The sequence below is a fragment of the Patiria miniata genome, unplaced genomic scaffold, assembly GCF_015706575.1.
Source record: "Patiria miniata isolate m_02_andy unplaced genomic scaffold, ASM1570657v1 HiC_scaffold_3, whole genome shotgun sequence".
In the NCBI taxonomy this organism is placed as follows: Eukaryota; Metazoa; Echinodermata; class Asteroidea; order Valvatida; family Asterinidae; genus Patiria; species Patiria miniata.
In genome coordinates this window covers 9,763,817-9,834,967 of record NW_024037069.1, presented here as the reverse complement: position 1 = coordinate 9,834,967, position 71,151 = coordinate 9,763,817, and the positions used below count along the sequence as shown (strand labels likewise).

Below are 71,151 nucleotides of genomic sequence, written 5' to 3'. Positions count from 1 at the left end.
ACGTTGACGCCGTACCCTACCAGGCAGGCGAGGAATCGAGTCGGCTGAGGCACGTGCATCAGGTAGACCAAGGTGTGGGCGAAGCGAGACGCCACGAACGCGCGGAAGTGCCAGGCGGCTGCGTACACGCTGGGCCCGGTCAGAACGTACAGCAGGCCCAGGACCAGAAACGGAACGATGTTCTCCAAGTCGTTACGGTGGCATCTGGAATTAAAGGGGGATGAACAGATTTATGTTGTAGGGCCTTTATTGTGCTCTCTAAATTCCGAAGAGTGACACTAGCAACCGAACGATTTAAAGTGAAAATCACTCTCATTTTATATTCAAATGCCCTGAAACAAAATGAACCAATCTCATGGAAACTCGAAGGAACACTCAATTTATTTAATTGAATGAATTTTACTCTAAAAGGTAGGTGTTAATTGTCACTCGATTAAACTAAATGTCACTCTTTGTAAATAGGAGAGTTTGGGGTTTCGGTGCGACGAAATTGAGAGTTCTGAAGAATCCTCCATATATTTCGAGTTGTGAAAGAGAAAAATGCAAGTTGTGGGCCTATATGTCTTCCTGCATGTCAACAATGGATGATTGCTACAATGCAGCAAATATCTAGAATGTGAAAACAATATCGCAAACAGCTTTGCGCTGAGTCAGTATCATTTACTATATAATTTCGGGACTAAAAACCAATGCCGTTGTCTTTTAGGGCCAAGTTCTGCAAGCAACTTTGTTCCTTCTAATATCTAAATATATGTAGCAAGTAGCAACATCACAGAATCTTAGTAATGTCATTTTCATTGGGGGTGGTAAAACGTTTGTTAAAACGGCACTCGCACATCCGTGCTGAAAGGGTTTTCTCCGGACACTTTGCCTTCGTAAAATAAAAACAATGGGGGGGGAGGCAGGTTCCATCCTCCAATGGGGTCGCTGGTCAAACCGGACGATTATGCACAATATCGGACAATAGGTGGCGCTTTTCGGGGCACAACAACTGCCGACGGTCGCGCGAAATTCCAAAAAGGGCATTAATAAAAAGGCCGCTGGTAAAAAGAACACTTTTTTTTTCTAAAACAAATAACCCCTTATCCCCCACCCCCGGATACGCCTCTGCATAATTTAACTTTATTAACATTCTTTTTTTTAAGTTCGCTGAACGCTCATGTGAAAAAAAATTCCAATCCATCGTGAAATCGTTCATTTAATCTCGTTTCGCTTCCCGTCTAAATCGTTGTCGACATTTTTGTTTTAATCCGAAAGCATCATCATAATAATACCTTCGAATTCGTTCAATATCTTCGTCCTCTCTGACTCTCTCCTTCTTACCCTCTGCGTCCTCAAGGTTCATGAATACCTAGAAAACAAATCATTCAATCAAAACAAATATTTTTTTCATAAATTTCATAGGTCATCAGATTAAGAACGAAACATTTTGATCATTAATTTTTGTTGTATATTCCCCTCCATACACTGCTTTTATTTATTGCCTTTAGCGCTTGTTACTGCTCCAATAAACCTTAAGGGCCCATAGTATAGCAGATAAGATCAATTTTGCAGTGGAATCGTGCAAAATGGCGATAGAAGCACTAAATTCGGCACAATGATTCGCAAGGGTATACTTCACAAATCTGCCCGATTGGCCACTTGAAAATCCAAGATGGCGGCCACTTTTCAAGGTGGCCGCCAAAAATACCCGCTAAGAACGATTTTTCTCATAGAAATGCTTGTATTTCGTCGACTTGGATGTCCTGGTATCAATATCTATGTTTTCAGGCATGCTGGATTCATAATTTTATGATAGTTTATGATACCATGCAATATTCTTTATACTGCCCCTTAAAATGCACATTTTAAATTTTCGTTTTGTCACTATCAACGGAATTTTGGTGCCTTTTTAATTGTTATGCTGATGCACACATTTCCATATTCCTGAGCAAAACAGTGATGTCCATTCCGGGCAGAAACAGTGATGTTAAAGCCAATGAGCAACCCTTTCTCACATAAGTTTTCAATTGGAGTTCACAGTTTGAACAGAAAACCCGGCCTAAACTCAGTGTCTTCCTTAATTGACATCACAGCAACAGCGCCCTCAGTTGTCGAGAAAAACATTCTTAATGTTAAAAAGAATAGTTTGAGAGCATATAAACTGCTCGGCGGATGGCTTTAGGCCTTACAGGCGTGCACCCATACCGGAGTCTTAAGGTTTACAAGGTGCTGTGGCGCACTACTAAGCAGTCATCACTGCCAGAAAGTCTGGGGCAAACCCCTTCTCTTAGCAATAAGAGAAGGGCTTTACGTCCATCCGAAGGACGAAGCATTAATGGTTAAGTGTCTTGCCTAAGGACACAAGTGTCGAGACTGGGACTAGATACTGCACTCTGCTAATCAGAAACACGTCCCACGGAGGTTGAGTCCGGTGCTCTTATTAGTCTCAACCGCTTGGACATGACACGTACTCCAGTGTAATACAAAATAATATGCAACCTGAGGGCATGTTTATGTTATAGCGGAATTTTGTTCGTTTGGCTACACATGACTTAACCTTTCGTGCATTCATCTTTATGCGTAAACCATCATCGACATTATACATACCTGCAAATAGGTCTATACAATGCCAGTTATTTATAGTGAATCTTAAAATTTAGCCCCACATCTTTAGTCATGACACTGATCACACGAACTTATTTTCAACTGAACTCATTTCAACTGTGCTTTACAGGGAACAAAGTTCAACCATAGACTGAGGGCAAGCTTACAGAGCACTATCGCACGCTGGAGGAATTCCTCCATGATATCCTTATAATTACTAACCTTTCGAGATAATCTGTACCTCACAGTCCAAGCCGACAGAAACATCATCTTTAGGGTGACGACGGCCGCATAAGTCGCATACAACCGAAACACGGGTTTGTCAATGAAACTCAAAAGTATGGTGTTGGCCGCCATAATTATTGAGTCGTCAGGAAAGGAAAATGCAGTAGGCCTAGACTTAGTGTGTACAACTATTAGTTACGAACGTTCCGGGTTTTCACACTCGTTAGAATGAGAGATTATTCTGCATTTAGAGAGTACAGTGGCACCAAGTTGACGCATGGATGATTGTTCGTTCTATGACGCTGCATATAATTGCCAGCGTTTATGACCCGTGTGCTGGCTGTGCAGTGTCCCGTGAGGTACATTGTATTTCCTGAGCTCTGGCCGTGACCCTTATATAGTCTGGTCCCCCGACCTGACAATTTCCCCCGACGTCTACACGTCTAAATCAGGAATATTCGGAATCTTTTGGTCTGGGAACCAGACTAGACCCTTATAATGCCTTCTTATGATGAACCCTTTGGATAACCACAGCAGCAGGTCTCTCTCAGTATGGTGGCCCTGAAGGGACATAACATGTCGTGATTTTTTTTGCGACGTTGTGAATTTATTCACGACTAGTCGTGAATATTTTTGCGACAAATCGTGAATTTATTCATAACCATTCGTGAATATTTTTGCGACGTCGTGAATATTTCAAGTGCGACTATAGTCATGAATTTATTCGCGACCAGTAGCGAATATTTTGTTGCGACGTCGTAAATATTTTTTTGAATAAATTCACGACTAGTCGCAAAAATATTCACCACGTCCAAAAAAATATTCACCACGTCCCAAAAAATGTTCGCAACCGGTCGTAAAGAAATTCACGACTAGTCACAAAATGTTCACGACGTTGCGAAAATATTCACGACGTCGGAAAAATATTCACAATATGTCACGAAAATTTCACCACTACTAGTCGTGAATAAATTCATGACATCGCAAAGGAATCACGATATGTTATGCCCCTCCATATGTCCCTGCAAGTCCACCATACCTCAGTAGGCCTACCTGAAAATTTACTGACCTCAACACAATTCAAATGTATTTTATTATAGCTCCATATGACTTCAATGAGCGACTGAGCAAACCTTTGCTTCTTGTACCCAAAGACAGACGGGGCCCCATATTTTGAATAACAACTCAAAGTCGAATTGAGTTCAACCAATGATCTCCATTAATTTAGTCTTTCTAATAGAGATCAATGAGTTCAAAATATCCCCCACAAGAAAAATACTTTCGCTACGCCCATTAGCTGCGCTCGCCAGTGGGCGTATCTGTGCGCAGACGCAAAGTGGCGCGCGATTCGAGCAAACTTCCGGCCTACCGCGTACTAGTATTCTAGGCCAAAAACGCGTGCATCCGCTGCATTTTCAGAAATTTCATGATCATTATACTAGCCAAGATTCCCTCTAGAATTAGAATTAGCCATATTTGCCAACCATGACGATGTGCTGACCGGTCGGCTAAGTGATAATGGACAAAATGTCGTGAAAGACCATGCTTCAGTCTACAACAGAAGCAGGATGTCTGCGATAAGACTGGCTCAAGTTGCTGTCAGTGTCAACCCTGGTGATGTCCTGGTGGGGCCAGACGATGCCGAGTCTACCGTGTCAAATGGACCTAGCCTGGCTGTGGATGTTCTTGACACAAGGGTAAGATGGACCAGAGTCAAGCGATGGGTTATAAAAGCCGCTTTCTTCTTGGAAACTAGACCTGCTCAGCCCATATACAGTAAAGACTAATAGAGGGTCCGACTTAAAGAAGGAAACATCAAAGGGCAGCCAAGTTTTTAACTTTTGCTTGGCATGTTGCAGAGAAAACGGTTTTCAAGGTGAGATTATAATATTAGTGGACGTTTGTGAAGATGTATGCCACTTGACAAATCAAATTGAATCTTGTGCGATTTTAAGTAGGCCTAGACCAGTCATCTGAGCGGATATTGTGTAAAAACAGACTAGTGGGCCTAAGCCTATATTATATCTGTTCTAATCGAAAAGCTCGTAATAAGCTTGGTCCGAAGTCCCATTGGTCCGAAGTCCCATTGGTCCGAAATCCCATTGGTCCGAAGTCCCATTGGTCCGAAGTCCCATGGTCCGACGCAATGGGACGTCGGACCAATGGGACGTCGGACCCGGACGTCTGACCAATGAGACGTCGGACCAATCGACGTCGGACCAATGGGACTTCGGACCAATGGTACTCTGGACTATCGAGACAACATCTTGTTGTCATCCACCCAGTACTCATACGAGTTAATGTTTTCTTACTCTCTCCACTTACAAGGAACTAACCAGCTCAGTCCGAAGGCAAGCCGATACTCCATCAAACCATGGAGCTATAAGCCCAATCTCGGCACCACTCCCTCCAGTTCCACTTCTGACCTACGTTGACCTTCAGCCTGCTGGTGCTCGGCGGCCAGTACCCATACAAGTCGTCTCTCCCTACGATCTCAGTAAAGACACCGGTGTGTGTTTACCAGCCATAGACACTACTAGGGCGCATGCGCGAGTAGCGGACGTCCGATTCCACTGTCTAACGCCAGGCCAACTACCAACACTCCCGCGGTCCAAGAAAACTACCAAGGTGATCACGAACTTACCCTTTACACTTTCAATATTCACTCTCATAATCATAGTGCCAGTTGAAGAAAAGCAATGCCCAAAAGAAATTTCTTTCATACCCCCGTGCTTGTTTTCGGTTTTGACAGCCATTTTCAATTGGAAGATTTATATTGCCCCATATTGAAAACAATTTTACTACGAATATGTTTCGTTATCTTTCAAAGAGGGTCATTACGGTGTATAATGATATCTAGTGCAGACTGTATCTTAGTGAGCCGAGAACACATGCGCGCACGATTGGTCACGCCACAGAGCTTCATCTGTTGTTGATACAGACACGGAGTAAGGTTATAGACAATACAGAATTTCTTCAATAGCATTTCCTTGTCATGAAATTACTCCAGCTCAAAGTGAGCAACCATCCTCCAGACCTCAACACTGCGACTCATCAAAGAGAAGGAGCAGCAAGTGCCATTGACGTCTTGTTGTCAATCGAGGGCCAGGACCTGAAACTGCCTCCTCCCCGGACCCGAACGGGTGCCAGACGAGAGTACGAGGTAATGTACAGGGACAGATCTGGTTAGGGTAATATTTACTGGAAACGGGTACCGAAGGTTCACCCTTTTTCAGTCAGCGGGGAATGCTAAATTCCCGGAAAATATTGACATTGTACATTCTCCATGCATAGGGCCTGCTTTTGGGTTATAATTGGTGGATGGTTTACAAGGGATGGGGATCAGGTTAAACTCTGATTTCGACCCCGTATAAAACTTGCCTCCAACGCTTTGTGATTCGTCCATGTTCCGCCACAGCCACCTAATGATTTTTTTTTTTACTGTGGACAGAAATCGAGACATCGACCGAATGCTGTCCGGGTCGCGAGCGAGTTGGGTTTTCCTCCAAGCCGTTTCCATGGTGATGACATCCGATCCTTAGAAGAGAGTTTGAAGAAGCTGCTGCTGTGTCAGTCCATGGGCGTCATCATTCAGGCAAGCGCTAGCAACTTAAAGTTTGCGAATAATCGTTGGTTGCGGTACTTCGGGAGGGGGGTTGTACTGTGATGTAGGCCTAATAATATGACACAAACAGTGACTAAATGACAATTACAATAACGATGGTAATGACAATGCCATGATGCCACCAAAGGGACTTTGGTTACACCATGTGACATCTTCTTATGCGATATTAGCGGTGATATCTTTGATCAATTGCAGGTTGGCATGAGGTCTACGAATTTGAAAGTTTGTGGTGAAACCATTTTTCTCAATTTCTTGTGGGTTATGTATGTTTTGAGAAGAAATGTTAAAAGTAAACTTGGCTCCTGACAACAAACAGAGCAGCTTTTTCGAAATGTTGAGTTAAAAATGGTTCTCCTCAGTGCCGAGCATCGGTGTAATTCACAAAATTGTCGTCACATGGTTTCACCTCAAACTTGAAAGTCGTCGACCTCCACAACTAACCGTAGATGTCGTCATAATTATGTATCGAAGATGACGAACACGCCTATTGATTAACACCTCAACGTTTTGATAGATAAAATATTATGCTATAGCGTGATAATCAAATGTGAACGCACAAACGCCAGACCTTTGTTCCGAGAAAAAAACTTTTCTTAAAAATGGAAGTTGTCCATGGGCTATTGCAAGGCTGAAAGCAACTCAAGGTATAAGGGGATGCAAACTAACGAACAAAGAAAGGCCCAGGAGTCACCTGCCCGCGTACCTCAACAGAACACCTGAATGGTGTGACAGAGATAATGTGCTATAAATTACCTTATCCGAAAACACCCACAGATCTAGAAGACTCACAACGGACCGTATTCAATGAGAAACACGTCATGGATGGGTGTGATCAACGCAGATGTTGTAACTTAAAATATATACCACTATTACCCCAGCAAATTATATTTTATATAAGGAGAGTAAAGGTCGTACCCTATCTCAACGTCGTTCACCCTAGATCACCAGACGCCGAGGTGACAGTGGCGGACTAGCACAGCCGGTGTTTCACTGCAGCAGGTGCCTGAAACACTGGGCGGATTACGGCCGACTGCCACCCAACTGTAATGAGCCCGAAGCACGCGTGAGCGGCCCTAGCTTCGCCATCACAAGTCGAAGTCAGGAAATACTGCAGGTACATTATTGGCTTGTTCGAGCGTGGTACCTTGATCCGTTGTTCAGGGGAAATCAATGTTCCAGAGACAGGTTGCCGTAGTGATGTGTTCCAACAGGCTGAAAATATTATCCAGACTTTCCAACCCACCTCTTAATCACATCATGTTTTCATCATACCGTCTGGTTTATCAGGCCTAGTTTTCCCAAGAAGTCGTGTCTCATCATCGCGGTCACAAATAAACGGCAGAACAATATACATGTAACATGGAACCTCAAATAAGTCCTCAATGGCAATAACCACTTTTTGTGCTATCCCAGATGAAGTAATTCCCCTGTTTCTTTATGTTTGTATTATATGCAGTATAATTATGTTGTTGATTTCAACTGCATTAATATTATAAAGTTTAAATGAAGTGAATTATGAAATACTGACAATCAGAGTAAATAGTACAAAATCCGTAAGCAAACACTTCATTTCACTGTACTGAGGTATTTGGGAGAAACTCGGTGACATCGACGCCACCCAGTGGATCACGTGAAATCACGAGTCACATGACACGTGAAAGATGAACACGACAAAGTAAAGTCTCATCCACATCTGAGGCGAATAGCTCGTCATTTGATGACTTGTAATTAGCTTGTGATTACTACAACTGGTTCCTAATCCCTGAAACAACATTCGCATCAAAGAAAAAAGTCTAGAAACCTGTTTCTGCTCTTGGAAGTTGTCTTCATTCTGCAAATGATTTCCATCGAGAAAGCTCCTTGAAATTGACCTCATGCATACTTGGCCTTGACATTTTGATTCATCAGAAGTTCACTCGGCTGACACCAGTCGACAAGCAATGCTTCCTTGAGGCCATTCAGACTCTGACAATCCCGCCCCCAAGAGGCGAGAACATCCCTTGCCCCTCCGTGTCTCATACGTGCGACAAAGTGTGGATGCCTGGAACGGGGCATGTGAAGATGTCGGTGACAGGGATGGGGGATGAGGCGGATAAGACAGGTATTGCATCTCCATCTCCTGAGAAACGGTGTATGACAATACAAACTCATTTTATCCACTACTTCGTTTCTTCCATTTCTGATGCATTTTTTTTGCACTCTCCTCTTTGTAAGTAAACAATGTCTTTTACAGAGACAACCTCCTCTGTCGAAAGACAGTATAGGAAACTCAGTATAGGAAATGGTACCCATTACTGGTCGAATATAATGATGTAGCATATAAGTTTTCACCACATAACTCTTTAAAGAGATGGCTATGAGAAGAAGCAGAAGTCGTGTTGATTCAAAATTTTGATTATCGTCATTTCTTGATATTGGAAGTTCGCACCACCCAGAGTCAACCTGTCCAAGTGGCAAGTGAATCTGACAGCACCATTTCGATGAATCGAGATCCAACACCAGACAGACCACAAGATACTGCGGTATTGCCAAACGCTGTATCGCAATCCTTAAAATTGAGAAGAAATCGAGAAGGTGCCAAGTACTCCTCCCGGGAAGATGAACACGATAGAAGGCGCAATAGGGAAGATAACGACAGCATTGATATAGGAGACGCCAAGGGAGATCCCGATTCCCGCCCTGTACAGACAGGAACTGAGCCCTGCTTGTTCGGTTCAACTAACGACACAAAAAGAGGTAATACATAGGCCTATGGTGTCCAAACATCCAGTTATGATTTATTTATGTTATGTTTGATTTAATGAAGTTATGACTTACGGCATTATCTGTGTTTTACAGTTCATTTACAAAAGTGGTGTCCAATAATGTCTTTGTAAGCTACCATCGCATCGAGAATAAAGTCCAAATCTGTTCTCTTATCTGTCGGTTATAACTTTAAAAATGTTATATTTTTGCAAAAGTGACTTTCAAGTTTCATGAAAATTGTACTGCAGATCTAACAAATTCCGTTGCTGAGCAAGCATCAAGTATTTCTTCGATTCATGTTGTTGACCTGGACAAAGGCCTGAGCCCTCAGAAATGTGATGCAGCAGTAGCAACAAAGCTTGTTGAAGACAATCAAGAGCTGGTTGGTGACCAAGCATGTTATTCAAATTGTGTGAGTCCCAGAACTGATGATCCCTGGTCAAACGAAACAAGGCTTGGTGAAGGCGTTCCCAATAGTCACAAACAACGGAATGAAGAGGAAAGTCTACTTCCAGCAAATGAATTTCCTGTTGATGATGAAATTGGGCTACCCGAAGAACACTTAATGAATATCTCCCCGAACGTGATGGATGATGAGCGACTCAAAGAAAATGGAGGGGGAATTTCCAACACACATAACACACAAACCTGCGAAGTAGACCGAGATATGATATCTAAAGGTGATGCGTTTCAGGACAGAGAATATTTGTCCGAAGAAGAGAAACCGGCTCATGCAATCTCAAAGGTTACAGTCACCAGAAATGGACTTCTGCAAAATCTGTCCAACGGAACGGCTTCGTTTAATAATTCTGCGGGTGCCGATGATGCCAAATCCAACAAATCATTTGAGAGGCTTATCAATGATGCAGAGGATCCGGACAAGCGGGAACAATCCGCAACACCTGAGAGACAGGAAGCTAAGTCGGCCAGAAGTAGTCTCTGTCGCCATGGCAATGGGGACTCTGAACAACCAGCTGGTCAAGAAAGGGCCAATGGTCGAAAGATCCCAAGCTCGACACAACATTTGGGGAAGGGTTCGGCCTTGGAGAAAAACCGGCGCGAGAGCAGTGTCAGTTACATGGGTGTGATGCAAGACAGCGAGGAGAACCAAAATAGAGGCACCTCATCATCAGCTGAAGAGGGTGCTACTTCACGAGGGAGTCATTGGAATATTGGCAGGGGGAACATGTCAGCGTCTAGAGATCAGATGGCAGCTCCTATCAGAAACACTGCCGTTCGAAATGTGACAGGAAAGCCAGACACTAGGCCAGGGAACCTAGAGCGGCACGTGTTTGCGACTCCAAGGGAAACCCTTGCCCAGACGAACGCTCTGGGCATGGTCCCCAAACCATCGGGGGAGGGTCTGGCAAATGATACCACCAAACAAAGCCAAGATCGCAGGTATCTCACACAGGACTCGGGTTCCAATGCCTCAGCCCCTCGTCGGGAGTCTAACGCTGCAGCCACGGCACTTCCACCTCTGAACGCAATGCCGAGACAGCTGCCTTCAATGGGAGTCCATGATACTGAGCAAAGGTCTAAAGCCAGAGACAGGAAACGATCCCTTGGGCTACCCAGAACCGACCATGCACTGCAGGAGTTTGTCGACAGACAACAGGGGCAAGAGGACGTACCCATCGCAAGAGAGATCGATGAGGAACAAAGGTACACATCGAGACCAGGTAAAAGACAACCTGTTCCTCGAGAAAGGGAGGAAGGTGAATCCAAGGGAAAAATCCTTCCAAGGCAACTGACAGAACGCTCTCAAAAGATTGACAAACAAAAAGCTCAAGATGATATTGCTGAGCAGCTTGTCACAAAGCAAAAAGGCGAGAAATTGTCACCGGAATTAACCGACCGATTTCTGCCATCAATTGCATCCACAAAGGGAGAACTAATGAGCAAGGAAATCTCTGATCAACAGGAATTGCGAGAACGGGAAACTAAATCACCCCAGATGAAGTCTCTGTTCAGTCAGTTCGACAATTTCGAGTTGAGTCTTTCCCCACCTCCAGCCGGCTCTCTGCCTCCCGTCTCTACGGACAAATCTTTCCGAATGACTTACTCCACCCTGCCAAAAACCTTTGACTGGGACACTCCCAGGCAACCCCCGCTAAAGAGCAGACAAACACCATCCCCACCACATATGGGACTCGCTGGAAACCTTAACCAACAAATGACAGACGAACTTCTGGATGCCAAACTGATGAAGCAGTCCACCGTGGTACGACACAGCAGCCGTGATTTCTATGACAAGTCAGCTCGCACGCCGTCCCGGGCTTCCGGCAAGCGCACCGGCGTTTATCCGTCTGCCAGCGAGTCGTCCCAGGAAAGCTCGCCTGCGGAGAGTGTCTGGGAGTCCGTCAGCGAGGTCTGGCGGAGGCACACCTCGGAGCTGCAGAAACTTGAACGGATGGTGGCCCTCAACTTCCTACCCCTCACGTCTGCTTTCACGTTCTCGGTGTTTGAGATACCGCCCCAGTACCTGGCGCACAACCGCTCGCTCCGAGAACAGGCCATGCACCTCAGGACACTGAAGAAGCCAAAGAAGATTGTGATGAAGTTTGCCAGTAAGGAGCAGAGGCAGGCTGCAATGAGACCTCCTATGATCAGAAGGCCCGTAAAGCCTGTGAAATGAGGGCAAATGAGACAGACTCAAAGAACATCTATTTCAATCTTAACACCAATCAGGATTGGAAGAGTAAGAATGTAACAATACCATAATAGGTTGGCATAGAATCAAATATTTTAAGGTAATTTGACGAGGGATAATGTAAAAGTTTGGTGTCGAATGGGACTGGGACATAGTCTAACTAGCATGCCCCGTCACAGAGTTGGAACTCTCACAAGAAATCAGGAGGGAAAGTAGGTTGTACAAACTTCAAGTGACTTCCTATTTTCCATAATTCCAAGAGTTTTGTTATGCTTGCTTCGTGAATCAATTGAGAAGAATTGACGGCTGATTAGATTTTCGAGTGGGTGGTGCAACACTCAAAATTTTTATAGTTGGAAACGGGGCCTCTTACTCTTCAGCAGACTAGACAATAGTCCAAAAACAGTTTCATGGTTTGTTTTCCTGAAACTAAAAGCCAAGCCGTTGAAATAAGAAACAAATTGTTTGTTTCTGTATTCTCTCCCTGCCGTGCTTCTGCCATAAAATTGTGCCCGAGTAACAGTTATCAACTGATGAAGTTTGCAACCATGGCTGGGTAGCGAATTATTTTTCTCAAACGAGATCCAACAATATCAAATGAGGGCGCTCTCTCTCTCTCTGCATTATGCATATTCATGATGTCCGGGGCTTTAGAGAATAAGGCTGCATCTGAATCAGCTATCTAGAGCTATGTCTAGGTCTGCGCCCATTGAAAATACGCAGGGACGCGCTGACAATAGACGTAGCCGTAGCTCTGGAAGCCCGTTTCGGTCACGGCCTCAGTTTATATATAACAAGGAATAATGGTGTTTAATTCACCGACGATTGGCAGCCGATTCGTGGACTGGTTGAAAGTAGTCCCGACTTCTAATCAAGTGATCCGAGTTCGAACCCCAGCGAGCATTTTTCACTTCTCATTGACGTAAAGCCCATCTTGGGTTTGTGTTGTGGAGAACCAAGAAGATGGGAAACGGATGTTGTTTGGGAAAAAACAATTCGCGGCCGGGGATGACCGCTTCCTGGCTTGATCTTCACCCATTAAGAATAAGCCATTTGAGAGTTAAATTTGAATAAAATCTGGAACGCTGACTTAATCCAATGCTTTGCACATTTTAACTTTGCATTCCCCCGACCAAAGAGACTGTTACTACATCACGTGATTCGGGGCAAGCCTTATGCTAGCAACACCCAGCTCTGGCATGGTCTGGTGTCTTTGTGCCATTCTCACCCATTGTGAGCGATGTATTGATGCTGAGCGTCTCTTACGTAACTATGCAAGAGCTTGCCCCGAATCATGTGATTAGCAACAGTGTCTTTGGTCTGGAGAATTCAAAGTTAAAATGTGCCAAGCATTCTGAGCAAGTCAGTGTACCAGATGTTATTGAAATGTAAATCCCAAAGGGTATAGGTTACTCGCAAATGGCTTATTCAAAAAGAAGTAATGGGTCAATTAGTTCAAGTCGCAAAAAAACACAATTAGGAACAACTTGAAATAAAATGTTGAATTTCACAATTTATTTTTCATCTGCACTGAAAATTTTAATTTCACATAAGTCTTTTGATTAATTTTCTATCAAAACGAACCAACAAAATGCTCATAAAAGCAATTAAAAAGAAAGAATTTGTTTACATACCTGACGCTATAATTCCACTTTCCTGGGAATCTAAATGCAATATGCACAATAAATAAAACTTTAAAAAAATATGTCATCACTGTCTATAGATATTTTCAATTGTTTTTTTAACGGCTGATGAAATTCAAATCCTGACACAAGAATCAGTGGAGTCTGTAGACGTAAGACACTTGACATAAGACGCTTCTCCAACCTTTGCTAGGTTTGGGTTCTGAAGGTGCAAATCGTCCTCTAGGCTGTTCTGTTTGAGATGTTCACGACAGGGGAAACGGAGGGAAGATGGCATTACATCTGCGTCAGTGGCTGGATGTTGAGAAGAGACAGGCCATTCTTGAGGACCTGTTGAACGCCTTTCAAGAGATGCAGACGAGCAAACATGACGGCAATGAGATGGGGCCTCGGCTCCTAACGGATAATAAAAAAAAAGTTGTATCATTAGAATGACTGTAACATTTCCCTCCAATATTCCCATGATATTTCCAAGAGATTGTCAGAGATGATTTATCTCACCACCAAGGACACGATTTGATGGTGTGTAATGCTTCACAGCTTCCACTTTAGAATCTGTGGCCTATTTCATGATACTGGTAATGTAGTTTTACACTCGGAGAGCCTCAGTCCAAACCTTAACTCCCTAGTGTCCTTTACTAGGAACTGGACCAAGTCCATCCAAATCCATCAATCACTGTGCTTCCAATACAAAACTGTACATGACATACTGGAATCCACCACTGACGCACTGTTTGACATTCACGGACTTGCTACACATGGCTTTTATCACAATAGCAGTACAGGAAGCTAGGCAAAATCAATCGGATACCCCTAGCACTGCATCAGGCCATTAAGCCCAAGTCCATCATACTCCATCAATATTTAGTCACGCCAGGCCTTCTGGACCAAGTCCCCCAAAATCCACCAAAATGGGGGGATGGATTTTTATGGAGTTGGGAAGGTTAAGGTTAACAGAGACCGTAAACACAGCAAATCTAAGACCATCTCCATTTTTTCTTAAATGACACAATGGAAGTCTCCATATACATGCAAGTATTATAAAGTCTAATGGCACCATGATATACGCTTAGTACGTTGTAAGTACTTTTTCTACTTACATGACTTATTGTTAAATTAAAGAGTGGCTTTATATTGGCTCCTCATCTACTTTTTAAAGAAAATTCTACCATTTTCAATTTTCACGGGTTATTAGTACACAAATATGGATGTTCCAGTTGATGTGGTGCCTTTTTTGGTATTTTTTTTTATGAGAAAGTTTGATTTACTAAAGCCAGCTCGTACTTCATGTAAATGTTAACCTGTAAGCACTATTACATCCACTATGGGCTCAGTGCGCCAACAAAAGAGGGCGCATTTTTTTAACACTTTTGACAGCACCGTGGACGGGACCCACAGCGTGTGCGTACTGTACTAGTTCCCACGCGAGTATGGACGACTTGCTGAATGTGCCAAAGCTATCAGCCACAGCGTCTTCGCGTGAGCATCAGGCGCCATCAGCGCGCAAATACGTTCAAATTTAACTTGTGATGGTCTTCCAGACTAATCCCCGCCCCCAATAACTTTAGATCATTCAAAATACGCAGTGGGTGGACCGGAAACCAGTCTAGGTCTCCCCCAACTATCCTTTTCTGGCTGTTGAAGGGGTACTTGTGCACAGAGCCCATTAGGAGAAAAAGAATCAAATGTACTTACCCCTAAAACATGGGTATGGCTGTAATACGAGCTGAGATCTCTGCAAAGACTCACCAGAAAACTGCACACCTGTTCAGTAAGACAATAAGTTACGAATTAGCTTGCACTGCTATGCGAATGACATTGTATGCACACAGTAGCTTCAGCTTGTGCACATGAGGTGCAAACAGCGTATAGGATGGTGCGGCATTGATGTCAACCGGTGAAAACATCTTTTCATAAGCATGTGCATTTTCATCAGTTGCTGTGCGATACCATTTAGCACTCTAAACTCGAGAACCATTCAGTTTTATGAAATGGGTCTTGGAAGAGTTAAGGAGCTTTCAGAAGAAATACAACCAACTTTCATACCACTCTTCTGAAACTCATAGCATGTTTGCATGGACGGCACCCAATGTTCATTTCTCTCCCTTTCTTTCATCATTGAGGGGGTACTTGTGCACTACAAGACCACAGCACAAAAACTGTGATAACATTGTGTATCATTATTGAGCTATATTAAGTTCAACAGCAGGTTTTGTTTAAATCTGTTGGGATAGGTACAGTACCCCTAAACAGATGGTCTTTTACATTGGGGTTGGCATACCTCCACAAACTAAGTCCAACAGTGTGTGTGTACAATTTCCCATGTGGGTGTTAGAATTTGCCTGAATGGGTACGGTTCCTAGTAAATTATGCTGGGGAGTTAGGGTTAAATAACTTGAGAGATGTCTCAGATCACTGTAAACAATGTAGCCTGCTCGGCACATCAATGTCGATGTACAAACCAATGGAAAACTCAACATTTGTGCAGCTACTTGCATATCTGCATTTGCATTTAAAGGTACAGTCCATCATTTGTAATTTGTGCATTTTGTTCGTTTGGAGCAACAAAAGTTCTCAAAATCTAAAGAAGGGTGCTGAACAACTAACCTGATGAATTTTCAGCTCAGCTTCAGCTGTATATTTCGAGGAAAACAACATTCTAGGATCTCGATTTCAAATCAAAAGTTGCTGAATCATGTTTTGAATTGGGCCTGATTTCAGCGTCCGAGACACGCTCTCACTGAGCCGATTGCAGCTACGGGATGTCGCGCACTGATCCGACGAATTATAGCAATCGCGCGCGCGCGTGCATCATGTCAATGCTTGCACGTGCTTCGCTAAATAAAAAAACGAATTACTAACGAAAATTTCCAACGATGCGTCTTTAGATGCATCATTGGAAAGGCCTTCTTTCGTTGATTTCTTCAAAATGACAGCTTGCCAGAAAGAATAACTTTCCAGGGAGTTTAGTATCCTTACTATCTTTCAACCAAGTATGTTTTTCTACAATAATTACGTCAGTTACTTTTTGGATAGCTGCAAATAAGGGACTGTAGCTTTAAAACCGCTGTGAAAATGATCTGATAAACCCACGCAGAAATACAGTTTTGAGGTTGACTTACCCTATGTGTATGGATATTGATGTGTGGTCCTTTGGTCTGCAGCAAGTCGGCGACACACCCGGACAGCATGACTGGATACTGCAAAATGTAGTTGAAGAGTAGCCCCCATTCCTGATCCTCACGAAGGAGACTGAAGTTCAGGCTTGCGATATCCGGCAGGGAAGGGTATGTGCCTGAAAACAAATTGGAAGAAGAATGGCACATTGGGATAATTCGGGGGCTAATCATCCTTATACTCGCAGCTGAGAAGCTGAATTGCGAAGCTTGCGGCTACAACGTGGTCAAGCCACAGGCATGTAAAGGCGCATTTTGCAGCCAGCCACATCGACCCATATATGACTAAGGAGCAGAGCCAGAGATCAAAAGTGTTTGATTTGGTTTGAGGAAAAACCCTTATGGCACAGGAGAGAACCAACGCACAACTCTACTCACGTGTGGTCCTAGCTGGGAACGACCAGGGCCACAGTGGTGAGAGGCGAGTGCTTTACGCACTAGCCACCCATGCTACCCATATGATAAATAAAGAAACTAATAATCTACGACAACATTACTTCAAATGTGGTGTGAGGCTTTGCTTAACTGAGACTGCAAATTGTCAGACACACCATGTTGGTGTAAACTTCCCCTAAATGCTATTTCAATATTGGGTGGATTACATTTTAAAGGGTTCAAACTTCTGCTCAGGACATTCTGAACAACAAAAACTTTCATTTTCGAAACTTTCATTTCATGCCAACTATATAAAGTTGATGTACACCGTTTACAAGAAACATGTTTTTGCCGATTCAAGGAACAATACAATAACTTGATGGAATTTCAGCTCAGTAGATATCATACTTGTGAGAAAACTGTATCTTCATTTTCTTGACACAAAGCAAAGGTTTACATTCAGAGCGCGATATTGCGAGGAAACAATGGTCATTTCTCTTTTCTCGAAAATGACAGCATACTAGGCGCAATGATGTCATAGGATACTTCATGATATTTTGACAGTTTCTTTTTTTAACCTTTGCAAAATGATGTCCATTGCCTTAAAACACAAAAGGTCTCGTTCAAATGACGTCATTTCCTACAGACCATCCACGTGCATTGGCATTTTGAGTGTCAATTTGCATAACGCGCATCGGCTGCGTCGTATTTCAAACACATTTCGAGCAACCGTTGACAAGCGCGCGTGTTTGGAACATTTTCAACACTGCGCAATGCCTGCTTGATTGCGTAAAATACGCAGTTGCAGTTCTCCTACAGAGATGGCCGTCATTGAGCGAGTCCAATAGCTACTCCAGTCCTGAATTCATCAGGATACTACGCCGTCTTTCTGAATCAGTCACTATGTGAATTCGGTCATGGCTGACTCATCAGCTTTTTTGTGTGTCAAGATTAATTAACCCTTACCCTGCCAGACGCAACACAGTGCATCAGGTGGAAAAGAACTGGTGCACTTTGATGCATTCAGCTACCAACAACTATACCCAGCACGATATGAGATGGAGGGGTACACCCCCCCCCCATCTCCCTATACCCTATACACACCCTAGACTATTGTTACCTAACACATCCCCCTAGATATCTCAAAAGAATTCCTGAGATTCTGGTAACACAATGACCAACACAGAGGAGGAGGGGGTCCCTCCGTTTCATATATGCCAACACCAGTGCATGAATCGCCAGCTATGAAACAATGAGAGCTATTAAAGTCCCATTGAACAATGCCACAGTTGTATCCTGCTTTGTGCGCTGACCACGGACTCTGAGGCAGTTTGGCCTTGAGACTTTCCCCCTGATGGATCTTGCTGCATTTGGCAGGCTTGTCACTTAGTCCAGTGTTGCATGTTGCTACGTTTGGCAGGGTTCTAGCAAACATACATGTACCCTGGAGGATTAGGGTTAAAGGAACAAAGTTGAAATGTCAGAGCAAAAGAGACATTTAAAATCTAATAATGTTACCTTTTGTGACCTCCTCATCAAAATGACTGAACAGGGTGCAGAGCCTCGCATAGTTGTACATGACAAACACTCCATCCCTGCTGTCAGGCCATGTACTGCTGTTACGGGAGTTGGACAGTTCTAACTTCAGCTGAATGAAATGGAAAACAAAAGGGAGAACACTTCATTGACAACTAATGGGGCTACCCTGGTAAAATAACACGAAATAAATAAGTAAATAAAAAAGGATGAGCAACTGACAACTACCAACTCTGAAATGAAGGCTTAGGTAAACAGAGGCCGAAAGGCTAAATTTTATTTAATCCCACAAGTTTGCAGTCTTGCAGATACACCATGTGAAGTGACCATCACTGAAACAGAGAGTTCTGAGAAGAACCAGAGGTAAAAAACCTGGCATTAAGCGTGCTTTTGCTGTGCTTATTGCTTACGGCACAAAACTGTTAAAGCTATAGTCCATCATTTGCAGCTATCCGAAAAATAGCTGGCGTAATTATTGTTGAAAACATACTTGGTTGAAAGATAGTAAGGGGACTAAACTCCCTGTGAAATTATTCTTTCTGGCAAGCTGTCATTTTGAAGTAATCAACAAAAGAAGGCCTTTCCAACGCACCGTAGGAAATTTAAATTAGTAGTTTGTTTTGTTATTCGGCGAAGCGCGTGCAAGCATTGGCACAACACACACGCACGCGCGGTTGCTATATTTCGTCAGATCAATGCGCGACATTGCGTAGCTGCAATCGGCTCAGTGAGAACTGAGAACGTGTCTCGGACGCTGAATTCAGGCCCAATTCAAAACACGATTCAGCAACTTTTGATTTGAAATTGAGATCCTAGAATGCTGTTTTTCTCGGAATATACAACTAAAGCTGAGCTGAAACTTCATCAGGTTCTTTAGATCTTGAGCACTTTTGTTGCTTCAAAACGAACAAAATGCACAAATTACAAATGATGGACTATATCTTTGAGCAGCACTATGAAACATACTGCAAGCACAAAACAATCATCTCAACACAACTGTCACATTCTGGTGATTACTGAACTGAATAGTGAACAGACACTATTCTTAAAAAATACAATTTGGCAAAGTGACTTTTCATCTGAGCAGGCAAAACAAGATGTTCAATAAAAGAACTACTCCTAAAACTAGCAGCACTTGGATGGAACAATACTTTTTTGAATCAATATTGGGATCAGTCTGGCAACATCAAGCCTTCAAACTTGAGAATATTTATTTAGGTTTCCCCTTTTACTAAAAAAGGGCTTCATGGGCATGTAAAAAAAAAAGCTTGTTTAGGAATGCACACGTTACTTGAGTCTCCAAAAGGTTCTAAGTTTTTCAAGTTGCATCCCTCACCATGTGACCACACTGCTTTCCCAACATTTCAAACTTCAGCCCAGCTATCGTCAGTCTTCTGATGAGCTGTTCCCAACCCTCACCTGATGAAGATAGTAAAGCACAACACAATCTTCTGTTAACAAAATGACATTAAGCTATTTACAAAGAACAGGAATTGGATAGTCAGAGAGGTTTTCTCTGAAGAAGTAACAATGTTTTAATGGAGCTTCTTAACAGTTTAACCCTAACTTTCCAAAATCCTTCAAAACCTCTTTGCAAAATGGAGGATTCTGCAGGATTGAGGCTATATGGCAAAAATGTGTGGCTAATTTGCAGGATGCACTGTGTCCAGGTCTTGGGTCGCATCTTGTGTTGTTTGTGCTCAGCCATACATAAATTCAGGCATATTACACTTGAAATCTGCCACACTGCTCCAGGATGTCACTGGCTCTGCCTCAACATACTGACAGTGATTGCTGGAGGATTTTGCAGGATTGAGGCAGTGGTCACCCCTCCAAGGACCGCATTCAAGTAACAACGGAGGATTTTGCAGGATTGAGTCTGTATGCAATGTTTACATGGAGGCAGTTGAAGGATTTTTCAGGATTGAGGTAGCATGACTAGCATCCAAGCAAAATGCCTAGGGAATTAGTGTTAAAGAAAGGTTGTGCTAACTATTTACTCTGCACGGATCAGTAGATGTTGCTATCAGACCTACTGATCATGAGAGCCAGCGATGAAAGACACTGCGCATGCGTGTAAGGCTCACTTAAATATGGCACACATGTCTGGACAACCAATGTTCATCTGTGCACAAACCCATATGAGTTTACTGTTTTCGGTCTCTCTGAATCCGATGAAGATTCTGAATGTGTTTAGCATTACCGTGAAAAATTGGTCCATGATTAAAAAAAAAACACCAATCAAACAAAAACATTTCTTCTAGAGCTTTCTTTTTACCTTGCACCTCCTCCCCATACTTCAAGACCGATGCTTCTCTGGTCTGCGCTTCCCGTATTCGAAGCAGCTCAGCTGCACTGACGTCCTTTTTTTCTTTTGATTCCGCCCTTCGTGTTGCGACGGGGCCGTGGGTCAGATGGTACTGACAGATGGTTCCCGGCGTGGGCCTATTTGAGCAAAGTTGCCAGGTGAAAGCTACTCGCTGTTGCTGGAAACATGCCCCTTGGCTTGCAACGTGGATAAGACGAGAGGGCTGCATTACGGGAAGGAAAAGTAAAAGAGTTTCAGGTTACAACAATTATGTACACGGTAAAAAGAATATTCTTACTGATAACAAAGAATGTGAATTTAACTGCTTCTAAATGGCCAGGTATGTAATAGACCAATCCTGCATGCCCGCCATATGGTGTTTTGACCAATCATGGCCAAGATTAATGTTGGACAAGGTCCGAAAAGTCTGACATGAGTGCACACGCCTATGACGCATGCACGCATGGGGGGGGGGGCTGGGGGGGGGGGCTTAGGCCCCCCAATATTTGTTATAGCCACCCACCCAAAAAAAAATTCCACCCCCCCCAAAAAAGTGGCAGTAGCATGCGAACTGTCCACACCCACAAAAGGTAATAAAGCATGCATGACTGTGCATGACTGTGGTACGAGCCCCCCCCCCCCCCCCCCATTAATTTTTGAGGCCTAAGAGCATGGAGAAAAAAAACGGTTCACATTTCAGCATGCCTCCATGCAAACATTTCTGGATCCACCCCTGCAAGCCCCCCTAAAATCTATACTAGAACCGCACCTGGACGCGTAAAGCTGGAATGAGCAGTGTGGCATTGGTCACAGTGCACAGTTCCTAATGGATCAGTTCATGAACTACTTACTGAACTGTTTCATCACACAAAAACCCAGAATGTAATTGCAAAACTGTTTTTGTGTTTACCCAGCTTTTGCATAAGAACCTACTTTGCCACCATAGCCTCTATTTTAGCCCACAAGTGTAGAGTTAAAGGAATTCTAACCAGCTAGTTACACAAAATGGATGTAGCAATAATGATTGTGGGAGTGTCACACCCCATCTTTTTATCTTTCCACCGACATGTAGTGTTCGAAAGTGTCCAGTCCCACCCACTTTAAGCATGCCTCCCAACTGGCCATATTATATCCACAGCCCCCTGCCCCCTCCTATTCAACTGGTTTGGCGAAGCCCATGGCTCCGCACTATTCTCCATCAGGTCAAAGTATCGTTTACAGGGTACATGATGGACAGCAATCTGTGAGTAAAACTGGAACAACTTTTGAGGCAAATTTACCAGTGGATACGTGTGATTGAGACCCTCTTCTATCAAGCAGCACTGTGCCAACACTGGAGAGGGTGAGCCATCTTGCAAGACGACTATTTAAAAAAAAAAAAAAAAAGACAAATTAAAAAAAAAATCAGAAATAAACATGAATTGTTCATAAAGAAATAACTGAAAACATGCTATGATCTTAGAATGCTGACCAAAATAGATTTCATGTGTTTATTTACGGGTCATTCTGTCCCTGATACCCCATAATTTGTCATTGAGAATGACTTCAAACTCTTTTGATTTTGTTGGTTAATCACTCTGGATGACTGCATTAAGGAGTGCATCAACAATTACAAATTCATAGATGTCAGATGTAATAGGGACAGGGAAACGTGGACCCAAATTTATTGAATGACCCATATATATTGTACACAAAAACCCTTTTTTTATTGTCCAGAACTTTCTTAGATCCATTAAAATCCACCACAGTATTTTCCAGGATTTAAGGCAGAGCAAACAAAAGACAAAGTTTCCACCGAATACGATTCCCCTCTGCATTTTATAGTGCAAATTCAGTTCCATTGGTTCCTGCAGAGCGGGAGATTGTGCAGGATCCAGAAAGGTTCCTAGCTTAGTAAGTTTTGCTCACAATTAGCAACTGGAGTTGATAACATTTTTACAGGACAAACTACCTTTGACTCTCTGCAGGTTCTTGTCATATCCAGACTTTCCCAGCGGCAGCTTTTCCTCCACAATGAAACCACGCAAATCAAGATTGATTTCTGCAGGGTTTGGTGAGCTGGGGTCATCCTCACTTGACCTCGGACCCGATGAGGTCAGATCCCCTGGGCCAGAAGTTCTGAATTTGCAACAGGAGGCAGATCTGACTAATCTTTCTTTCGTTTCTTTGACAGATTCCTTTGACGACGTTGCTCCACTCTTGGAGGATTGGAATGCTTTTATTCCAAAGCAGTCCAGAATGTCGGATGAGCATGTAGTTGGTGTCAGATGACTCACTTGAAACCTGTTTGCATAAATAAAAACAATACATAACATTTATTATTATAGGATCATTCGCTTTTTGTGGGCTCTGTTTTGTTTGAAGCACCAAACTTGCTCAAAATCTTAAGAAGAGGGTGCATAATAACTAACTCGTGTAAGTTTCAGCTCAGTGGACACTGAGAAAAACAAAGAAAGCATATGCACATTTTTGGGGGGTCTCATAACTGGATTCCGTTGCTAACACATGTAAAAACTGTACCCATGTGCATATTTTCTTAAACCATCTTCAATGATTGTTTTCTTCCCAATGATATTATTTCAGGCAGAATAATTTCACAGGGTATTTGGTATATGTCTTATCTTCACTTTGAGCAGGCCTGTTCATGCTCGGCACAAAAGTGAATGTGAACGCAAATTTGTGACGTCACGGCAGGTTTTCGCACTTTGAATTCGCAAATGTTTAACACATTTCAACTCCAGCGAATTTCACAGCAAATACTTCATGACATCAAATTTACATCGCATCGCAAGAAGTATAAGTACCGTTCCTATGTCTCTATAAGTAACACTGAATCTACGCCGCTCTTCCATTTAAATTGCTTTGAAGTTAACATTACAAACTTCTTAGAAGTTTCTGGGCTTCTCCATCATCATCTCTTCCCACCTCATCAAAATCTAAAGTTACACCCTTGGCTAGTTTTGTGTAAATCTTCACTAAGTAAGGGAAGTTTTGTTATTTACACTCGGTGACTATGAAAAGTACATTTTCTTATGCGTATTACAGACGAACAAAGACCTGCCCTCGGATACGACATCAGATGCAAGAGGTGTGGTCTGTTAAAGGTACAGTCCATCAAATGTAATTTGTGCATTTTGATCGTTTGAAGCAACAAAAGTGCTCAAAATCTAAAGAAGGGTGCTAAACAACTAATCTGATGAAGTTTCAGCTCAGCTGCAGCTGTATATTCCGAGGAAAACAACATTCTAGGATCTTGATTTCAAAGCAAAGTTGCTGAATCGTGTTTTGAATTGGGCCTGAATTCAGCATACGAGACCCGTTCTCACTGAGCCGATTGCAGCTTCGCCGAATAAAAAAAAAAAAAACTACTAATGGGAATTTCCAACGATGGGTCTTCAGACGCATCCTTGGAAAGGCCTTCTTTTGTTGATTTCTCAAAAGTGACAGCATGCAAGAAAGAATAATTTCACAGGAAGTTTTTATAGTCCCCTAATTATCTTTCAACAAAGTCATTTTTCAGCAATAATTACGTCAGTTACTTTTGGAGAGCAATGTCCAACAGACTAACCCTGCAGTCTCCAGCAACGCCGACAGGTGTTCTGTCAGTAGAAGCCCTCTCAGCTGGCTAAGTGTCAGGTCCTGTTTGTCCTCTGCAGCCGTGCCCGTCTCAACCCTTGGCAAACGGCCACTCACTATGCCCACTCCTGCAGGAGCCTCCGCATCCACCTCCATGGCTGCAAACCTTCCATAGTTGTCGCTCTCTGTGAGCACTGCGCTCAAGACTTTCTTGAAGACGCTGGGGCGATGGAGCTTGAATCCAAGCCCTCCTTGGTCCGTCAGGATGCAGGAATCGATGGGCAGCGGCCAGTGACGGGACTCCTGGAGAAGTGCAGCTGTGAAAGCTGTGTTGTCCTGAAAATATTTTTAAACTACTTATTTGTAATTTATTCTATATAATATTAAATGATGTTAATCTTGTTTTCCTAACCATGTTAACAAATATTATTACAGGTACATTATTTAAATTGTTTTTAGTTTGGTAGACTAAAAACTCTCTTGACCAAAAAGTGGTTCATTAAGTATATGAAGAATTGTTGAAATGTGTATGATGTTTTTATGGGGGGGGGGGTTAAAAAAATTATATTTTTTTTCTCAGATCCAAATTCATTGTTTACTTTCAAGTTTCAACATATTCACAACATTAAACTCATGGAAAGAATGTTGCAACATGATGCTGCTTTTTTTCATATATATCAATTATCATCTCAATGAAGGTCAGTCATTGCAAAAATGACGATGAGACATAAATCTGGGACTAAGTATTAGGAAATACTTAGAAACAAAATGGAAAGATTCCCATTTCTGGCCATCACTAATTTTCCTTTCAGTGATTTATAGCCATCATCAGAAAGTGATAATATATGTCCTAAAAATAAAAAAGTCAAATTTAGCAGGGAAAATAGTGAAGTATTTACTGACAAAACACTTAGAAACTGTCAGACCAGTCGCAAGGGTGACAAGTGATGGCCAGATATGGGAATCTTTCCCAGAAAATTTTCTTCAATCTTCATAGACTTTGTAGTTTGTGTATGTACACAACCGCTGAATGCTGAAGTAGCCTCGGGTTGCAACATTCTTTCTTTGAATTATTTTTCTGTTGCTAGATCCAGTGCATTTTTTTTTCTTTTGAACTTTTTTATTTGTACTTGTACTTGTAATATGTATGTGTGTGTTTTTAAGGACCCTGATTCTGATGGAATTAAGCCGTCTTATAAACAGCTTTTTGGGTTATCCTTGGGTTTGTATTTACATGAAATACGTTCGTTTTTTTTGTTTTTTTTATACCATTGTATGTTTGTTTGTTTTTGCCAAAATAAATAAATAAATAAATAAATAAATAACTCACGTTGTCGTTTCATAAAGCTTAAAATTGGCAACAGGATACTGCAATCCTCCTCTTTATGCCCTTTCAGTCAATATTTACATGCTGAAACACTTCTTTTTTTTTTACTGTAAATTATGAATTTTACAAAACTGTTGAGTGTTGACAAACTGTGTATTACAGCTCCATGTACTAGTGAGTACTCAACTAGAATGTGCCATGATGTAAACACCAATCAATGTACGACTGGACATGACACTTGACAGACAACAACATACAATGATATAGCCCCATAAATGTGGCCTATTTACTGGACTGCCTCCGTAAACATAGGCCACACATCCACATGTACAAAAATCGTGTCGACGGAGCCAAATTTTGATTTTCACATTTAGGCTTACTTTGTAGGGGTTTTTTGCTTTAGAAGCATTCTCACCCTCTATATAGGCTAATCAGAAAGTGCTGCCTTTTTCAGATGTCTAATTTTTGTGAAATTTCATGTTGAAATTTTGATACGCAAACGTGTGCAAATGTATCTGGAAATTTCACGAAAAATGGACATCTGAAAAAGGCAGCACTTTCTGATTAGCCTATATAGAGGGTGAGAATGCTTCTAAAGCAAAAAAAACCTACAAAGTAAGCCTAAATGTGAAAATCAAAATTTGGCAAAATCGACACGTTTTTGTACATGTGGATGTGTGGCCTATGTTTACGGAGGCAGTCCAGTAAATAGGCCACATTTATGGGGCTAACAATGATACAGTCATGACAGTACAGTACCTTGATTTTTAATCTCGCTACGACCGCTGCCGCTACGCTGAAATCACCGAGATGTGGTTTTTTACTCCATCTCAAAATATTCGAATCAAATGTTACGTTCACCGGGTTCGTTTTCGCGCTGAATGACAAAATAAAATGCTCCAGTCTTTCAGAAAACACAGTAAATTCTTTCAACATCTCGCTCATTTTTTTGGGAACGTGAACCATGCATCGCATGCACGATCCACTGGCTAATTTACCCAGACGACTCAGCTATCAAACACATACAAAAACGCACATGACTTTCGGTACCAGGCTAATTTAAGGACTGCCATAGACTGGCATCTTAGTCCACCAAAGTGGGAAAAAACTATGATTGAGGCACTGAGTTTAACTTCCGGACGGGGACTAAATTGCCTCGGTTAATAGTAACTTGAAAGTCAAGACTATTTTACGATATCAAGAAAACAAATTGTAGTGCATGTGAAGGGGATTGATTCACTCTATGTTAACCACTAAATGCAAGTTACTTGTGAACTTGTGCACATGATCATTTTAACACTGAATGCTTCTGGAAGTAAAGTCAAACTCTGATAACTCGAAACGACAGTCAAGTCAAACAAAGAATCCATTGACTTCAGTATATACAACCCTGCTTAACTCAAAACTCTGCTTTCAAATGTTATAACCAGGGGCGGCGGAAGCGTGGGCGGGTGGGGGGGGGGGGGGGGGGGGGGGCACTTGCTCCCAGATTTTAAGGCCAACAACTAAACTACCCGCCCCTCAAAAGCACACATAAAAGCAATTATGATCGCATTACAAATTGTCTCCTCTCTTGTAATGGTAGTGCACCTCAAAAACACAAGTGCCCCTCTCGGCATTAACAAGATTGTGCACCTTCGAATCTCGAGATGGAAAACCACCCGTCGAAAGCACAAATAAACCCTCTCGCAATAATATAATAATTGTGTCCCTCTCGAGATGGAAAATCGGCCACCATAAGGCCAAAAAAAAAAAGTCTCCGGTTTCTGGTATGGAGCTTGCCCCAAAAGTGGTGCGGCGACGCGGCTTTTTTTTTTTTTTACCTGTTTTTTTTTTTTTTTTTTGGCTTCAAATGTCGGCTGATGACTGCAAATGGTGCCCGACTAAACTTAGTGCAAATATATGGGAGTCCAGAGAGGCCACATAAATCTTATTCTCGATCATAACCCCATCTAAAAACACGTTAAAATTGTGCAGCAGCAGAATTCCAGTCAAACCAGTGAGTTTGGCGGTTTTGAAACATCATCTTGTATTGAAAAAAAAACTTTTTCATTTTGCCGACGCGCATGGCTACGGCGACGCGCGCGCATACCAGAAACCGGAGACTTTTTTTTTTGGCCTAATCGTACATCTCGCGATAAATTCTCGAGATGGAAATCTGCCCCTCGAAAGCACAATCTTAGGGCCTATAGTCCTGCTCGCAACATTAAATTGTGCCCCTCTCATGGAAAATTGGCCTTTCAAAAGAATAGTGCTCCTCCTCATGCAAATAATATGGTAATTGAGCCGGTCATCAAAAGCAACAGTGCCTATCTAGCTCTCGCGATAAATAGTCACGGTCTCTTGATCTACATACAAATTCATGGGCGGATCCAGAGAGGTTACTTACGACTGTGACCCAAATTGTGTGTTTTTTGGTGACGTCACAAACAAACTGCAGCCACTACGTACACCATATTTTCACCAATATTGGTTAAAGTGATCAGATTTACCTCAGATCCGTTCCACCAGAGCATCTAAAATCCATGCATCGTAAGTGGGCCGTGAATTTATGGAACCATTTTGGGTAATTTGTCCCCCCACCCAAAAAATGTGTTCTGGATCTGCCATAGGCGGAGGCCGAAGGGCTCTCACTTTCACACCGACGGAAGGTGCCCCTTTTTCTGGATAAGTGCCCATTTTTTGGCGTTGCCCCAAATTTAAAAAGCGTTCCGCCGCCCATGAATATACCGTATACTTCGCGTAAATGGATATTCGTTTTCAATAACTTCAAGATAATATCGCAGAGCCTGGTTGCCTGAATCCAATTATTTCATGGGGGGCATCTTGTAGATCAATGATAATTTTCTTAGAAACTCAAAATTAAGTGGGGGGGGGGGGCGACGGGGGGGGGGGGGGGGGGCGACAAGGTTTCATGCCCCCCCCCCCCCCCCCCCCCCCCCCCCCCCGTGGCTACGCCACTGGTTGATTGCCCGAAAAAGTGGTTCCAAAATGTTCCACCCCAAATTTGATATAAAGAGCAAGGGGACTTTTTTTGCATGGCATTGGTGCATGGTAGCGCAATTTGCGTTGGCTGCCTTTTTTGCGACGTCACTTAAAAAGAAAGAAATGGGTTTCAGGGTGTTTTTTTTCGGGGGGGGGGGCACGTAGCCCCCCCCACCCCCAATGGAGAGTACTATAACTTGGTTCCCTCGTATAGGTTTTGAAGCAATGGTGGATGGAAATGAATAGTTTACCGAGAAGTGTGATAACATCCAAATTCCGAGTAACAAAATTATTGGATTGAAGAGTATAAGGTATTGGAAATAGTCCGATACATTGCGGGGAAAAATACGGCGTATGTAGCGTATACGAATACCAAAGTTCAGCAAAAGTACGTTAATGAAACAGGAATGGTTAGTCGTTTACGTCGTTTATGACAGAAGTTTATAGAGGTTTTTTTTACATGTATTTTACATGTATACAGGCAAAGCGCAGATTGAGCTAACAATCCTCCAAGTTGAGATTTGAAGGTTTGCATGGTAGAAAGATACCAAGACAAGATAAGTTTGCGGTAGCACCATGTGAATAAATATCTTTTGTGAGTATGTATCACAACCACACATATGTGTGGTTCTTTTTTAGAAAAGAGATTTATTCACATGGTGCTACGGCACACTTATGTTGTCTTAATCCTCCAAGTGTTTGCAAGTATTATTTTAAGACTCAGTGGTTTGAGACTAAATAACTTTATAGTAGCCTAGTGGTTAGGCTCATTGCCCACAGATTCCGGGGTCCGGGGTTGAGTCCCGTTTAGTTTATGATTTATAAATGAACAAAAATCACGTTAAAAACCTATTATTGTAATACCTGATGGCGTCACAACGACGTCACGGGAATATCATAACTTCTCTGTGTCAGGATGTTGAGTCTAAGTCTATATATGAACCGTTCAAAGGACAATTGCGGAGAATAATACTATTGTTCAAATCATCCCCCAACTTGAAAAGTGAGATTAACAGCCCAACTCAACAAAACAGCGTCTTAAACAGCGTCTGATTTGCGTCACACTTTATGCGACCCCCCCCCCGCGTGCCAGCCAATCGGAGTCGACTTTAAAGCCTGTGACGTCGTTCCGATTAAGAAAGTAGACTAAGCTGTTGATTGCTCAATTTCGCAGTTATGTTTTACACAGGTTAGCGAAGACTGGATATCTGGATATCAAGGCAAAGTCTTGTTTAACATAACAATCGCCCCACTGTCTGCTGGCATTATCATAGACCCATGCTGGCCTGTCATTGAATTCGTTTTCACCCCTCCCCCTCCAAAAACAAAATCAAGTTGGTAGCGACGTCCCCTGCTCACTTGACGTGTTGAAAATATCGCAGGGCAAAAAGAAGACTCAACGATATGAGCTGCAAACAACCGATGAAAACAAAGGCGGCGCTGTAACTTCCGGTTGTGTCAAAGATCAAACCTGAAGGGGAAAAAAAAACAAGTGCGAGTGCACAATAAGCTCTGGCGAAAAATGCGACGCCGATGGAACAAAGGGCATTAGAAACACCATGCTTTTGGTCAATTTGGGGGACATTTCCTCCTCCTGGATGCCACCCAACACTACACAAAATACCGTGATTATAACATTATTGCATATATTTTGCCTCCACTTACAAAGTTTTCATAAACATCTTTCCAAATTGTTACGAACAAATTTGGTTAAGTATTACATTTATTTTGTTGTGAACATTTCAATTTTGTATAGGTATATTTTGTTGGACACTTATGGGGCTTATTTCGGTCAATTTTCGGGGACAGACTTACACAAAATAAACGCGCATGCGCATCGATCGAAGCAAAACCCGTGTTCCGAAAACTTTCGTGCATTTTATTACCACGGCACGGCATTTGGTCAATTAGCCAATTGTTTTTGGTCAAATATTATTGGTCAAATTTTGAGGACAGACAGACAGACAGCCCGACCGACCGACAGACAGACAGACAGACAGACCACCGATAATGTGTAGAAACTCCTGCCAGAGCTTTAAAAGAATTAAATGACGGAATCTAATCATTATGGAGCACTTTTTCTTGGGCGCATTTTAGAGGGGGGGGGTGGGGGTTCGAAAACTGTTGACATCCTAGTTATCAAAACGTGTGAAACACTTATCAAATAAGGAAATATTGTAAGGAGAAACGATGGGAAGTTGGAGAAAAATATTACTCTTAACAGCTACAACTCTTCACAGCAGATACAACTCTTATCAGCAAAACCTGGGAAGACGTCGATTGCCCCAAAATGGATAATTTCGTGCAGGTAAGACCAAGGTTTGGGGTTCAAACCCCACCTCGAATAAAATCACACCGACGTGACACAAACAATGTTCATTTTAGGCCTATAATGTCTCAATTTTTTTTTTTTCGGGTTCAAGTCATTCACCAGGAATAAAACCAAGAGTGAATCTGCAGATCGTGTTTTGGATCCCGATCCACCCGTAAGCGCTAGCCAGCAACTCCACGCCAAAAACTTGCTTGGTCAATACGTCACTCAGACAGCTAACAACACCGTCTGCGATGAGAATGAGCAAGGCAGACGCCATCAACGTCCAATACGTGGTCAACCAGGGAGTGGCGCAGAATGCAGCTGCGCTAACGGCAGTAGCTACGGCTAGCAGCACCCAATAAGGGAGGATGCCTCTGTCTGTCACGATCCCTTGTCCGACTTTGGCTAGCAGATTGCCGACCCCAGCGACCGTCACAATCGTCGCGGCATCCTCCAGCGACAGCCCACACGATTGCGACAGTGACACAAAATAGATCACCCAGGAGTCGAAGGCGTACTTGGAGGTGACATAAATGACATACACCGACCAGTAACTGAACTTGCTCAACAAACCCAAGTTCAGCTTCATCACGATGCTTTTAAGAAACCTTCCACACCACATCAAAATGTTGTTGCGTCCCGAGCTAGTTTCTGGCGAGGAGTTGAGCGTTTGATAGCCCTCACGATGGGTTGGTTTGTCAGCAATTCGCAAGAGGGCGCCACAAGCCACCAGATGCATGGTGATGCCTCCCAACAGTAGCATGGTCCCTCTCCAGCCGTACGTATCGAGGAATAACTGGACGAGCGGCGCAAACACGAAGAGGGCCACCGAGTAGCCGGTCCGGGCCACGCCGACAGCCGTCGCGTAATTCTTATCAAACAGACGGCCGACAGCATCCTTGGTCAGAACGTTGGATACACCATAACCCGCTCCTTTAAAACCACACGAAAAAAGAAAAAACACACTTTATGCGATTCAGCCTAAAGACATCGTCAGCTTTGGTAGTAAATCTTGGAGATTCTGGGAGCTTGACAGAGATTTAAGATCTAAAAAAGCTCCCTCCGGCCCTGTGATCCCGAACCGCGCCCCTCTCAATTTGCATCTTGCATAATATTACCTCAAAATTTATACGGACTGACAAATGAATAATGTTTTTGAAACAATGAAAGACGAACTGAAAGCCAGAAAAGTTAATTAATTATCGATCCTTCTTGAGATGTGGCGAGCACACTAGGAGGGCGCTATTGAGTTTGATTAAATTTGGGTAAATACAGATTTCACTATCAAAACGAATTGCGTCCCACAATTATGTCCACCATCTAACCATCTAATTATTAACTTGATTCGGATCTTACCTGCTAATAGCATATAAACCATTCCTTCTTGGAGTGCAGTCCGTACGAACGAACCAGTGATAACGGCCGCCGCTATCATAGCCCCGCACACAGTGACCACCCAGGCTGCTCCAAACTTGTCCCTCAGTGACGTGGAAAATGGACCTAGTGAAATTATACGAGGTAGTTTTTTTTAAGGGGCCGGTTTTGTTGATTATATTTTATTATTTGTTTATTTAAACCGAAGTTCAAGCAATCCAAGAGGAATTTCACGGAGGGCGCTGTTGCTGTGACGTTATTCAAGGCATACCCTGGGTGCGTTCGAGTAAGGCAGACGGGTCAGCCACGACAGCCGGGCTAAATCGAAAGTTCAACCACGGGCCATCACGATCCTCACGTGATGCCCTTAGCAGTGGCCGTAACCACCGACAAAACGCCCGTTTCGGATTGGGTCTTAGTTTGAGATTTACTACTTTTTGGTCAATTCCAAAACTCAAAAAAGTTGGGTTGAATATATTATATAGCCTCAACTTGAGATTTCCGCTGTCCGGCTGCCATATTTGTCCGTTCATGGAATGAACAGCGCATGCTTGACGTACTTCCACCAGTGACTCTGCTCCACGAGCAGGGTCTGTGGTGGCTGATGGTGAGCCCCGAGAATGACGTCATGCAGAGCTAATCGAACGGCACGGGGCTGACCCGTGTCGACCCAGCTGAGCTAAACGAACGCACCCACTATTTATTTCATTTTGGGATTTTCTGTTTCACTTGTGAACCGAAAATGTGCAGCTCATTTGGAAAAATTGTGCATGAAGTTTGCTCATTGTCTGTCATGACTGAAACGGTCAATCACGCTAAAAAAAAAAAAAAAAAAAAACACAAGAGAAAATTCCACAGCAAAATGTCCACAATTCTGGCAACTTTTGGTGCTGAAGAGGCTGTAACACAGCAATTTTGACATTGAATAAATCACAGTCTTGCTTATGAATATGGACATGCACACTACCAAACCGGTACCGATAAACAGCTTTTAAAATGGTAATACGAATCTTGAAATTAAACAAATTTGGATACAAAGGTGCAGTATCGATGAACGTGGATTAGGCCTATGCATTATTCCTGCAAACCTCACCCAATCTCAACTGAGTCTCGTACATTACAAAATTCGGATTATGGGATTTAAATAAAACAATTGCTCAATTGACAAACAGCAAAGCTCAGTGTTCGAAACGTCGGTTTAATTAAAGCAACCGATTCTTCTCAGAACCAACAAACTCAAAAGAGATAATGTGACGACCTGCAGTCGTCCCTTGTTTATGATGTCATTGTTTATTTTAAGTCTTGGCATTAAGCACCGTGGAAGGCTCCTACTGCGCATGTATTTTCTCTGCGAGTCACCCCCATTTTCCGCTGGTGGAAAATGAAATCTTGTGACTCGACAGTGCAGTGACCACGCTCAACGACACTTGCAGCCAATCAGGGATAAGGGAAGGGTCCAACAATTTTTGTTTAGGACAACTAAATGTAAGTGAGATGGTTAAAAGTATTTGTTGAGTTAAATAAAGGAAACTGGTTTGGAATTGAAACCATATATACGTGTTCCGTGTGTGTGTGTGTCTCTCTCTCTCTGGTGTATTCAAATAGTGCAAGTAATAAATGCTAATCAGCACTATTAGGGAGATTGGAATCAGCACTGTCGCCACGTCACTCTACCCAATGACAGACCAGTGCTGATTCCTTCCAAGGGGGTACATGTAAATGATAAACCGCTCGGATGGTGTTACCGCAAAATTAAAATTTGGTCATAAAATTAATTGAGATATATCTCATCATCGATAATAAATAATTTATTACGAGGATATTTGGTTAACAAACTACCTTCGACACAAACTATGAATATGATGATTCAAACGACTTATCGTATTGTTCGCATTGCAGCAATCTTGGATGTTGCAGACCTTTAAGTCGACTCGGAATTGCCAACGCGGACCGAATCACGATACATGCCCTCAATTTCCTTGTTATTAGAGCATTTTGCGGGCCACGAACTTGAAGGTGTGTAAACCAGATGGGTGGAAATCGTGCACAGGACTGCGAGCTCGTACGTATTTCTGTAAAAATTGGAATATCGGATGAAATTGGGCCCTAAAATTTTGCAATGGAGCGCAACATCATTTTTTTTTAATGGCAATTGGCCACAGGACTACTTTTAGGGGTGACCATCTTTGGATGGGATTTTCTCCCAAAGGTCATCATTACCAGCCAAATATCGAACAGAAAAGCAAAGAATGATGAAATAAGCTTTAATTTGATCGGTGTTTTTAACACCTGGGAGAGTTGTGAGTATTTCTAATATTTTTTGGAAGCACGCGTTATTATCACTGAGGTCTATGGGAGTCGATTTACGGGTCTGCACCCTGGAGATGTGTGTTTTATGTTTGTTCAAGATGACAACACACACATTCAAGATGGGTGCTGAATGCATTATGGGTGCAAACCCGTATATCGACTCCCATAGGCCCCAATGATATCACCCGTATTTAAAAAAATAATTAAAACACTCGCGACTCTCCAAGGTGTTTGAGCCACCCATCTAAGCTTATTGAAGCATATTTCATCATCTTTCATTTTCTGTTCATTTTTTTTTTAAAGTGGGGGGGGGGGGGGGGGGGTTCGTTAACCGCTGACTTTTGGGAGAAATTACGTCCAGAGATGATCACCCCTAGCATCGCTATTCAAAATAATTAAAAACTAAACGCTCCATTGCAAAAAAGAGCCATTTTAGGACATAATTTCATCCAAAAATCACCCTGTGTACCAGTGTGCCCGTTGCTGAGATTGGACCCCAGTCCGCCGCCGCGCTACCCAGGCCAAGTCGGTGGCCGTACAAGGTACGGTAATAACTATGATGATGGACTTCGGCATCGGAAGATATAAATACAATATTGGATTCTGCCCGAGCCCTCGGACAACATCAAGCATAGGGAGGTGAAAGGTAAAACACAAGGCCAATTGATTAAATATACCTATTAAGAAACATACCTGTCATTCCATTCATGCCCTGTATAATCGCGATCATCCAACCAATGATCCAGGTTTCTGAATCAAACTGGTCCTTCAACACAGGCAGCATCATCGCCAGGGATTTGACGATTCCTACCCAGATGAAGTAGTGGGTCCACAGTACGAGGACGGCCAACCGCCCACTCCAACGACCTGTCTCTGGGCACAGGGCGGGAGAATCTTGTTGGCTTTCACCCATGGTGTTTGGCTGGCATGCGGTGCTATATTCGAGGCGGATTTATGTTACGAAAATCAGCCACATTATGAAACGCAGTGGCCCCCACAAAAGTGTGTCATGCAGTTGCATCTTTCTGCTACGGTAAAACTTTTAACGCAGTCGCATTCTGAATGCCTACCCAAGGGCGGATCCAGGGGGGGGGGGGGGCCAAAGGGGGCCATGGCCCCCCCCCCCCCAAAACGAAACCAATTTTTTTTTTTTTTTAATGTGACATCGCAATAAAGGCAGGCAATGAGTACACCACCATCTTTTCCTCAAAAAAATTGGTTAAAGTGGTCAGAAATTGCCTCAGATCGCACCACAGAGCATCTAGAATCCAACATTTTTTTCGGGGCCCTCGCGGGCCCCGAACCCCACGCCGTAATTTTTTACACCCACTTTTTGGGGGACCAAAATTTTTTTTGGCCCCCCCCAAAATTGTGTTCTGGATCCGCCCTTGTGCCTACCTCGTGCCAACTGCTCGTCAGTCGATGGACCGCGAATTACAGTACATCGTCATGAATACACAATTTACATTGACCTCTTCCATGAGGGGACAATACTGCTCAGTGAATTTTTGCTTTAAATAGCAAAAAAAGAAGTCGGCTGAGCACCAGCGCAGGTAAACGTTATGTGCCATGGGGCTTGTAAGGCCAAATAATAAAAAAAAAAAAAAAAACATGTTTATAGCGTCCCCGCCCGCGCTTCTTTTTTTGAGGCATGCCTCTTTTTATTTCAACCCCCCCCCCCTCTTTTTGTCTGTTGCATCTAGCCTATATAAAGCTGGTATGTCATTTCCTGAGGCCAATGGCGGCCATTAAAAATACCTGGCAGTCATCTTGAAAAATAGCCCGGTGGGGCGGCCATTTTGGAGGGAAAAAAGGGCCTCCCGCTTCCCATTAGGCTGGGCTACTGATACTTTTGATAAAGTTTGGTTTAAAACGGTCAAAATATGTCGGAGCATAGACAATAGTTTACATTTGTAACTAATTTAACCGGAGAGATATGATTTGCTGAGCAGCTATTGCGCAGCTACTGGTATAAGTACTCCAATAAACTTAGTTTTATTAATATTGCTTAATGAAAACTTTAAAATATTGATATAGTTAATATGCATTGCTTGCATTTAGAAAACTTGAAATTCAACGACGATTTTGCGCATTTCGCGCATCAAGTGTGCACTCGGATCGAATATTATACGAGGGGCGAACTTTTGGTTGCGTCAGGCTGTTTTGAAATTGACGACCGTTACAGGGATTTCAAAACTCGTTCCAAAACTCGGCGTGGTCTCCATTCGGCTCCGCCTGCTAACAGTGCTATTTGGGTGCCTAACTTTGAAGATTCCAGGTCAAAATTACTCAATGTTTTCTTACAGAAATATCAATCTGTATATCATAATTGTATAGTATAATATGAAGCAAGTGATTTATTCAAAAATTGTATCGGAACATGAAACCTTAGTGATAAATAGAATTCGGAAATGAAGCCGAGCTTTGAAAAAAGGGCCTAAAATGTCGTCATGTTTAGCTGCGGTTTACCCTGCAAAAAAAATCCCATAGACACCTAGTGCTAAATGCGCATACTTTAAAAAATACTCTTAAAAAATACTCAGAACTCGCACAGGTATTCAAGCTGCACAGACAACTGATGATCAATGTGTCATCTTTCATTTTCTTTTCATTTTTTGGTGGGTTGACCATGGACTTTTCGAGATATTCTCACCCAAAGAAGACGACCCCTATATTTTCCCCAAAGCGGAAAAGTAGCCACCTTGAAAACGATCCCTCCACAACATGGCAAAATAGCGCCACTTTCGAGCCCAATAGCATCCAAAATGTTCAGAATTGGAAGCCCCAAGTCCGGGCCAGAGGTTCATTACCATATCTCTTCAATTCCTCAATTGTATGGCTCTCAAAACTGAGGCTCTAATATAGAATATTTTGAGGTATAACTGTTATTCATGAGCGGCGGACGGATTTTTTTGCCTATTTACATGCGTGCACCCTTTACCCCTGACCTACTATTTAGACGTGAGCGTCGGGAATAATTGTCGTAAGGGGCGGATCCATAAATCAGAAGAAGGAGGGGCGGTGATACTTTGTTAACAATAAACAAAAGCAGGCTTAGAATGGCCGATCGAGCAAACACGAGGAGGGGCGATCTCAGCGCCCCACTCAATCAATTACTAACCACTACCCGGCCCAAATTCAAGGATAAGAGGCGCCCACCGCTACTTAATTCTGCAGATATCGCGGAGGGAATGGGGGTCTACCCGATGTTCTTCGATACCGGCTACGGGGCTCTTTTGCTGTCTCTGCAGCAAGGCATAGGGTGTCGCCTCGTTTCCTCCCCTGTTTCACTCCAGCAAGACTACCAGGCCCAAAGTGAAGGCCGAAACTTGAAAACTTGACAAAAATGTAGGCTTTTCTACAACTTTGCGATAAAAGCCAAAAATGTAAACCGTCGAATTAGGCGAAAAGAGTTGCATAACGTGAGGGACTTAATCCCATACGTGCCCAGTATTCGCGGGATTAGTATTTTGAACTTGTTCAAGACCCCCACGTTATCGGAAGCCCTTCGCCGCCTATAAGGTTTAGCCCAATTAACGGACACCCCCTTTCCCCCCCATGTTTTTGTTTTAACTGGGCTAAATATCATGATTTTATCACGTGATTGGTTTAGTGGCATCCGAGGTATAATATTTGCCAAATTTGCTTGAAATTGGGCCCTAAAATTGCTCTATTTTGCAATAGAGCGCAGGCATCATTTTTTTTTCTTCAAAATGGCGATATAGGCGACATGATTACTTTTCGGGGCGACACCTTTGATGGAATTTTCTCCCAAACGTCATTGGATAATCAGTGAAAAAAACTAGCAGAAAATATAAGAATTTTATATAACGACAGTGTCAGACATTCCTGCTGGTTCGTCGCCGGATGGACTCATTTAGCATCAGAATAATTTTATTGAGAATTTTTGATTTTATGAGAAGCAAAACAGAGGAAAACATTGCAAAACGAGCCTCGCAACATTTTTGTGTTGATGTTCCTGAAGCATGCAGAACATGAAGCCATTAAGCCGTATTACTCTGCCGAATCCGAAGCATTAACGACGCCGAAGTTCTGAAACTTCTAGCTGTCGTTGTTAAAATCGATAGGTACCATTTTCGGGTTTGCCTGCCGTTTGCCACATGCCTAATGCGGTCAGGGGTTCAGACTACGCTTAGCAACAAGGCGCTTTGGTCGTGGAAATTACTGCTCACTTTAAATACCGGAACTAGCTTTTATTATTTGGTTAAAGACGGTTCAAAAGTATCCTATTCTGGGTTGATCACTTATTCCTGCTTGTGTAGTGCCAATACTCTACAGCGTTACACGGAATAAAAAAAATGAATAAAAAAAAACCGTTTCTTAAACTGCTGACGATCTATTTTTCCTAGTGGCGACTTTATACATCAACTGCGAGTTAGCAAATCGGTGTCAACAAAACATGGCTGCCTCCATGAACATGATGAAGTGAACTTGGAGAAGTTGTTGCCTGCCGTAAAGACTAGGTTTGTTAGTTGCTTTTATTCGAGCTTATTTCAACAAACTTGATCATTAATTGATCTAGATGTCAAATCATTAATCTCACGGTTTATGTACGTGTCAATTTGTTGAAATTTGAAATGTTTTAATTGCCGTGAACCGGCGTTGTCGCACTTTTCTAGCTGGAGTTACCCAGCCCTGAGTTTTATCATTGGGTTGTCTATTAGGGCTGGAGCGCATTTTTCTCGTAACTTGTAGTATTTGCAAAAAAAATTTGGAAAATGATCAATTTTGTCCCCGTTACACACTAATTGCAACTGCAACTCACCCCAAACTTGCCTGGAATAACCATTACACAGGTCCTTGAAGTAAAAAACGATCCACGATGAAGATTCAGCCTACAATTGCAGTGAAAACAGGAGGAATAACCGCTAACCTGACAACCTTTCAGGCATGGCCAGGACTGCTATTGGTTTGTGCACCAAAAAAATTGTGTACAATGAATGGCGGTCGATTAACAGGCACAGAGAGCGATCGCTGTCAACTACTCGGTTTTGCCGGCTGCGCTGGCGTTGGCGCGTGACGTCACGCGGAAGCGTAACACCCGATGACTGTTTCATGCACTATTGGTTGCGGTTCCAGTACCAAAGCTGTGATGCGAGTGGTAAACCTTATACTAGTGCATGAAACAGTCATCGGGTGTTACGCTTCCGCGTGACGTCACGCGCCAACGCCAGCGCAGCCGGCAAAAACGAGTAGTTGACAGCGATCGCTCCCTGTGCCTGTTAATCGACCGCCATTCATTGTACACAATTTTTTTTGTGCACAAACCAATAGCAGTCCTGGCCATGCCTGAAAGGTTGTCAGGTTAGCGGTTATTCCTCCTGTTTTCACTGCAATTGTAGGCTGAATCTTCATCGTGGATCGTTTTTTACTTCAAGGACCTGTGTAATGGTTATTCCAGGCAAGTTTGGGGTGAGTTGCAGTTGCAATTAGTGTGTAACGGGGACAAAATTGATCATTTTCCAAATTTTTTTTGCAAATACTACAAGTTACGAGAAAAATGCGCTCCAGCCCTAATAGACAACCCAATGATAAAACTCAGGGCTGGGTAACTCCAGCTAGCACTTTTCATGTTTTTTCAATTAATAACAATAACATTGCATTACGACTGACGTCCAGGGTATAAATTCTACCACCATAGCGAAAACAAATATAACACATTTTTTTTCATATTTTTACGTGACGGAGGAAGCTGAAATTTCGCTTACGTATTCCTTGTGTCCAGAATTGTACCTGCGTTGGGCGGTCATACTAAACAGCGTCAACACAGCGTCAACACACTCCAAAGCGTCAACACAGCGTCAACACAGCGTCAACACATCCAAAATGCATTAAAATTGACAAAAGCAGTATGTAACCCATACAGTATGGACAGAAACAAGATTTGTGCTTAAAATCAATAGGTTAAACGTCTGAAAATCGCGATTTTTAGTTCAAGAAAATTGGCTCTCCGTGCCGCTCCGAAATCGGCTGCCGAACACCCGCCATGTTGCCTCAGTGGCAGCGCGGACCATACCATTATTCTAAAGGGTGATAGCGTTGTACAATAAACCAACAGAGAGGGACGCGGCCGGGGTCGCCAGTGTTAAAAATATCTGCAAAGACCAAAACATAAACACAACTCACAAAATAATGATCTACCACTCCTCCGATCCTTAGTCCTCACACAGATCTGGTATCCCTCTGTCTAGTCTGCAGCAAGGCGCCCTCTGTTGTTTATGACAAGATAATGTCATTACCTACACACCCCTACTTGAAATGGTGTAGTCCAAGCTTTGTGCGAAGTCAAGATGGCGGACAACGGCCGTGCAAGTTAAGGTCATTTTTTTCGCGTGAAAATACGATATTTTTAACAACGAAATGGAAACTCAATCCAATGGAAATTCTCTTTTATTGTATGTTTCACAATTATATGCCCTTTTTGTCAATTCAGAATGTGTTTTGGATGTGTTGACGGTGTGTTGACGCTTCTGTCATGTGTTGACGCTGTGTTGACGCTGTTTAGTGCGACCCGCGTTGGGTTTAGGAACGGCAAATAGGCCTATGTCCGCGGGTGGCATGTTTACCGAAAATAATCAGCAAGTTCTACGCTTTTCGTTGCAAACATTTTCAGTACGAACTCCCCACGTGAAGACGTACACGCGCATGCCATTTGCTGCCGCTTGCTGCCGTGGCGGCAGCTGCAGCGTGCTAGGTGTGCATGCACGCGCGCGCGTAATCTTCACACGGGGAGTTCGTACTGAAATGTTTTCAACCAAAGCGTGGGATTGCAGTTTATTTTCGGTAAACACGCCGCCCACGGACATATTTGCCGTTCCTTAACCCAGCGCAGGTACAATTCTGGACACAAGGAATATGTTATAATTTAATTCGCTTTAGCAGGAGAGATTCATACCCTGGACTCTGTTGCGTGTACACAATGGTGGAGGTCAACCTTGGCTAACCATCACCGTACCTGTCATTCCAAAATCTTTGGCACTCTGTGAAGTACCTGGATGCAATACGCGGCCGCGGATGAAAAGCGCACACAAGAGGGGGCGCTTCACTGCAGAGGGCTTCAAAGATTTTGGAATGACAGGCAACAGACGCGGTGCGCTTTGCCAAACTTGACGCACGCTCAGTAGATGATTAAAGCTCTTGTCTGGTTCCCTGACCCCATTGGCCTTTTGACTATAATTAGGGTGGCCGGGAAACAGTCTGGTAAATATCACAGACGCCATGCTTTTTCAAAACCATCTGAATTTCTTTGACGAATTACCATGATTTTTGGATAACTAGACCTCTGAAGGTACCGAATTTAACAATTTTGTGCTATTTAGCAGTCATACTATAGCTGGGTTGATTATCTGCTGATAAAATAATTTTGATCTTTAATTAATTTTCGGCTCCCCTAGCAACGGGACCATCTGTGCACATACCACATGTGGGCGGTCATACTAAACAGCGTCAACACAGCGTCAACACACTCCAAAGCATCAACACAGCGTCAACACAGCGTCAACACATCCAAAATGCATTAAAAGTGACAAAAGCAGTATGTAACCCATACAGTATGCACAGAAACAAGATTTTGGCTTAAAATCAATAGGTTAAACGTATGAAAATTGCGATTTTCAGTTCAAGAAAATTGGCTCTCCGTGCCGCTTCGAAATCGGCTGCCATGTTGCTTCAGTGGCAGCGCGGACCATACCATTATGCTAAAGGGTGACAGCGTTGTACAATAAACCAACAGAGAGAGCGCGGCTGGCCAATACCAAAAGATGTCCAGTTCAATAAAGTAAATGAAACATAAACACAACTCACAAAATAATTATCCACCACTCCGATCTTCAGTCCTCACAGATCTAGTATCCCTCTGTTGTTTATGACAAGATAATGTCATTACCTACACACCCCTGCTTGAAATGGTGTAGTCCAAGATTTGTGCGAAGTCAAGATGGCGGACAACGGCCGTGCAAGTGAAAGGTCATTTTTTTGCGTGAAAATTCTATATTTTTAACAACGAAATGGAAACTCAATCCAATGGAAATTCTCTTTTATTCTATGCTTTACAATTATATACCATTTTTGTCAATTCAGAATGTGTTTTGGATGTGTTGACGGTGTGTTGACGCTTCTGTCATGTGTTGACGCTGTGTTGACGCTTTTTAGTGCGACCCCGTGTGGGATGTGTGACGTTAAATACGGAGGTAGTCCAGTATTTCCGTCACATTTATGGAACTAGGTCCAAGTTAGACTGCTGCCATGGCGTCTGGTATTTTAAAAAAAAATCATTTGTCAACAACGCGACTGACTTGTGGATGTTAATGCCTAGCATTCGACAGGCCATTTTGCAGGCGGTTGAGAAGCCTGTGTAAAACTAAAAGGCAATACAGGGGAACAGGATTTAAATTGTGACTGTCTGAAGCTAAACTCCATGGAGCATTCTATTTCCCTCAGCAATGTCCATGGATCACTAAGCGAGGCTTGTTGTACTACACCACCTGAAGCATTCAATATTTGTATACGGACCTTGATAATTATATTATGGTCATTCAAATTCCCGTTGCTTAAATTCAATATTTTGTTGAATATTCTTTAAAAAAAAATCCTCCAGAATAAAATTTGTTTTCATTTTCAGAGGAATACACATGATATGGCTAACTGACAAGTGAAGTGAGTGGTATCTGTACGTACGTCAGTCATCATGGCAGATCTGGCGGCAGACGGGGCTGCGCATGACATATCTGAGTCTTCTGGAATGGCAGAGAAGGAATCTGAATCACTGGAGCGGCAGTCTTCGGCTGACGATAAACAGGAGAACTTGAAGGAGGGCCACGACACATGTGACGAGAATCTTGAGAGTGCTCCTGGGGATGAAGAAAGTAATGCAGAGAGACTACAGGATGACGACACTGAGACCTCTGAAAACAAAACTATCGAGTCTGATCTGAGAGCTGACCAAGTAAGCTGAAATGTTTTTATGAAAAAAAAATGGAATTGCACGGCTAATGCTATCGTTTCGGTTTGCTGCAGCACCATGTGGTAATAACTACTGCTAAGAAGATCTTCAGTTCTGAAAAGAACTTGTCCTGCTTGTTATCAACTTTCGCCAAGTACTTTTTAGTTCTGATAAGAACAGCCCTGCTTTAAGTTCTAAAAGAAGTTGTCTTTGGTCTCAACATTTTGACTAGCCTGCTCTAGTCATCGTCAGGAGACTGAAGAGGGTTGGAGATGCTACTCCTTAAGCAGGCTGTGTTAGGATTGGGACTGCTTTTGTTGGTGGATTCTGATTGGTCGTCAGTTGGGCATTGTGTTAGAATGGGATGCCCTGCTTGCTCGGGTGTGCCAGTTGGCTGATGTTTATTCCTAATGTGTTATAAGACAGTTAGGGCGCGTCTCAATTCATATCTGGGGCAAGGTCCGGACAAGTTGCCGACATTGTATCAGGTATAAGTTGCAGGATTCTGAACAACTTCTCCATTATCTTCCCTCAATGAAGTTATCAGTTTTTGAGAGTTGAGCAGTTGCATATTAAAAATTTCCCTGCAACACGTCTGGGACAAGTGCAGAGCTTCTCAGAGTGAACGATTCTCCCCACAGCTTGTCCGGAACTTGTCCCAGAAATGAATTGAGACAAGGCCCTGAAGATTTTTTATTTGAAGATCTTGAAATAACATCTTCAGCTTCCTGAAAAGTCAGTAGTTCTGGTTGGTGCTGGAGTTGTAAATTTTCTTCCGTCAGTCCCCAAAAATCTGGGGGAAAATCCCTGGTACAGTAACTTCATTAAACCTAACCTAACCTTAAGCTACAAAATGCAGGGCGTCCTGAAAATGATGGTGCAAGTAAACCCCGCCATTTTCACCAATTTACAACCGGAATTTACTGCAAATGTTTACACGATCTTCAAGGTTACAGATTTAGCTTGAGAATACCGTTTGTTTAATTAAGATTGCTTTTGTAAATCCAGAGACTATATGTTTGAATAACCGCAAAGCTCAAAAAAACCATTCTGTGCCACTGTTAGGAAGCAAGTGCTTCAAAGATCAGACAATGCCACTGCCAGTATGGCTCTTTTGATAAGATTATCCCTGTGGGTGTAAGACAAACATTCCATTCACACGACAATATAGGGTTTTGTTCTTATGTTGAAACAATTTAATAGTACAGGCAAGTTCAGCTTCTTTAAAACTTCAATGAAAGAGTTCAATTAAATATAAATAAATATTGCACACTCTGCTTAAAAATGTTAAAATCACTAACAGTAAAGTGATTTGGTTTTAGACTAGGACTATACTGATTTTAACTGCTTCTCTGAAAGTGGCACAAAATTGGTTTCTTGGCTTTGCCGTTATTCAAACATATCTTTGGATTTACAAAAACAATCTCAATGAAACAAACAGTATTCTCAAGCTAAATCTATTACCTTGAAGATGGTGTAAACATTTGTTGTAAATTAGCAAAAATGGAGGGGTTTACTTGCACCATTTTTTTCAGGACGCCCTGTACTACTTGTATCATGCAGTACTTTAGAATGTAGGTGGGCACAGCCCTCATAGTATTTATTGGTATTTGGTACCTGCATACATGTACATAATTTTTGTAGTAATATGCAGCATGTGGTACATTACCCCAAATGAACTCTTAGGGGGTTAGGGTTAAAAGACTGTGCCATTGTTCAACGTGGAATTTTGGAAAGCAAATTTAGGATCACCAAGGTGCTTACGCGCATTCTCTTTTAATTGGGAGTTGAATTGTTGATTATTTGAAAATTGTTGTTACTATTATTCAATAGTTTAATGACGAGAACGGTGAAAATGTGGAGCCATCTGTCACTGTGGGAGATGCGAATTTGTCGGAGAGGAAAGGATCAGGAAAATCCAAACGAAAAAAGAAAAAAGCCAAAGATGTGCACAAGGTGACAATGACGGTCACTATTGCCAAGGCCATTCCAACAGGTAAGGACAGTGACACCATTGTGACACAGGGTGACTGACGCTGTCATCTTTGCCATAGCAATTTCAACATTCATAAGATGGAATTTTTGCGTCGGGGTGATGTAAATCAAATTAGGTTTGCCCTTCACCGACGTATAAACACTGTATACTCAGTGTGTTACCTCCCGAGTGAAAGTTCGAAAAAAAAATCACTCGGCTGGGACTCTAACCAACGACCTCCTGCTTTCTAGTGCAGTGCAGATTTCAACATGTTTTCTTAATGCAATTTGAGACTTTTGCATGATTGAGAATAGAACTCGGGAGAAGTTTAATGGCTACACCATGTTAAGTGATAAACTTTTTAAAAAGATGTGGTTCTGAGTTGTTTATTGACTTGACGTTTGATCGTCATGTTGTACGTGTCATCTTTCTTCGTAGGTGTCAAACAGTTTTGATTTTTTCTAATCAAATCTCTGTAGTTTCGAGCAAGTCACTTTAAATGTTATGTCCTCGAAGTTCTCCTTAACAAGTTGTGTTCAATGCATGCAGGCTTTCAAGTACTCCTACTTTTCCTACTTTTCCTACTTTTCACCAGATTTGTTTACCTTGCTCCTACTTTCCCTACGTTTTTCTTGAAACTCCTACTTTTCCTACTTGTTTTGTCCCACAACTCCGAAAAAAGAAATCTCATTGAATATTTTTCCTATAAACATCGTTACACACTGTAGTATGTAAAATCGCACGATGAAGGGCTTGGGCATAGTGTTCTGCAACTGTACTTCCAAGAGCTTAGTTGAGGATGGAGCACAAGTGTTGTGGGTACAGAACACACCAAATGAAACTTATGATGCTGTGGCCATAAGTAAGCATCAACGATAACACTCCTGAAAGCCTGCAAAAATCCTACTTTGTCCTAATTTTATTCTCCAAAGTCCTACTTTTGTCCTATTTTTTTTTTTTTGGATCCTACTTTTCTACTTTTTATGGGTGTGCTTGAAAGCCTGTGCACGTATAGGGACTCAAAAAAATGCACTGCAGTAATAGCATTTTGAAAACAATTGGTGAGCCATAGTTGCAATTGGTAAACTCTTGAAGTAAAGTTTTTCTGTTTGCCATGAATCGATATCATTCTCATCAAGATTTTTATTTTCGTGATAACTGACATGAGACATGTTTTTCGTTTTCCACAGCTGAAGAAGATGTGCCCAAACTGGACGACCTCATGCGCAAGAAAAAGCGCATCGTCGAGGCGCCCAAAGCCCAGAACTACTACCACTGCCAGTACTTCCTCTTGCCGGATGACAGCGAGCCGATCAAGACGGACGTGGTGACCTTTGGCATGGCTGCCAAGATCTACACGGAGCACGACTCCAAGGTGCTGAAGACTTGGCAAGAGAAGAACCAGACGTGGATTGCCTGGTCACACAGGTACAGGAGTCCCATCCTAAGTTGGTCTGGAGCCAAATCATAACAGGGTCATCGATCCGCTGATTTTGTTAGTTTCCTTGCCAAACATTGTGTTACGCAGCAAAGGAATGGAGTGCAAATGTGCAACAGTTCTCAAGTGCCAAAGTTCTCAACTTGACTCAGAATGGCATGGCTTGCACAGTTGTTGTAAATTTGTGGCGTACAAATTGTAGTGATGGGCAGCTTTTTTGTAAGCATCATCATAGTGAAACCTAGTCTATGTAATTTGAACAGATTCACTGATTAATTATGCAAGACAACCGCATCTTGACCTCCAAATTTTAACCAATCAGCGGGCGCTTTCTATATCGGGTCTTCGGTCATTCACCCGTTAAGCGTCATAGACATGGACAAAAAAAACCTGCGCAATGCGCTCTGTATCATGTTACTTGATATTTGCCCGGCTGTTGTTGTATTACAAAGCACTGCCTTCGAATTGACTAGTCAAACCGTTAGTCCTGATTTGGGAATGAAATGATGTCACAATTTAGTAAAGTCGACTCCGATTGGCTGGCGTATGTTTATATATATCAGGCGTTTTACAGGAGACTAGGCTCCGTGGATAACAGGTGATATTCAGACTAAGTCAATCCTGTCATCGCCTTAGATTTTCAGATGCAAAATATGTGTCTTTTTAGTGAGCCCATAAGGTATCATAATTTGATTAAAAAAAGAAGATATCTTGTGATTGAGTCAACATCCAAAAACCCGTAAAATATTGGTATTTTTGGAGTCAGTATCTCGCCAAGATATCTTTGCAAGACCAAAGTGTTTATTGTAAAGCCTGCTTTAAAGGGAATATACAACATTTGCAAACATCGAAAAATAAAACTACCAAGTTTTTACGAAATACCTTACTAGGATGTTGGTAAATGACAGTCTCAAGCATCTTGTAAAATTATGGCACCTGGTGTGAAGTCATTTTCAAGAAAATGGTATTTTTGTATACATTTCCAACGGTGGTCGGCCGACAATTGTTGGAAAAACCCAACTATTTTTCAACTGCTGCTCCAACTTTACGATTTTTTTCAGTCCAAATTTTGTTTGCTATTGGTTACATGTTCATGAACGGGTGCAGGCCAGCTAGACTGGTTCCCTTGCCTTACAATTTTCCATCATCTATAAATTGATCCATTTTATCTTTTGTGGAGTCAGGGAACCAGACTACTTGAACATTTTTGTTTTTCTTGATTTTTCCAACCTTTTCGAACACAAAACTTCAAAAATGTCAGTGTAACAATATTTGATCTATTATACTAACCCCTCAAATAGTTCATTTCTGAAACTTACAACAAAATCCAATGATGTACATTCCCTTTAATATGAAAAAAAAACCAATTATGTTGGATATCGAAAGCCACAGCTTTGTGAAGTTTCCCTTCAAACATTTGACTCAAAGGTAATATTATCTGTGTACAAAGTTGTGAGAGGTCTTATAAAAGGTCTGGACCTCAACACTTTGTCTTGATCTCTTTCCTGTTATCTTACAGTCACACCCTCAAGGTGACCAAAGACCTGCTCCTGAAGCTCTTCAATCACACCCTGGAGCTGCGCATCTGGGACTCCAAGGACAAGGTGTCCTCCAGGGCCCGCTTTGACCGGCCTAAGGCCTTCCGTCTCCCCCAGGCCAAGCCGGGGGAAGAGGCCGAGGACGTGGGAGGGGTCCGGTCCCTTGTCATGAAGCAGTCGGAGAGTTACATGTCCCTGCAGCCGCGCAAGTCCTTCATTGACCGGCCCGTGCCCCAGCATGGCCCCGCTGAGCTGAAAGGAATGAAGAATTTTGGAAGGAAAGGTGGGTTTCAAAGTTCCGATGTTACTGGAACTTGGACTTTCCCCCTGACAGAAAAAAACATGGCTGACAAACAAGTAACAAGTAAGGCCGCGTCGAAATTACATGGCTAAAGCTTGGAGTTATACATGCGCCTATGGGATCGGCTGAAGCCACTCTCCACAGGCAAGGGTGTTATTGCTGGCCGTAGTCAAGTTATTTGGACGCCCGCCTCACTCGGTAAATTGTTGGCTTGTAAAATATTTCATATCCGCTGCTTCTAAATATCAGAAAAAGAGGTTCCAACAAATATAAACAAGCAAATTGTAAATTTACTTGGCAACTTTGCAACAACAGAAAGCTGGCATAAACCTATGCTCAAAATATGAGTCTTCTTAAAATTGTTGTCAGACTTCAAGCTTAAACATTTGTTGAACAAATATTCATTTTAAGGCAAGAGACTCATGCGTGACTCAGACCTACTGCAATATTTTACAACTGTCTACATTTTCCTTCTTTGTTTATGTCTTTATGGACCTATCCAAGAATAATTTCTCCATCATTGAGGGGTCGTGGTAGTAGGAAGGCCCCTTTTCTGGAACTTCTGTTGAGTGTGTTTTTTTTCCAAATTTTCCAAAGATGCGAAGGGAAGACCAGTTCCTCCTTCACCAGAGAACGCCAAGACTCCCGGCCAATCCCCCCCCTCAGAAGTCATCAAGGTGGAGAAGAGACACAGTGGGGAGGAAAGGGAGGAAGGACAAGATGCATCCAAAGAGTCCAAATTGGACATATTTTCGGCTGTGCCCTCTGGCGCTGAGGTGCAGTCGGAAGAGATGAAGTGAGTGAGACATAAGATCAACTTTGCAATAAAAGGTCAACACATCGTCACATACTATATATATTATGTTGATTTTGGAAGAAAAGTGTTTTCGAGATAATCGCAAAAGAAGTTTCTCATATTTGAACACTGCAAGAAATACTACTTTGCAACAACTTTGTGCAGTAAAAAAAACTTCACATGATTCTACGAGAGCTGAATTTTTACGTGAATCCAGTAATTAGAATTAATACTAATGTATTAATTAGTCAATTAGTGAAAATTAATTAGTAAAGATATGTGGCTCTTGGTGAAAGTGAAAATTCTAGTTTCCTACATATTGGCCCTTTCTGCTCAATAGGTTTTGTACGCATTCAAGGGACCAACATGTATGTGGCTCTTCGTGAAAACCTAAAACTCAGTTTTCGAGATATCTGCTCCTTGCATCATTAATGTTATTTGAAAATTAATGATGTAATGCTTAAAAAAATATGGGTTTTTCCGTATGGAAGGGGTGCGCGTGTGTACGCGCGCGCTGCTGAGAATGTAACAAAGATATGTGGCTCTTCGTGAAAACGAAAATTCTAGTTTCCTACATATTGGCCCTTTTTGCTCAATAGGTTTTGTAAGCATTCAAGGGACCAAAATGTATGTGGCTCTTCGCGAAAACGTAAAACTCAGTTTTCGAGATATCTGCTCCTTGCATCATTAATGTTATTTGAAAATTAATGCTGTAATGCTTACAAAAACATGTCAAAATGGTTAGGTACAATGTTTTAAAGCAAAATAGTGAAAACAATTAAAATTGAAAAGAAAATGGTAATTTTGGACATATGTGGCTGTTCGTGAAAACGGTGACGACATGTCATCACAAGTCATCTCATTGTCAGCCTCAATTCTGTCTCAAGTCAATCGTAAGCAGTCACAAGTCGTAAAGAAACCATCACCGGTCACTCATGAGTCGTTCAAAAGTCATTCAGTCTTGCATGCAAAAGGAAAAGCTATTGAAATGAACCATGACAATTAAAGACATCCGCATTCCATTGTTCGTCCCCAGTTTACTTTGGAACTGAATCATAAGTTGACTTGTGCATGACATCTGATTCATTGACTTATAACTCTGAGAAACTGGCTACATTTCCTTGCTTGCAATTGAATTCTTTTCCAAGTCCCTGCACACATACTAAATGGTAGTGGTAGTACTTTGGGAATCAACCATAAGCAGCAAGGCCGTTGACTTTTGGAATTGAGTATATCTATAAAGGTCATGCCATCCATTTGGTGTCCAATTTTGGTCGAGTCTCCGTTACATCTGATATATTTGTAAATTCAGGATACATTTTTAATGCCTTACTTGGTACTTGGTTGGTTCTTCTCCTAAGGATTCCGCAGGGGGGTTTAAACTGAAGGCCAGAAACACCGGGGCAAACCCCTTCTCTTAGCAATAATTGCCACTGGATTCTTTTACATGCATTGCATTACACAACACACAGGACCTACGGCTTTGCCGAAGGCGAAGCAATAATGGTTAAGTGTCTTGCTTAAGGGCACAAGTGTCTAGACCCGGGCTCGAACCCACATTCTGCTGCCTCTTAAATACCAGAGCTTGAGTCCAGTGCAGTGCTCTTAACCGCTAGGCCATGACACTCCAAGAGTGATTATGTAAGGCAATGCCATCCAATAAGAAATAGTGTAGGGCAATTTTAATGATACTTGCACGACAAATTACACAGGTCAAGTGTATTAACAGAGACACAAAAAAATTCACGCTATTGGACCCAAAAGTTATGGATTGACTCATATGGGCTGGCATCTTTCTATAGGCTTCCAAGACATTTTCAACTATGTGAGCATACCTTTTTTTCAAATACTCAGAATTTGGTCCTGGTGTGATATCACCTAGGGAATATCAAACTAGTAAATGCATGTTTTGACCAACAAATATTTGTTAGTCGGTCTGTAATAAAATTCTTGTTCGTTTGCCGACCAGGTCCTACGCCCATCTAGGCCACTTGGCAGGACTCCCTCCTCCCGAGGAACTCAAGGAGATCAAGAAGAAGCTCAAGAAGGAGAAGATCGTTGCCCTGTCCCAGAAGGAAGGGGACGGGGCCAAGAGGCAGGCCGACCCGGCAGGCAAAGGGAGGGACTCCTCTCAGGGTAGGGGTGGGGACAGCCGGACGGGCTCCAACTCGGCTCCAACACCAGGTATGGGTTTAGTTTGGTTTGTTTGGATGACTTCGTGTAACCTGTTATGCAGCACCTGAACTACATTGTTTTACATTGGATTTATTCCTTGATGCATCCATAAAGTGCTGGGGCAGTTTATTGCAGTACAGGGAGTAACAGTGACAAGTAATGGGATAAATAGCAATTCCTTTTTTTTGTTTGTGCATGTCATTTTCAACAATTACAGCCATGTCCAAAAAGAGTGTCTAGAGCTGTGCCTATGTCTGTTGTCAACAATTGACTATGGAGTTGCAATCACAGAAAGCGTAGGCAATGAGCTCCAAATGAAGGATTCAGATGTGGCGTACTGTTCATCACCTGTTAATTAATAGCTTCACCCAGTGGCGTAACTGGAGAGGGGGGGGGGGGGGGGAGAGGTGTGGGGGGGGGGGGGGGCTGTGCGGAGGTCCGTGCCCCCCACATTTATAATCTTGAATTGCACTAAAACAAGGAAAAATCAGTTGCCTTCAATACCCCCTTTGAAAGACAGGTGCACCCCCAGGTGCCCCCTAGAAGTTTAACCCCTAGATACACCACTGGCTTCACCTCGCTGGCTTCGTGAGGGAAGAGGTTATTGTCGCCTGTTGACTGCTTTGTCAGCATGTCGCCCACTTTGCAGGCAAACACCCGTTTTGTGTGTGATCAACTCCTGCATAACTCATGAACTGAAAGTTTTTGACAGAATTTTGTGTTTATAGTGAAATGTAATTTGTTTCCCTGTATTTTTTTTTATTTAGGACGCAGAGGGTTCAAGGAGTCGCCCCAACAGAGGGAGGCCCGACGGAAATCCCACAAGGCGGAGCATGCCGCAGCGGCCTTGGCCATGTACATCAAGCAGTACGGTAACGCCTGCATCCCCATACGCATGAAGCTTCTGTTTGCAGGTAGGTGCCTGAATGTTACATAACAGTGTGGTAGGGAAATTCTTTTCTGAGAGCACGCACACACAGATGCTTATGCCTGTATAATGGAACATCAGATTCAAGTCAGTCCATTGTGAATGAGGTTTGGGTTCCGTTTTTTTTTTAACTCAGCCTGTATGTAGCCTCATGATTGGACTCTTGTCTGTAATATTTCATTAATTGATCTGGAAAAATGAGGTCTCATTCGGGCTTGGAAAGGTCTTGACTTCAACACAGAAAAAGTGATACTGTAAATGTAATGTTACCCGGTATTTTGAAGGCAATTTTAATCTTGTTCATATTGACTTGTCTAACTGAGACTGGAGTCTGAGTTTTTTGGCAAATATTTGGACATATCTAGCAAACATTTATGTCACAATACTCATTTAAAACCAAGTTCTAAAACCATACCGTTTAGTTCTCAGGCTCAGCTGTGATTGAGTAAAGTTGTCATATCCGGAAACGGAATCCACAACATGTACACTGATGCATAATTGTCACCATTTCCCAACACAGGATTGAGGTCCGTCACGAATCGCTTGACCACGCCGGTGCGCGGTCTTGAAGACGTCTTCCTGACCCTCTCCCTGGATGGGCCCCTCATGTCAGAGAGTCTACGCAGGGAGCTGAACCCTCTCATCATCAAGGTCAGTTCAGGCACCTCCATGCCCTCCAGCCCGCTGACGTACAGGGAGCTGGCCAGGAGGTGCCAGCCCGTCTACACGGCCTACAGGTTCTTCCGAGAGCCCACCTACGAGAGCTGCCGAAAGCCCCACGGCAAGAACATATACTGGGAGGACATCAACGTGGAATTACTAGGTTAGTTCAAGTCAGAGTTGTATACCAACTTCGTTCCCATGGGTACGAGATCTTGCTGCGCCATGTTGTTTCCCATCATGCCTTGCATGATCTCAACCCCTGGATTTGTCTCATTTAAATGTGGCAAAATATGGCACATGATAATTGGGCTACAGTTTATCCGTTTTACGTGCCGACGCCATCTTTTAAATGTTGAAAGTTGTGATTTCCAAGAATCAATTCTTTCAAACATAAGGTTTGGATGTTGTGTTATTTAGCAAAAATTCATATTAAATGTACGTACCCCTTTCGTCCCTTAACAACCGGAGATACAAGTTTTTTTAGCGAAAAACGAGGCTGCCATAATCCACATCGTACAGGCATGGCAAGTTTTGAATAACAAAAAAAATTTGTACGTGACGTGACGTGCAACAGGGGTGTGAAATCTCAGCTTTAAAGCTAATTTCAGCTTTTTTTGTTTTGGATTTCAGCTTTTTTTTCCTCACTTGCTGTATACAAAACTTTGGAGATTTCCAAATTTCAGCGTTTTTACACCTTTTTCAGCTGTTTTCAGCTACTTTTATCAGTGGTTACTCACACCCCTGGTGCAAAGCACGCGAGCGCAATCTTCGAAATGCGCGCGCAGTCAGCATCATTTATGTGTACATCACGGCCAGGGGTTAGTGGCCTACTGTTGAATTGTGATCAAGTTGTGACTGACTGATTAAAAAAAAAAATCAGGTTGTTACCAAATCATGTGAACTTCTGATTGCTTGAGCTTGAGCTGTGTGAACCACGCAGGATTGATAAATAAGAATTCAGCTGACATTGACAGAGTGGTCTAGCTTTTTTTGCTCTCATTTTTCTGTGAAAACCTCACAAAGAAAGGACACCAGATCAAAACTAAATTATCTTGATGTACAGAAGTAAAAGTGCTACAGTATCTCCAGAGAAAAAAAATGAAAACCCAAAGATGGAAGGAAAGGAAGGTATCACTTGTGCTAACTTCCGTTTTGTTCGCTTTCCATTACTGCTGAAAATGTAAGTTCTTCATTAATGTTCCTGTTTGTTTTTGATAGTGGATATATTGCCGGCGGCAATCCCTATCAACAGAGGGTGCTGTACTCTCTAAGATAGGGCTGAATTATAAGATATCTTAAATTACCACCAACGGTTGTGTAGCACCTGTGGCCTAGTGGATAAGCAACAGATCTCATGAGCGGGAAGATCCGGGCTCGATCCCCGCTGGCGAAATTTTTGAGGTTTTTTTTCCCCATCCCCCAAAAATAAGAATATTCTTCTTTTATTATTTTGACATATCTCAAACATTTTATTGCAGAGTATTACATATTTTTTTTTCAGATTGGTGGCTCTGGAGGATCTTTTTTTAAAGGGAAATAAAGTCCGAAATTGTAATATGGTCTAATTCCCATCTTGTGAATACGAAGTTACAACGATAATGTTGGCATGGAGCCAGACTAAAATTTGTCACCAGAAAATGTCCAAGTACAAAAAAACAGTAACTGCGCATGTTCAGTGCATATCCGGCAAGCTAACCTTTACTAAAGGTTTGCTGTCTCCGGCTAAATATCCACTACCTTTGTTTTTCTTGTTTTTTTTATAGGCACGATACCAAAGGGAGAGCTGGTGGAGTACTTGCAGGGCCCCCACTTGGAGATTGAGGTGCATGACCGAGATCGACGCCCAGAGGAGATCAAGCAGAAACCCACGCTGTTCGGAGAGGATATTGAAGATGACAAGATCAGCAATGTGGGCATGGTGACAGGTAAAGAGTCACTGTCTTTTCTTTTTTTTCTTTTTTCTTTGGCATTACTTTAAACCAGAGCCCAATTTCATGGCGCCTCTATTTATGGACCTTATTCACAAGAAAGCCATTTTGGTCTGATTCCCGGAATGCATTTAATACTTGTGAACCGCCCCCCTCAACTTTTTCCGCGATAGCCTTGAAATTTGAGCTGTTATGACTTTTTAGCCTCGAGCCTTGCGCATCTTTTGATACCAAAAACATAAAAATCAGACCATGGGTTGCCTCGCAGCGAAAAATTTTCCGGCGCCGTGAAAACTGAATTTTCGCATATACGTCGTGTACACAGAGCAGAATTACCATTCGTACCTATGCATAATTAATTAGCCATAATTCCAAAACCCTTTGACATATAGTCATAAAATTTCTTGGGTATGTTCATTAAGAGTTGCTCTATGCATGTACCGAGTTTAACAAATGTTCGTCACTCAGTGGCCGAGATCTTGGGGGGGGGGGGGGGTTTTAAGGTGTCAATGGGAAAATTTTAATGCGTTTGAGCGTGGTTAATGGTGCGCAAATGTTTCTCAGAAGCCATTAAGTTTCGCATTTCTTTTTTAACCACTTCAAGCAGAATTATGCATGAAGTCCAAATGTCGCTCTTGGCAACAGGAATACCAACACAAATTGTTTCTGTGATCAAAACAAACATCCTGTAACCATCCAATATAATCGACTTTTCTTCCACTGTGTCAGAAACTACAAGTAAATTTTGCCGAGATTTTGTTTCTCTCTAGCCAAGCGCACCCTGCACAACCCGTTTGTGACTCACATCAAGCCGTGGGACCCCTACGGCATGGCCAAGTTTGACCTGTCCGACCTCCTGCTTGGTGAGCGAGTATTGAACCTGACCTCCCCCATACACAGCTGTCCGATACCCGACGTGATTGGTCGTAACAGGACGGACACCAGACTGATTGGGTATTCAAACTCGGCTGACGGACCAAGTAAGTTAGGGAATTTGTTTTAAAAAATATATACAGGTTCAATACAGGGTGAGTAAAAAAAAAAAAAACCCAAATGTTGGGACCATTTTTTTTAGTGAAGTTCTGCATGTAGCACTTTCGAAATCTAGGATATAAAAGCCCAATTCATAAGCTTTCTTTTAGTACAAGAATCATTCAAAACACCTTTGTACTTTTCAAGTTATGGAATTTAATCTTTTATTCTCTGACGCCCATAGTTTTGTACCCTGAAACTTTCGCCAAGCGGATGTCAGGGTTATGTGACCATGAAATTTATTTTCAACAATATCTAAAAAATATTCACATGCACAACAGTATCGCTTTTTATTCTCTTAACTCTTTAATTAGTCTCTTTGTATTCTCTCAGCTTACATTTCTTTGATTGATTGATTGATATTTTTTTTCCTCAGAGGATGAGCCTTTAGCAATGGGCCATTACTTGGAGAGTCATAGCCAGCTTAAGATCCGTGTGGAGGTGGCATACCCACTGACGACCTCACAGGAGGTCAAACTCAAGGCAGAAGTTGAAACGCCTTCTGAGGTGAACATCTCACATCTCTTTTGTTACATGTTTCGTGAATTGTAAGCTTGCCTTTTTGATTGATAAGTGTGTCATGTTGAATGCATTTTGTGACATTCTGGAACTTTCTGTTAAATTTTAGATTTTGTTGATGTTGTTGTTGTTGTTGTTGTTTAAACAGTGTCCATTTGCAAGGATCGTGTACATCTTTGAGTACAAGAATACCGAGTTTCTGCACAGGCTGTTGAGACTGGTTACGGAGATCAACGCCACGGCCCTAAACCTGGACAAGATGCCACAGCATATCATTGAAGCAGCATTATCAACCTACAAACTCTCAGAGTATGCATCGTTGGCATCCATCACCAACTCTATATTTACCATGTTTTTGTTTTTTGTTTTCAAAAGTAGAGTTTTGTCTTGGCTGAAAATAGATTGCTCACTGCTCAGTGAGTCACGAGCAATTGACATCATATTACATTTGGTTGGTAAGGGAAGAATGCAAAATTAAACCAGCGGTAACTCAAGGTTGAACCTTGAGGTAACCCGTAAAATCCCATAAAACCTCATAAAACCCCATAGAACCTCATAAAACCCCATAAAATCCCATAAATCCCCATAAAACCCCATAAAACCTCATAAAATCCCTTAAACCTCGTAAAACCTCATTAACCCCATAAAACCTCATAAAACCTCATAAAATCCCATAAATCCCCACAAAACCCCATAAAACCTCATAAAATCCCTTAAACCTCACAAAACCTCATTAACCCCATAAAACCTCATAAAACCTTAAGGTAAACCTCGATTTACCGCTAGTTGAATCGTGCATTCTCCCCTAACCCATATTGGCTGAGTAAATATGATTTGGGCTTAACAAAATTCTGAACCTAGTAGCTCTATTGAATTGGTCCCAGTTGAGTTGCCTCAGTGTGTGCTTGCCGCAAACTTAACAAATTGTGTGACATTGGCATCTGATGGACACTATTTCTGTAATTTCTTCTATTTGTAGTCAATCAATTTGTCTACAAATGAGAAAATCTTTTTAAAGATCTAAATATGATCTGTTCAATCACTCTGTGCCCAATTTCATGGCTCTGTTTGCGATGAATTACTGTGCTTAAGATCACCATTTTGCACTTTTAATATGACACTTTTAGTACAGAAATTCTGAGGTAACCCCATAATCAAAGAGTCCTTAGTTACAGGTTGCGTGTATTTATACAAAATAAAAGTTTGTAACCCATAAAAATTATGCTTACCGTTAGTGCTGTCTTCTCTGCTGTAGGTAGGGGGGGGGGGGGTTTAAGCAGAGCCAGCAGGAGGTCGTGGGTTCGAGTCCCACACGAGTGAATTTTTCCAACTTTCACACTGGTAACACACTGAGTATACAGTGTTTAAACGTCGGTGAAGGGCAAAATCTAATTTGAAATATGTCCTTGTTCTCACATGCCACGTATTGTTTCTTCTTCATTTTCCAGAGCGCAGCAGGAGAGTCGAGTGTTGGACATCGTGACCGGCTTTCAGGTCATGGATGGAGAGAAGCATATCTTTGTCCTAGAAGGTCTGAGAGAGAAGGCCGTTCAACTCATTTGGGAGACCCTGCCAAGACCAAAGGCCAAAGGTACTTGAGCAGTATTTGTGATGCAATCAAGCTACGTGAGTCGTTAGTCGACCCTGGTCAAAACAAATTTTATTACAGATTTCAAAAGAGCACAATCTCAGCATTACTGCTGTGAAAACCGCATGCTGATACCATATTTAGTTCAAATATAATGGAAGTCGGAACACCAAGAGATGTGACGAAGTGATGTGATGAAGTGGCCCTATTTTGGCCTGTAACTCCACATAAAAATTCCCGACAAACAACTCATTTAGCTTGATCGCATCACATTTGTTGACACATTGGACCATATGGAAAGCATCCCATTCAGTGAAGTTTCACGGTTTCAAGAATGTCTGTGGTTTATTGATTTGGTGCGGAATTGTCGCTCCATCAGTGTCAACGTATCTGCATCCATGTATAAGATTGTTGTGTAAATGTCTGCATGTTTATTTCCCCCAACATCAGTCTGATATTCTTGAATCATGTCATAAATTAAATCACAGCATTCATTTGCATTTGAAGTGTTTATTTCCAAAAACCAATAGATCCATTTGAAAAAAGGGGGAAATTTGCACAGTTATGAAACTTTGAAGAATGAAAACGATATAAAAGCTGTTGCTAAACTTCATGTTTCACTTAATTGTATTCTCAAATTGTATTTAACTACAAAACAGCTGTCGAAACTGACTTTGGGCAGCCAGGGAACGTGGGATTCTAAAAGTTAACAAAACGGTTTATCATGTTTCAGAAATAAAATCTTAAAGCAAGAGTCCATCATTTGCAGCTATCAAAAAGTAACTGGCGCAATTATTAATGCAAAACATACTTGGTTGAAAGATAGTAAGGGGACTATAAACTCCCTGTGAAATTATTCCTTCTGGCAAGCTGCCATTTTGAAGAAATCAGCGAAAGAAGGCCTTTCCACCAGTGCGTATTAAGAAGCACCGTTTGAAATTTCCGTTAGTAGTTCGTTTTTTTATTCGGCAAAACGCGCACAAGCGTTGACACGACGAACACATGCACCGGTTGCTATAATTCGTCAGATCGGTGCGTGACATCTCGTAGCCGCAATCGGCTCAGTGAGAATGTGTCTCGGACGCTGAATTCAGGCCCAATTCAAAACATGATTCAGCAACTTTTGATTTGAAATCGAGATGCTAGAATGTTTTTTCCCTTGAAATATACAGCTAAAGCTGAGCTGAAACTTCATCAGGTTGGTTGTTCAGCACCCTTCTTTAGATTTTGAGCACTTTTGTTGCTTTAAACGAACAAAATGCACAAATTACAAATGATGGACTATACCTTTAATAAAAAAAGTGAAATTTTGTTCAGCTAGGAAACCTACCAAATCTGGTTTCTACTTGCAGAGAACGTGACCTTCCGGGTGCTGTACAATTCCAACATGATGTTCAGCGAGCGTCGCTACGGCAGCCTGGACGTGGATCTGTGCCGCATTCGCCTGCACGAGCCCCTCTCCTCCATAGTCCAGCAACCGCTGCTGTATGTCAGGGACATGGTGCCCAAGCTGTGCCTTGATGCTATCACCAAGCTAGACATGGTAAAGCACATAGGATTTAATAGTGGAGATGCAATATTCAGAGCAAAATGTGTGTTATTCATAAGATGGAATTTTTGCGTCGGGTTGATGTAAATTAGGTTTTGCCCTACACCGACGTATAAACACTGTGTACTCAGTGTGTTACCTCCCGAGTGAAAGTTGGAAAAAATCATTCGGGTGGGACTCGAACCCACGACCTCCTGCTTTCTACATGTTCTAGTGCAGATGTCTTACCACTCGACCACCGAGCTAATAACGGGATTGGTTGGCCGGTTGTCTCAGGGGGTCGTGGGTTCGAGTCCCACCCGAGTGATTTTTTCCAACTTTCACTCAGGAGGTAACACACTGAGTATACAGTGTTAATACGTCGGTGAAGGGCAAAAACCTAATTTGATTTACATCACCCCGACGCAAAAAATTCCATCTTATGAATAGTTAATCCGGTACCCGCTGCTATGTACATCAGATTCGAACCGGCCAACCGATCCCGTCAGCTCGGTGGTCGAGTGGTAAGACATCTGCACTAGAAAGCAGGAGGTTGTGGGTTCGAGCCCCACCCGAGTGATTTTTGCCAACTTTCACTTGGGAGGTAACACACTGAGTATACAGTGTTTATACGTCGGTGAAGGGAAAAAACCTAATTTGAAAATGTATATTACCATTTTAAAACCTGCAGGTCAGTTTCAGGTGAAGGGATACAAAGTATTAAAGTAACTGTGTCACACAGAGATCGAACCCCTGACCCTCTGATCATGAGCCACGAACCCTAACCACCAGGCCACACTCTCCCAGTTGAGGCAATATACTAGGTTTTAATCATTTTGCTTGCATATCAGTATCTCACATTAAATTCTTAAAGGGAATATACATCATTTGCTTTTGCTGTAATTTTCAGAAATGGATGGAGGGGTTGGAAATATAAAGCAAATATAGTTACACTGCTTTTTTTGAGGTTTTGGGTTCGAAAATGCTATAAAAACCAAGAAAAACAATCTTTTTCCTGTAGTCTGGTTCCCTGACTCCATATAAGAAGAAACAGAGCAGTTTACATACATTGGGGAATTGTAAGGTCAGGGACCCAGTCTAGCTGGCTTGTACCCGTTCATAGGTGTGTAATCGATTGCAAACAAGTGCGATGGTCAATTGGGGCCAGTATTTGAAAAAAAGACAGTTTTTTCCAACGCTGGTCGGCCGATCAGCGTTGGAAATTGATACAAAAATACCACTTTTCTTGAAATGACAGTATACCAGGTGCCATGATTTTACAGGATGCTTTACACTGTCATTCACCAACAGTCCAGCAAGGTATTTCAAAATGATTTGGTAGTTTTATTTTTTGATGTTTGCAAATGTTGTATTTTCCCTTTAACCATGACATTTACTACTGTATTTCTCATTTTTCTCTCATTTGTAGCTGGTCAGTCAGGACATCTTGAGAAACGCCACTCGTAACGATCTCTTCCCTTCAGCAGACATGATCGTCTCGCTCAGCAAGGAGTTTGGGGTGCCGCTGACTGCCGCTGATTTCGAAGGTAAATTTTATTGACTCATTCCAAAAAAACCCCCGCATGTTTAAACTGAATAGTGATTTTTCTAAGCACTATGCTTTCACCAAATGCGACATCACACCAAAAGTTGGACCGTTACAAGCTAACTTGGGGGCTGTGACATTAGGGAGACATGAAAATGTCTCCCTAACATGCCTAATGACCGATGTCTCCCATTGTGCGAAGAAATTACGATATTAACGTGCCTCCTTAATGGTTCCTTTCTTAATGGTACCTGGTGTAGAGTCATTTTCAAGAAAAGTGGTATTTTTGTAAAAATTTCCAACGATGGTCAGCCGACCACCGTTGGAAAAACCTAACTATTTTTCAACTACTGCTCCAAATTTACCAATTTTTTTTTAGTCCAAATTTTGTTTGCTATTGGTTACATGTTCATGAACGGGTGCAGGCCAGCTAGACTGGTTCCCTTTTACCTTACAATTTTCCGGCATCTATAAATTGATCCATTTTATGTTTAGTGGAGTCAGGGAACCAGACTACTTGAACATTTTTGTTTATCTTGGTTTTTCCAGCATTTTCGAGCACAAAACTTTAAACATGTCAGTGTAACAATATTTGATCTATTATACTAACCCCTCAAATAGTTCATTTCTGAAAATTACAGCAAAAGCCAATGATGTATATTCCCTTTATTAAACACAAAATAAAAACAATATTTGTTCAAGGCCAGATAGACTCCTTGCACACGTACCCCTCAACTGTGAGAAGGAAGAGTTGGGGGAGACCTCAGGGAGAGACATTCAAACACAGTTCCGACAACGCCAGCTGTTCACACAAAGACGCTAAAATTTGTGCACATTGAAAATATAATAAGTTGTACATACTGCGCATTTTACGGGCGGGAACTAGTATGCGCAGGTGGTGTGTCCTGCGCACTAAGCTCTCGGAAGTGGTAAAAAGCGCTCTCTCTTGTTTGCGCACAGAGCCCATGGAGTGCAAGGTGTACCGTAATTTTCGGAATATAAGCCGCGCGGCGTATAAGCCGCAGCACGCAAAAATCTGCAAATTAAGATTTGATTAGTCGGCATATAAGCCGCACCGGCGTATAAGCCGCACCGACCGCTGCGGTTTCAATTTTGTAAGGCCTCCAAATTCTAGTCAAAATGCTCTGAACCAGTTCCATTTACACTACAGAAGCTTTTAAAAGGGCCACAAAAGTTATATCAAATCATTTACAATCGATACTTTTACAAACAAATATGGGAATTGATGAGAAATAAACACCGGGAACTGCTGCCGGCTGCCCCGTCATAGCCCGGCAGCCTGCGCCATGCACGCCGGTGAATGACAACATTTTCCCACAGCACGTGAGCGAGTATGAAACCCACCGAGTGTTGTCTGACTGGAGCGCTACAAATCTTGCTTTGTGGCAACAGATGATGATTTGTTTTGTCCACAGAATAAACAGGTCCGTTTTTACCTCAAAACTTATCAAATTATTGCGAATTACTAACGAGTAGTTGCGATAAAAATTCAAGTTTCGATCGTAACTTTCGTCAAAAATAGTCAAAACGAAGCGGACATTTTAATAGACGATTCCATTAATTTTGTAAGGGGTGATTTAGTCCCTCTTTTGAGTTTTACATCGTTTCTTAAATACATTTCAAGAAAACAAAATATATTGTGACGTTAAACAACTGATTATGTAATAAAAAAAAATGTTTCGAACGCCATAAACATTTTAGTCGTCTTTTTTCTTTTTTTTTAAACAGCGGAAATATTGGTAATTATTGTTCCCAAGAAAGAACACCCCTTTATTACCACGAATAGTGTGGTCCGCCGGGGGAAAGCATGCTGCATATCGCTGCTGCACACTGCACTGTACAAGTATCACGTACGGCTGGTCGCAAGTGTCGAAGACAGCTTTCATCACCGTACTTTTTACCGCTCGGTACCTTTACGTGAGACGTGGTTTCGGTTTGTGAATGACTTTCTTAATTTATAATTCATTTCAGCAACACATCTCTTCTTGTACCAGTACATTAAATACACATGTGAATCTTATTTTTATTCTTCAAGGCTCGGCGTATAAGCCGCCCTGTGTATAAGCCGCAGTAAACATTTTCATGGGCAAATTCAACGTATAAGCCGCGGCTTATATTCCGAAAATTACGGTAGTTAAGTGGTTTGCTTTATTCAAAAACAGAATTGTGTTTTTATAATCCATCAGTCGGGGAAAGTCCATCACTGTAAATTTTTCAACAGAGCATTTTCAACAAACAAAACATTTTATCTATGATAAAGACAAACTTCGCAACTGTTCTCTGTCGCAGAATTGTCTGAATCTCGAGGGGAGCCACCCCTAGATCAGAACGGGAATGTGGACATATGGAGAGCCCAGACGGCCCCTGCCCAGCACAAGCACAGGGAGTGGACCCCCCTGGACCTGTACAATGACAGGTACCTGGACTTACTGGAGGAGAGAAGGCTGTACGCTGAGCAGAGTGACCATATCAAGAACAACATTGTAAGTATTAAAACATCATCATTGGAATCCCTCATTCTCCTGACGACGGGCAGAGCATACTGTTTGATATGTTGAGTCCCTCCGGTTCTTTTAAGAACCACACATACTCACAAAAGAGATTTATTCACATGGTGCTACCGCAAACTTATCTTGTGTTAGTATCTTTTCACCATGCAAACCTTCAAATCTCAAGTATTAAAAAAAGGTGAAATATCTAAAGTGTATTGTGAGGTGTTCTGGGAAAATGAGACAGAACTGGGCTCAGGCCGTAGTGGAGGAAAATGCAAAAAAAAAATGAATGGGGGTGATTTTTTTTCAGTTTCAGATTTATTGATTTTGTTATCTTTGACATGTCTACTACACATGTTTTAAAGAAATAGTATAAAAATTGTGGAATACAAGTGTTTTTAAGAAAAAATGATGGCATCTTTAACTTTCACGACTACAAAACTCAAAACTTTAAAGGCTTGGTTCTCGGCGTTGCCTTACCTTTTTTTGACATTTTGATAAATACAAACTTTAAACAGTCATAACGTGTCAACTGAATGTCCAATGGAAGTGCAACAAACAGTAAAAACAACACAAGGTCCGGCCCAAGACCTTGACAAAGTGCATCCTACTAATTCAGTAATGCACTTTTGCCATGTAACCTCAATCCTCCAAATTCCTCCACTTTGGCAAAGAGGATTTTGAAGGATTCAGGGCGGTTAGGGTTAATAATCCTCAGCAAAAGGGCTTCACATGGTGCTTTGTAGTCAAGACATTCTTGCAAAGCAATTGAATATCTTTCTATCTTTTTGCAATCTATTTGAAAGGATGCGGTCCATGAAGTCAGCAACAGAAACAAGAGCAAGAAAGTCAAGCCAGCAACAATCCGAGCTGAGCCAGTCAACGGCGTGGCTCATAATTACAGCACGCAGACGCTCAACTCCACCGAACAGGCTAAAGAACTACTACGCCGGGAACTAGCAAAGGTCAGACTATGAGTGCTTTGGCTCACGAAAGCGGCCCTTTTAGGGTTAAGAGTTGCTTTCGTGAGGCAACTTTTTCTGCGATAGCCTTGCAATTTGTTTTTCCGTGACCCGAGCTGTTATGACTATTTAGCCTCAAGCCTTGCGCATCTTTTGATACCAAAAACATTAAAAAAAATTCCACGCTACGCGCTGTGAAAACTGAATTTTCCCATATACGTCACGTACACAGAGCAGAATTACCATTCGTATATATATAATTAATTAGCCGTAATTCCAAAACCTTTGGACCAATAGTCATGAAATTTCTTGGGTGTGTTCATGAAGAGTTGCTCTATGCATGTACCGAGTTTCAAAATTTTGCGTCACTCGATGGCCGAGATCTTGGGGGGGGGGCAGAATCCCCCCCCTCCCCCGGCTGAGAGATGGTCAAAATAACCCGGCCCTTTTAGAGTTAAACCAAATAGTGACAAAAGAGGTTTATGTTCCAGACAGGCAATCCTTCCTGGCAATTTGCAAAACCGATTCTCCGATATCATTGACGCTCACAAAGCTTTTCCCTCTCCTCTGAAAATCTCAGATGTCAGAGTCCTAACATTTTTCCTCTACGCAAAATACATCCTGCACCCTGTGAAAATAATGATCGTGTGACTTTGAAAAATGCTGGTTTTATGACCCAAGTGACCTTAGAACAAAGTAATTGCTCAACAAGTGATAAAATTATCCAACGTTGAAAGTGTAATTCGCTTCCAGCAAAACTGTGCGGGAGACCAAAGGTTCACTGGCTGTATGAACAGAAAATTCTGTTTCTCTGTTGGGATTAAATATACAGGGTGAGTAAAAAAAAAAAGGAACCCAAATGTCTGGACTATTGTTTTATTAAAGTTCTGCATGTAGCACTTTCAAAATCTAGGGTATGAAAGCCCAATTCATAAGCTTTCTTTTAGTACAAGAATCATTCAAATCACTTATGTACTTTTCAAGTTACGGAATTTTAAACACAACCACCGTTTTAAGGTTCTGTCCACAGATCACAAAATTGTTCAGTGTTCTTTCAGCAAAACAAAAGAAATCACATAGAGATGTGTGTGAATTGTTTTGGTTTTGCTGAAAGAATGCACACCTTTTTTTGTGATCCGTGGACAGAACCTTAAAATGGTGGTTGTGTTTAAAATTCTGTAACTTGGAAAGTACATGAGTGATTTGAATGATTCTTGTACTAAAACAAAGCTTATGAATTGGGCTTTCATATCCTAGATTTTGAGAGTGCTACGTGCAGAACTTCACTAAAACAATAGTCCCGACATTTGGGTTTCGTTTTTTTTTTTTACTCACCCTATACAGCAAAACATCAAAAAGAACGTTCACATTGCTTTTAAGCAATTTTTTGGTTTGGCCTTACTTTCCATGCTAGTCTGAAACGGATGTTAAGCCATACCCTCTCAGATTCTTCCAAATCCAGCTGGAGGTTTACAAAGATTTTGCAGGATTGTAGAAGAAAATCCTGTCCACTATTACTTTTACACACATGGAATTTAGAATATTAGTACAATTACGTTCCTGTACTTCAGACATGTTAATCTAAAACCTATGTATGTTTTTGCATAGAATGACATTCAGACCAAGCATTAAACCTCGTCTTCTTTTCAGACCTTTTTTCTGAAATTGCCAATTTCATCCCTATCTTCTTTGCACCTGCAGGAGCCAGGCCGTCGTTTCACATACTGCCCGGAGTATAACTCGGCCACGGTGGTGCCAGTCAACGTGGACGCCGTCAGGAAACAGGAGCAGCAGGAGTCCGTGGACGCCTGGCAGACCCAGAACGGTTTCATCTATCCTGGGATGGAGACAGCCCTAGACGATAACACACATTCCCGACAGCCTGACGTGGCGAGGAGAGATGAACTCACACAGGTATTACTATGTTTGTAGCTGTAAACTTTCATTTTTTTATCCCATGGCTCCAGGGTCTTAAAATGGCTGACAACTCTCAGCAATGTGCAACGTGGAGACACTTGAATGGAGGGTTTTGACACAAAGATTGTAATACAATTAAAGAAACCTGTATTAAAAATTAGGATCCACATTTTTTCTTTCAATAAGGTAAGCTTAAGTTGGAATCTGAAGTAAAATGCGACCCAACTCAGCAAAATGGGTCACATGGAACCAGAGCTTTTTTTGAGTGATGGACCTTGTATAATGGATATCAAAAGGAAGAGTCAACATTTTTGCTGACATAATATCATCATATATTAAGAAGTCAAAAAAGAGTAATAAACGAAAAATGAACATCACAATATTCTCATTCTATTTGTACCAAAACTTAGAATGTCCTTAAGACTCATTTGGTGGGTTCTGGTCGCAACGGGAAAATGTAAAATGAAATTTTAAAAGAGATTTTTAATATTTTTTCCAATTAGCCTTGGAGGGAGAATACCCTTCATGCAAATGTCCTGAAGCCAACCCTTGAGGAGAGGGAAGGGTACAAATGGTCCGATCGCAACAAAGACATGGATGTTTGGAAGCGTCCTCCAAAAACCTTCCAGCCTGTTCCCCCAATCACTATCCACCTTGCCGGTGATACTCTCAACGGTGAGAGGCGGGCAGCGCAGGACGGGGAACTAGACGACTGGCGCTCCAAGATCGTCGTGGAGGACACGGCCATGAGGTTTCACCGTTGCGCGACGGACACGGAGCTGTACTACCGTGGACCCAGGGCCAGCAACCAGGTGGCAAGGCTCAAGGGTCTCCTGAAGGACCCACCTAAGAAACTGGCGCTCCGACAGGCGGGGATCAGTGAGATTCCCGCGCTGGCCGTCGTGAATGACCCCAGCGTAGACACAGCGGCTAGGGAGGCTGGCATCCCCGTTGTGCCGGCAGTTGAACCGCAGGAAGTAGAAAGGCATTGTGGGTTCATGCCGGGGCCACAGGACGAAAAGGGTTGGCAGATGGAGGGAAACAGGATTCCCATACGCGACATGGAGCATGCCAAATTTTCTGAACTGAAGAAATATGACTTCAAGTAAGTATTCATAACGAGCCTCTGTTTTTTTTCAACTGTGAGTGTGGACTGTAGCTCCTTGTTTATAAAATCTCCTTTCTTCTCTTTATTCTTTTACAACAGTCCATTGTATTTGGCTGTTCAGGTAAAATGGACTACAGGTTTGAAACGGCAAATTCCTTAAAAAATGTCAAATTCCTTTAATAACTTCATTTCCAGCACAGAAAAGCAATGAGCACATCCATGTTTGGTTTGGTCAAATATGGTAAAAAGTTGGAATGTTTGATACATCGTCGCGTCAGTGCAACAAGATCATAACTCCATTCTGCAACAAAAGTATCTTGCGCCAATACGCTCCGTGCAACAAGGTTGTATCTCGACGCCCAGTGACTTTGTGTGTACATCCAGGTTATTTTAAGTGAGATACGACCTTTTGACCTTCTGAAAGTCGCGTTTCACTCATGGCCCATTTTAGGAGATATGACCTTGTTGTGTTGACATGACGATATGCATTCTGCACTCCACTGGCTGTTACAACAAATGCATAAGTTACGTTAATGAATTGATTAAAGAAAAAGATTTCCATCAAACATCTTCTTTTGTCATTATTCTAGGTTATACCACAAAGATCGGGGAGCACTCCACAAACGCTTCATCCAACCCCTCACCAAGGAGGATAAGAACAGTCACCTGTTCCGCACCGTGGCAGCTGTGGACACCGCCGCAGAAGCCTCAGCTAGCTCCACCCAGAAGCTGCGTCCGGGCAACGAGTGCTTCCGACAGCCGTCACCGAGCGTCAAAGCCAAGCCGCTGCGGACGGAGTTCTACTACCCCAACAGGGAGCAGTTTTGGAGCACGCCCTGCCAGCGAGACGTCACCAATCGGAGGATGGTGATGCAGACCGATTTGGCATAATTCTTTGCTCATTTTGATTCAGTTGCTTTATATTTTATTGATGGAATTATAATAATATGCTGTGATGTTCAATCCAACGTAAAAGGGTTGTCGATAGGAGATTCAATGTTTAGCTTTATTTATTGGCTTGTTTTGTATTTTACCTCTCCATGGTGCAGCTAGTTGGGGAGTTGACTTGGGGAGCATGCTTCCGCCACCAAAATAGACCAATCTACCAGGCCCCGCCCACTGCCTACGTAGGCAATTAACACATACTCCTCTCCAAAGTCACTCTGCATTGGCGTCAATCGGGGAGGGGGAAATATCATATCTGTTAACCCCCCCCCCCCACACACTTTTTTCGTCCCCAAATTAAACTTGTAGCCAATATTTGATTTTATATTCTATAATAGCTCAGAATAGCTGATTCAGTGACTCCAAATTTGAAAACGATGTTTAAATGATGATCTTTCGCTCAAACAAATTGGTTCAAGTAGTCAGAAATTGCCTCAGATCGCACCGAACGCCACACCCCACGCCGAACCCCACGCCGTTAAGGCTTCGCGCTCGCATTAGTTCTGATCAAGGTATGTCCCTCTACTTTTGAGAAGCAATTGACGCCCTTGACTGCATGTTCCAGCCTTAAGAAGGTTGCCCCCTAAAAAATCTTGGCTAAGGTTCTGTCCTATTGCGTTCCCTTTCAGCTAATAAATTTATCTGGTTGGGAGTGGATCTGGAGGATGAGGGTTCACCATGGATCCAGAAAGAAACTTCGGGGGAAAACTGCAAATCATGAACAGACTATCAATTTTTTGCCTAAACATTTTATTTTTGCTTTTTTTTGTTGGGGGGGGGGGGGGTTTCACGAAGTTATTTTGGCACTGTGCACATTGCACAACCACATTTCCCCTTCATTTGAATATGACCCCATTTTAAATACCATAAGAAACATTCCGTTGCATTTTACCTCTTGTACTTTAAACTTTCAAGTACACATTTTTATTATATTTCCAAGTACGCATTTTTTACGGGAGGTTTGCTTATTGAAAATGGCATTTTGTGAATATTATACTTTGACCTGCATTATGTATTGTTGATGTACAGAATGATATTTATTTTGTAATGTTTTGAAATCATCATTTCAGTTTATTCCGTCCAATATATTTAGGCACAAAAATCTGTAATTCCATTTGAAAAAAAAAGAAGTTGTTAAAATTTTTGATAACTTTTTTGTACGTTATTGCCTAAATTTGACGTAAAATTTATTCATCCATAGTATTGTTTGTACATTTAGTGTATATTTTGTTTGAATTAATTTGTAAACGTGTGTATTTGTTAAATAGACAGGGTACATATGCCATCTAATGTAAATACAACAAGTGTGACCGATTTACTCTAAAAAACAAAAAAACAAAAAAACAGTTTGTATAAATTCTTCCTCTATAGCATTAATATGATACACATGAAGCAAACGAAAAAGCATTTCTCATCTAAAAAAGCTAGCATTATTAGTTCAGGCATTAATAGTGTGGGCTTATGTTATTATTATTTATGCATCTTAATTTTAGGGTAGGGAAATTGAGAACTGATGGAGTAATTTGGGGTTGCAAAAAGAAAAGTTCTTGTATGATTTTAAAGGACCTCAACTACAATACTGACTTGACTTACTGATATTTGTACCTCAATTAAAGTGCCTCAATAAAGTTATTGTTCATATTTGGATCAAGTTGACAAAAAAGATTTGATGTATGTCTCACTCTTCTTGTCCTAAAATCGACCCTGGTAGGTTTCATCGTTAATGGTTTTTCCAATTAGCTGTTATTTTATTACACATCTTTTATAGAGATGAAATCTCATAGCTTGATCGAAATGCCCAGTCTTCTGAGTACTCAGATTGGCAAGAATTTTGGCCTTGTAAGTGACATATGTTGGGAACAGGGAGACTTTTCTCTCTGGATGGGTGAAGTAAAGTGCCAATCTGACAAACTGTGGACAGAGTAAATACACGTAAGGCCAAAAAAAAAAAATATTCGGTCTCTGGTCAGACCAAAGTTCCGGAATTGACGCGGCCACGCAGCTTCTTTTTTTTTTTTTTTTTTTTTTTTT

General features: G+C 42.1%; 5 protein-coding genes across 6 annotated transcripts in view; 2 read left to right on the top strand and 3 right to left on the bottom strand.

Annotated features, from left to right (window-relative positions):
* LOC119737838 (microsomal glutathione S-transferase 1-like) overlaps positions 1–3,154 on the bottom strand; it is a 3,255-nt gene extending 101 nt beyond the window's left edge. Inside the window, exons 1-3 of the mRNA XM_038212459.1 lie at positions 2,809–3,154; positions 1,275–1,351; positions 1–204 (exon numbers count right to left, since the gene is read on the bottom strand). The exon at positions 1–204 is cut by the window's left edge and continues 101 nt beyond it. Coding sequence (XP_038068387.1) covers positions 1–204; positions 1,275–1,351; positions 2,809–2,943 — 416 coding nt within the window. The 5' untranslated portion in view covers positions 2,944–3,154. The remainder of the gene's footprint in view (positions 205–1,274; positions 1,352–2,808) is intronic.
* Positions 3,155–4,195: 1,041 nt separating this feature from the next.
* On the top strand, positions 4,196–12,603 carry LOC119736372. The gene is made up of 8 exons (XM_038210385.1): positions 4,196–4,508; positions 5,140–5,439; positions 5,822–5,974; positions 6,263–6,406; positions 7,377–7,550; positions 8,345–8,537; positions 8,858–9,172; positions 9,430–12,603. Exons 1-8 carry the CDS (start codon positions 4,380–4,382, stop codon positions 11,817–11,819), a joined length of 3,798 nt encoding a protein of 1,265 aa, XP_038066313.1. The 5' UTR covers positions 4,196–4,379; the 3' UTR covers positions 11,820–12,603.
* Positions 12,604–13,327: 724 nt separating this feature from the next.
* LOC119738286 (DALR anticodon-binding domain-containing protein 3-like) lies at positions 13,328–26,785 on the bottom strand. Its single transcript, XM_038213126.1, has 10 exons — positions 26,535–26,785; positions 24,441–24,784; positions 22,824–23,155; positions 22,153–22,235; positions 20,843–21,095; positions 19,901–19,983; positions 18,547–18,676; positions 16,600–16,772; positions 15,173–15,241; positions 13,328–13,873 (listed from the first exon to the last, which is right to left on the bottom strand). The coding sequence occupies exons 1-10, from the start codon at positions 26,748–26,750 to the stop codon at positions 13,754–13,756; spliced, it is 1,803 nt and encodes a 600-aa protein (XP_038069054.1). The 5' UTR covers positions 26,751–26,785; the 3' UTR covers positions 13,328–13,753.
* Positions 26,786–29,561: 2,776 nt separating this feature from the next.
* LOC119738371 (monocarboxylate transporter 12-like) lies at positions 29,562–35,751 on the bottom strand. The gene is made up of 4 exons (XM_038213243.1): positions 35,452–35,751; positions 32,431–32,574; positions 31,192–32,007; positions 29,562–30,231 (listed from the first exon to the last, which is right to left on the bottom strand). The coding sequence occupies exons 1-4, from the start codon at positions 35,669–35,671 to the stop codon at positions 30,116–30,118; spliced, it is 1,296 nt and encodes a 431-aa protein (XP_038069171.1). The 5' UTR covers positions 35,672–35,751; the 3' UTR covers positions 29,562–30,115.
* A 3,383-nt stretch (positions 35,752–39,134) lies between these two features.
* LOC119738839 lies at positions 39,135–70,785 on the top strand. 2 transcript variants are annotated; one of them, XM_038213807.1, is made up of 21 exons: positions 39,135–39,242; positions 43,400–43,723; positions 45,554–45,716; positions 46,886–47,123; positions 48,653–48,954; positions 49,570–49,768; positions 51,738–51,952; positions 52,711–52,857; positions 53,392–53,694; positions 55,298–55,459; positions 56,233–56,442; positions 56,871–57,001; positions 57,162–57,322; positions 58,462–58,604; positions 59,954–60,144; positions 61,559–61,676; positions 63,986–64,179; positions 64,995–65,153; positions 66,852–67,064; positions 67,571–68,172; positions 68,766–70,785. In XM_038213807.1, the coding sequence occupies exons 2-21, from the start codon at positions 43,466–43,468 to the stop codon at positions 69,064–69,066; spliced, it is 4,410 nt and encodes a 1,469-aa protein (XP_038069735.1). In that variant the 5' UTR covers positions 39,135–39,242; positions 43,400–43,465; the 3' UTR covers positions 69,067–70,785. The 2 variants fall into 2 exon arrangements, with proteins under 2 accessions (XP_038069735.1, XP_038069736.1); XM_038213808.1 differs by lacking the exon at positions 39,135–39,242 and adding an exon at positions 42,951–42,968.
* The last annotated feature ends 366 nt before the right edge of the window (positions 70,786–71,151 follow it).

Coding starts and splice junctions, on each gene's coding strand:
- LOC119736372 (XM_038210385.1), top strand. CDS start 4,380: ATGTCTGCGATAAGACTGGCTCAAGTTGCTGTCAGTGTCAACCCTGGT. Junction 5,440..5,821: donor GGTCCAAGAAAACTACCAAG/GTGATCACGAAC, acceptor AAATTACTCCAG/CTCAAAGTGAGCAACCATCC. Junction 5,975..6,262: donor GTGCCAGACGAGAGTACGAG/GTAATGTACAGG, acceptor TACTGTGGACAG/AAATCGAGACATCGACCGAA.
- LOC119738286 (XM_038213126.1), bottom strand. CDS start 26,750: ATGCGATGCATGGTTCACGTTCCCAAAAAAATGAGCGAGATGTTGAAA. Junction 24,785..26,534: donor TAGCGAGATTAAAAATCAAG/GTACTGTACTGT, acceptor AAATATTTTCAG/GACAACACAGCTTTCACAGC. Junction 16,773..18,546: donor TGATGAGGAGGTCACAAAAG/GTAACATTATTA, acceptor ATTTGTTTTCAG/GCACATACCCTTCCCTGCCG.
- LOC119738371 (XM_038213243.1), bottom strand. CDS start 35,671: ATGGGTGAAAGCCAACAAGATTCTCCCGCCCTGTGCCCAGAGACAGGT. Junction 32,008..32,430: donor GGTTTATATGCTATTAGCAG/GTAAGATCCGAA, acceptor GTGGTTTTAAAG/GAGCGGGTTATGGTGTATCC. Junction 30,232..31,191: donor CACTCTTGGTTTTATTCCTG/GTGAATGACTTG, acceptor TTTCCCCTTCAG/GTTTGATCTTTGACACAACC.
- LOC119738839 (XM_038213807.1), top strand. CDS start 43,466: ATGGCAGATCTGGCGGCAGACGGGGCTGCGCATGACATATCTGAGTCT. Junction 47,124..48,652: donor TGGATTGCCTGGTCACACAG/GTACAGGAGTCC, acceptor GTTATCTTACAG/TCACACCCTCAAGGTGACCA. Junction 60,145..61,558: donor CTATCACCAAGCTAGACATG/GTAAAGCACATA, acceptor TCTCATTTGTAG/CTGGTCAGTCAGGACATCTT.